Genomic DNA, 72,089 nt, shown 5'->3' with positions numbered 1-72,089 from the left:
GATCTCTCTCTCTGTCCCTTTACACTCCATCAAATACCCTCCCACAAGCCTCTCATTCAGTAGGTGTCCCCTCAGCCCTAAAGGTTGAGGGAGGGAGGGAACATGGGTTATGGGGAAGAAGGGGGGCATGCCTTATGGGGAAGGGGGGTGGGGGACATGCGTTATGGGGGGGGGGTTATGCGTTATGGGGGAGGACATGGGTTATGGGGGGGAGGGGGGACATGCGTTATGGGGGAGGGGGGGACATGGGTTATGGGGAAGGGGGGGCATGTGTTATGGGGGGGAGGGGGGGGACATGGGTTATGGAGAAGGGGGGGGGACATGCGTTATGGGGGAGAACATGGGTTATGGGGGAGGACATGGGTTATGGGGAAGGGGGGACATGCGTTATGGGGGGAGGGGGGGACAGGGGTTATGGGGGGAGGGGGGACATGCATTAAGGGGGAGGGAGGGAGGGAGGGAGGGAGGGAGGGAGGGAGGGGAGGGAGGGAGGGAGGGAGGGAGGGAGGGAGGGAGGGAGGGAGGGGGAGGGAGGGAGGGAGGGAGGGAGATCCTCGCTGGGGATCCTGACCGACCAGAGGGAGTGACCCTTAATCTGATTGAGTCACAGTTGACATCTGAACCCTAGAGGTCATAAAGTCACGGAGAGACAGAGTGATTCACCACAATACAATTCCCAGATAGACATTGACTATCAATTGACCTGCCTAACCCTAACCGTTACACCGAACCAACCAGCTTATTCAGTCTTATTTACTATTAACCAGTCTTATTAACCAGTCTTATTTACTACTAACCAGTCGTATTTACTGCTAACCAGTCTTATTTACTATTAACCAGTCTTATTTACTACTAACCAGTCGTATTTACTATTAACCAGTCTTATTTACTACTAACCAGTCTTATTTACTACTAACGAGTCTTATTTACTACTAACCAGTCTTATTTACTACTAACCTGTCTTATTTACTACTAACCCGTCTTATTTACTACTAACCAGTCTTATCTACTACTAACCCGTCTTATTTACTACTAACCAGTCGTATTTACTATTAACCAGTCTTATTTACTACTAACCAGTCTTATTTACTATTAACCAGTCTTATTTACTATTAACCAGTCTTATTTACTACTAACCAGTCTTATTTGCTACAAACTAGTCTTATTTACTATTAACCAGTCTTATTTACTACTAACCAGTCTTATTTACTATTAACCAGTCTTATTTACTATTAACCAGTCTTATTTACTACTAACCAGTCTTATTTGCTACAAACTAGTCTTATTTACTATTAACCAGTCTTATTTACTACTAACCAGTCATATTTACTATTAACCAGTCTTATTTACTACTAACCAGTCTTATTTACTATTAACCAGTCTTATTTACTACTAACCAGTCTTATTTACTACTAACCAGTCTTATTTACTACTAACCCGTCTTATTTACTACTAACCAGTCGTATTTACTATTAACCAGTCTTATTTACTACTAACCAGTCTTATTTACTATTAACCAGTCTTATTTACTATTAACCAGTCTTATTAACCAGTCTTATTTACTACTAACCAGTCTTATTTACTACTAACCAGTCTTATTTACTATTAACCAGTCTTATTTACTACTAACCAGTCTTATTTACTACTAACCAGTCTTATTTACTACTAACCAGTCTTATTTACTATTAACCAGTCTTATTAACCAGTCATATTTACTATTAACCAGTCTTATTTACTACTAACCAGTCTTATTTACTATTAACCAGTCTTATTTACTACTAACCAGTCTTATTTACTACTAACCAGTCTTATTTACTACTAACCAGTCTTATTTACTATTAACCAGTCTTATTTACTATTAACCAGTCTTATTTACTACTAACCAGTCTTATTTACTATTAACCAGTCTTATTTACTATTAACCAGTCTTATTAACCAGTCTTATTTACTACTAACCAGTCTTATTTACTACTAACCAGTCTTATTTACTATTAACCAGTCTTATTTACTACTAACCAGTCGTATTTACTATTAACCAGTCTTATTTACTACTAACCTGTCTTATTTACTACTAACCAGTCGTATTTACTATTAACCAGTCTTATTTACTACTAACCTGTCTTATTTACTACTAACCAGTCGTATTTACTATTAACCATTCTTATTTACTATTAAGTTGTCTTATTAACCAGTCTTATTTACTACTAACCAGTCTTATTTACTACTAACCAGTCCTATTTACTACTAACCAGTCCTATTTACTACTAACCAGTGTTATTTACTATTAACCAGTCTTATTTACTAGTAACCAGTCTTATCTACTATTAACCAGTCTTATTTACTATTAACCAGTCTTATTAACCAGTCTTATTTACTATTAACCAGTCTTATTAACCTGTCTTATTTACTACTAACCAGTCTTATTTACTATTAACCAGTCTTATTTACTACTAACCAGTCTTATTTACTATTAACCCGTCTTATTTACTACTAACCAGTCTTATTAACCAGTCTTATTAATCAGTCTTATTTACTATTAACCAGTCTTATTAACTATTAACCAGTCTTATTTACTATTAACCCATCTTATTTACTACTAACCAGTCTTATTTACTATTAACCAGTCTTATTTACTATTAACCCATCTTATTTACTACTAACCAGTCTTATTTACTATTAACCAGTCTTATTAACCAGTCTTATTAATCAGTCTTATTTACTATTAACCAGTCTTATTTACTACTAACCAGTCTTATTTACTATTAACCAGTCTTATTTACTACTAACCAGTCTTATTTACTACTAACCAGTCTTATTTACTATTAACCAGTCTTATTAACCAGTCTTATTAATCAGTCTTATTTACTATTAACCAGTGTTATTTACTACTAACCAGTCTTATTTACTACTAACCAGTCTTATTTACTACTAACCAGTCTTATTTACTATTAACCAGTCTTATTAACCAGTCTTATTAATCAGTCTTATTTACTATTAACCAGTCTTATTTACTACTAACCAGTCTTATTTACTACTAACCAGTCTTATTTACTATTAACCAGTCGTATTTACTAACTCTTCTTTACTGACTACTACTAGTTACTAAACTGATTCCACCCTGACTAGTCATTCTGACAGACATGGATAACCATAACAGAAGCCATGGAAGTTTCATGGTCGACCGAGGTACTGCAGGCATTATTAGCAGAAAACAGGATCTACCATTATAGTGAATGGAAAAATGACAATCTTTGTGTTCAATATTGATACCAATAATTACTTCTAATACACAAGATGTATGTTCCTTGAACGGATTATTTTAAAATCACACACAGAAGAAGTTATGAGGAACATTTAGTTGCTAACGCCAGCCTGCAGTACCCCGGCCGGCCTTCAATTAGAGGGGGCAGCACTGAGCTGAACTCCATCCTATGACTTCATGAGACCTCATCTTATTACCTGACGTCATTTGTCTTCAACCCACTACTGAGTCTTCACATAGGAACGAATGGTGCCGATGGCTTTCATCCACATACAGCCAACCACCACACAGAGACGTCCAGACACAAACAGTTTTCTCTTCACTCTGTCAATCACTGACTTTAAAACCCTGGTCTGCATCTGATATGGAACCCTGAAGAGTAGTAGTCTTTTAACGGCCCAGAGCACTATTGAGACTCGATTCCCTATATAGTGCACTACTTTAGACCAGTGCCCTATGGCACCCTATTCCCTATATACTGCACTACTTTAGACCAGAGCCCTATGGCACTATATTCCCTATATAGTGCACGACTTTAGACCAGTGCCCTATGGCACCCTATTCCCTATATAGTGCACTACTTTAGACCAGAGCCCTATGGCACCCTATTCCCTATATACTGCACTACTTTAGACGAGAGTCTATGGGTCCTGGTCAAAAGTAGTGCACTATATATGGAATAGGGTGCAAGGCACCCAGAACACTATTACTATACAGAAGAAAATCATACACTGTTATCCAAATATAAAGACACACACACACACCACACACACACACACACACACACCACATACACCACACACACACCACAAATACACCACACCACACCACACATACACCACAAATACACCACACACACACACACACACACACACACACACACAGACACACACACACACACACACACACACACACACACACACACACACACACACACACACACACACACACACACACAGACACACAGACACACAGACACACCACACATACACCACACACACACACACACACACGCACCACAAATACACCACACACACACACCACACACACACACACACACACACACACACACACACACACACACACCACACACACACCACACACACACCACACACACACCACACACACACACACACACACACACAAACACACACACACACACACACACACACACCACACATACACCACACTCCACACACACATCACACACACACCACACACACACACACACACACACACACACACACACACACACACACACCACACTCCACACACACACCACACTCCACACACCACACTCACACCACACACACACACACACCACACACACACCGCACATACATCACACATACACCACACACCACAAATACACCACACACACACCGCACACACACACACCACACATACACCTCACACCACACATACACCACACACACACACACACCACACATACACCACACATCACACATACACAACACACCACAAATACACCACACACACACCGCACATACATCACACATACACCACACACCACAAATACACCACACACACACCGCACACACACACACACCACACATACACCACACACCACAAATACACCACACACCACAAATACACCACACACACACACACAACACCACACATATACCACACACCACAAATACATCACACATACACCACAAATACACCACACACACACACACACACCACACCACAAATACACCACACACACACACACACAACATCCTTTCATGACGAGCCAGCACTAAACAACACTGTGCCAGAGGAGAACAGATCTAGGAAAACGTGCAAGTGGAACGTTAGAAGAACCTGCCAGTGGAACGATAGGAGAACCTGCCAGTGGAACATTAGGAGAACCTGCCAGTGGAACGTTAGGAGAACCTGCCAGTGGAACGTTAGGAGAACCTGCCAGTGGAACATTAGGAGAACCTGCCAGTGGAACATTAGGAGAACCTGCCAGTGGAACGTTAGGAGAACCTGCCAGGAGCCCCGGCCGGACCTCGCTGACAGGTGTGAGAATGTGGTCAGGAGCACGCTCACACTCACAGAACGCATGCTTGCACATTGCATGCTGGGAATGCCAGGGCTGACCAGAGAAAAATGAGCAGAATTCGAGAATGCCGGCCAAACCTCTCTCTTTTATATTTTCTCCCTCCCTCCCTCACACACACACACACACACACACACACACACACACACACACACACACACACACACACACACACACACACACACACACACACACACACACACACACACACAATCGTATAAAGGCAGTTATTTCAGTGAGAGAAATGTAATAATGGCGCCCTCTAGTGGTGAATATAGAATAGTACTGATTTTCTCACCCGTCTCCTTTCAGCCTCTTCTTCCTCCTCCTCCTCTTCCTCATCTTCTTCCTCCTTGGCCTTTAACCTGGTCTTATTGGTGGAGCCCAGGTCAATCAGAGAGCCAGTGGGCGGGAGTTCCTGTCCTTTCCTCTGCCTCTTCCTGTTCCTGCTCACGTTTCTACGGCGACGGCTGACTAGGAACTCCTTATACTGCGGCAGTTCAGGGATCTCTTCATCCTTCTCTTCCTCCTCTTCCTCCTCCACATCATCGCCACCCTCATCATCATCGCCCGAGAAAGACTCCTCTCCATCGAGGCTCTGGGTGACGAAGACTCGAGGTGGGCTGACGTTGTCGATGTTGTCGTCTCCAGAGAACACGATAGCGCTGGGTTTGTGTTTTACGATACAGAACAGGTCCATGGAACTACCCTTGCCTGGCCCTGGGGCATCTAGACACCTTTCCTGGGGGGTATCAAGGGTAACATGTCCCAGAGTCTGGCCAGGAGAGAGGGGCGGAGAAGAGACTGGAGAGGAGGGTGGAGAAGGGGTCTCCTTAGGCCTCTCCCTCTCCTCTACAGGCTCTCTAACACGTTGTTTCCCAGCGCGTCCATTCACCTCTGTGACCAGACCAGACACTGTAGGACACACCAGTATGTGTGGAGTCGTCTCAGTCCCCGTCCCAAGCTCCACCTCAGTATCACAGCTCATCGTGGAGGTCTGGTCCACCTCGTACATGTCCCACATCTGACCCAGGGTCAGTCCACTCTCTATGGGATCTGCTTCACAGGGAGGCCTATGGTCCATGTCCACCTCATCTAGATCTCTGTTCGTTGTGGTTTGGGCCTGAGTAGATGCCCTGTTCATGGGCTCTGGGTCTCCTGATCCCCCAGGGAGGTGGTGTGGACACGGGGCTCAGGCCATCACAACACTGCACTACAGAGGTAACCTCAACCCCTGACCCTGACCTTCAACCTCACGGTGACCCTGTATATCCTCCAGTAGAACGGTCACTGTGTCCAGAGTCTGGCCGTGTCTGTGAGGGGGTTGATGACTGACTGGAAGAGTGTCTACTGGTCTTTCACACATCGCCATGGTAACTGGTTGGAGATCCTATCATGAAGCCTCAGTGGTCAGTTCTGGTCAATGTTTCCTAAATGGGCTGTAAAGGCCTTGTTATCTGCACAGGGAACAGTTCAATATTCTGTTTAGTCCTATAGGTCAACAGCGACATGACTTGAAACTGAACACAGACTAAAACATTTGTTATTCATTTGAACAAAAATAAAGTGGGTAATTTTCCTCAAGAATAGTTGAGAATGGGGAGGGGGGGGGCAGAATAAGTAGAAAAATCAGTTACATTTAAATTTGCCATTTAAATCTGATTCTCCAGATTTGATCGGGACGAAACATCACATCTGTTTCAAGTCTGGATCAGTTTCTGACTCTCAAGGTTCAGCGCTGAGAATTCTGCATAAAACTGAATTGATTTATGACCTGCTTCAAAAACAAAGAATTACATTCATTATTCAAAGACCTCTCTAACCCCATCAACAGCTTGAAACCCCCCCACAGCAACGTACCTTTAAACTCTAAACTTTAAACTGTCTCCAAACAGGGAAGTCATGCTACAGCCTACATGTTCTCTCAGCTCCACACCGGGAGGGGTAACCTTGTCAATGCCTGTTTAAGTCTACTTTTCCTTGGTGGCTATTCCCGATATTTGTGTTCCCTGACCCGGTTTCAGCATAGGCAGAGTAGTTGTGCATGTTTTGTCCTTGTCGTTTTCAAATAATGTGGTGGTGGATCAACAACTGATGCCTAATTTCCTACATTGACTTGAATTTTAGTTGGAATTGATCCCATCTATAACACACGTCTATGCTAATAATACCTGCTGGCTTACCTTTTAACTGAAACAATGTTCTGTAGGATATCATAAGAAAAGCACGAGACAGAGGCACAGAGAGAGAGAGAGAGAAAGAGAGAGAGAGAGAGAGAGAGAGAAAGAGAGAGAGAAACAGAGAGGCACAGAGAGAGAGAGAGAGAGAGAGGCACAGAGAGAGAGGGAGAGAGAGAGAGAGGCACAGAGAGAGAGGGAGAGAGAGAGAGAGGCACAGAGAGAGAGGCACAGAGAGAGAGGGAGAGAGACAGAGAGGCACAGAGAGAGAGGAGAGAGAGGAGAGACAGAGAGACAGAGAGGCACAGAGAGAGAAAGAGAGAGAGAGACAGAAAGAGAGAGAGAGAGAAAGTGAGAGAGAGACAGAGAGGCACAGAGAGAGAGAGAGACAGAGAGAGAGAGAGAGAGAGAGAGAGAGAGACAGAGAGAACATGACAGAGAATTAATCAAATTAATCTGTAGTATTTTCTTACCTGTATCTGAGACTGTGCAGGAGAGGTTGTTAAGGACTGAAAGATGAACTGTCCAGACCCCAGACCCCAGACTCCAGAACCCAGACCCCAGAACCCAGACCCCAGAACCCAGACCCCAGAACCCAGACCCCAGAACCCAGACTCCAGAACCCAGACCCCAGAACCCAGACTCCAGAACCCAGCCCCCAGACCCCAGACTCCAGAACCCAGACCCCAGAACCCAGAACCCAGCCCTAGACCCCAGACTCCAGACTCCAGAACCCAGACCCCAGCTGAAGAGAGAGACAACAAGAAGAGAGAATTCCAGTGGATTTACAGTCCCGAGGAGAGTAGGTGCAGCTGTATTATCCTTGGTAAGGCAGGTCCATACCATCCCAGTGTCCACTATGAGCCCTGTGATACTGCCACTGGTCCCTTCAGCCGACAGAAGAAAACCCAGCAGAGAACAACATGTGTTTGCATGTCATAAGGCTGAGATGGGGAGATAGGGGAGGGGGGTTTACCTCCAAGAGAGAGAGAGAGGGGAGAATGAGGAGGGACTGTGAGAGGGAGAACGAGAGGATGGGAGAGAGAGGAGGGGAGAGGAAGGAGAGAGAGAGAGAGAGAGAGAGAGAGAGAGAGAGAGGGGTGTTCGGTGTTAAGGACAGAATGATCAGTCTTCTTCCTTTACTACCTCATTAAACCGTGAGGAGGAGAAGGAGAGGACTGGTTTGACAGACAGGTAATGAGGAGTAGGCAACATCTGTGCAGGTGTGGAGTGGAATGTGTGTATGAGAGGGAGAGAGGGAGAGAAAGAGTGAGAGGTACATCACCCCCCTTGCTCCCTTATAAATATAACTTCACTTCAGGCTATGGATTCTTTCACCTTAAACATACATTCCTCAGAGAAGAATGAAGTCACTTTTTACCTCACTCTATCTCTCCCTCCTCCTCCACCTCCTCTCGCTCTCTCTCTCTCCCTCTCTCTCCCTAAGCGTCTCTTCCTATCAGCAGAATCTGTTCAGTCAGCTTCTTAAAGTAAAGACAGGGTTATGGTTAGGCTGTAGAATGACAAGCTTCATTAAACACACATTCCACAGAGAAGTATGAAGTCATGCTTTTTTCCTCCCTCCCTCACCCATCTCTATCGTTCTATCTAAACGTATTTTCTCTGCAACAGAATATGATCTGCCATCTTTTGTGTTATTTTGTTGGTTCTTTTGAGTTGTTTGAGGACGGAAAAAGAGGATGCAGATCGGGCTGCATTTTGAGAATCCGTAGGCGAGCGAGTAAACTCCCACTGCCATCAATTCTACTTGCTAACATGCAATCGTTGGAAAATAAAATTGATGACCTATGATTACGATGTCACGAATCCCGCTTCCTGAGTCTGTGTTTGCCTGTGTTTCTGTCCTGGAGTGTGTTTCCGGTGTCCTGGAACGCACCCTGTCTGGTTGCCGGGCGAATTAGCTTGTTGGGAGATCGATGTTCACCCGCACCTGTATCCCATCAGTAATCTGCACACCTGTCCTGATCATCACCTCTCCCCTTCAAAAGCTCTGACCTGACATCCATTCCCTGCCGGATCGTTAGCCATGAACAGTATGTCGTGCCATAGTATCAGCCTCAAGTTGGATAGAATTTGTTTTGTTGTTTTTTTTTGTTACGTATTGCTTGCCTTAAACTTACCTCCGTTTGTTCTGTCTTCAGTTACTCACTCGGATCATTTACCCCATTCCCGCCTGGTCGTCGGAGAATTCCGCTACCCCATTGGATCCACCTATTTACTCCCATCAACTCACCACCGCTGCCCACTACGCCACCTGGATATATCTACCCATTCACATTCACTTGTAAATAAATACTCACCTTCTTCCTACTCTCCTTGTCCTGGTCTGCTTCTGGGTCCAATTCTGGTAAACCCTGACATACGATTAACCTACCAATGGGACATTAAGAACTGTTATATCTTATGTTTCAATGATTCGTGTCTGAACGACGACAAGGATAATATAGAGCTGGCGGGATTGTCCAAGCACCTGTAGAACAGAGAAGCTACGTCTGGTAAAACGAGGGTGGGGATGTGTGTCTATTTGTCAATAACAGCTGGTGAACGATGTCTAATATTAAAGAAGTCTCGAGGTATTACTCACCTGAGGTAGAGTACCTTATGATAAGTTGTAGACCACACTATCTACCAAGAGAGGTCTCATCTATATTATTCGTAGCCATCTATTTACCACCACAGAGTGAAGCTGGCACTAAGACCACTCTCAACCAACTCTATAAGGCCATAAGCAAACAAGAAAATGCTCACCCAGATGCGGCACTCCTAATGGCCGGGGACTTTAATGCAGGCAAACTTAAATCAGTTTTACCAAATTTTTACCAGCATGTCACATGTGCAACCAGAGGGAAAAAAAATCTAGACCACCTTTACTCCACCCACAGAGATCCATACAGAGCTCTCCTCGCCCTCCATTTGGCAAATCTGACCATAATTCTAGCCTCCTGATGCTTAGAAGCAAAAACTAAAGCATGTAGCACCAGTGACTCGCTCAACACGGAATTGGTCAGATGACGCAGATGCTAAGCTACAGGACTGTTTTGCTAGCACAGACTGGTATATGTTCCAGGATTCATCCAATGACATTGAGGAGTTTACCACCTCAGTCATCGGCTTCATCAATGAGTGCATCGACGACATCTTCCCCGACATTTCCCAACCAGAAGCCGTGGATTACATTGCAACATCTGCATCTGAAGACAACAAACAAACAAGCAAAGCGTCAATACAGGGTTAAGATCGAGTCCGAGACACCGGCTCTGACGCTCGTCAGATGTGGCTTGAAAACTATTACGGACTACAAAGGGAAACCCAGACGTGAGCACGAGAGCAGAACCAGCTGTTCTGGATGACTATGTGATAACTCTCTCTGTAGCCGATGTGAGCAAGACCTTTAAACAGGTCAACATTCAGAAAGCCAAAGCATGCGAGGACCATCTGTCAAGTGTCTTCACTGACATTTTCAACCTCTCCCTGACCGAGTCTGTAATACCTACATGTTTCAAGCGGACCACCATAGTCCCTGTGCCCAAGGAAGCGAAGGTAACCAGACTAAATGGTTACCGCCCCGTCACACTCACGTCGGTAGCCATGACGTGCGTTGAAAGACTGGTCATGGCCCACATCAACAGCATCCTCCCGGATACACTATCCACAGATCCACAGATGACGTAATCTCTATTGCACTCCTCACTGCCCTTTCTCAACTGGAAAAAATTAACACTTATGTGAGAATGCTGTTCCTTGATTACAGCTCAGCGTTCAACACCATATTGCCCACTAATCTCATCACTAAGCTAAGGACCTAAGGACTAAACACCTCCCTCTGCAACTGGATCCTGGATTTCCTGATGGGCCGTCCCCAGATGGTAAGGGTAGGCAACAACATGTCTTGCCACGCAGATCCTCAGCACTGGGGCCCCTCAGTGGTGTGTACTTAGTCCCCTCCTGTATTCCCTGTTCACCCATGACTGCGTGGCCAAACATGACTCCAACACCATCATTAAGTTTGCTGATGACACAAAAGTGGTAGGCCTGATCACCGACAACGATGAGACAGCCTGTAGGGAGGAGGTCAGAGAACTGGCAGTGGTGCCAGGACAAGAACCTCTCCCTCAATGTGAGCAAGACTAAAGAGCTGATCATGGACTACAGGAAAAGGTGGGCCGAACAGGCCCTGTATATAGCCTCCACATTGACTCAGTACCGGTACCCCCTGTATATAGCCTCCACATTGACTCAGTACCGGTACCCCCTGTATATAGCCTCCACACTGACTCAGTACCGGTACCCCTTGGATATAGCCTCCACACTGACTCAGCACCGGTACCCCCTGTATATAGCCTCCACACTGACTCAGCACCGGTACCCCCTGTATATAGCCTCCACACTGACTCAGTACCGGTACCCCCTGTATATAGCCTCGACACTGACTCAGCACCGGTACCCCCTGTATATAGCCTCCACACTGACTCAGTACCGGTACCCCCTGTATATAGCCTCCACACTGACTCAGTACCGGTACCCCCTGTATATAGCCTTGTTATTGTAATGTTATTGTGTTACTTTATATAATGTTTTACTTTAGTTTATTTTGTAAATATTTTCTTAACTCTTTTTGAACTGCACTGTTGGTTATGGGCTTGTAAGTAAACATTTCACGGTAAAGTCTACACTTGTTGTATTCAGAGCATGTGACAAATAAAGTTTGATTTGATTTATATAAATGACAGTTTAAAGATGCATTGCAGTTCATGAGAAATCAGACACATGGACCAGCCAGGACCATCCCAGGACCAGCCAAGACCAGCCAGGACCATCCCAGTACCAGACCAGGACCAGCTCAGGACTAGTCAGGACCAGCCAAGACCAGCCAGGACCATCCCAGGACCAGCCAAGACCAGCCAGGACCATCCCAGGACCAGCTCAGGACTAGTCAGGACCAGCCAAGACCAGCCAGGACCAGCCAGTACCAGACCAGGACTAGTCAGGACCAGCCAGGACCATCCCAGTACCAGACCAGGACTAGTCAGGACCAGCCAGGACCATCCCAGTACCAGACCAGGACCAGCCAAGACCAGCCAGGACCATCCCAGTACCAGACCAGGACCAGCCAGGACCAGCCAGGACCATCCCAGTACCAGACCAGGACTAGTCAGGACCAGCCAGGACCATCCCAGTACCAGACCAGGACCAGCCAAGACCAGCCAGGACCATCCCAGTACCAGACCAGGACTAGTCAGGACCAGCCAGGACCAGCCAGGACCAGACTAGGACTAGTCAGGACCAGCCAAGACCAGCCAGGACCATCCCAGTACCAGACCAGGACCAGCTCAGGACTAGTCAGGACCAGCCAGGACCATCCCAGTACCAGACCAGGACTAGTCAGGACCAGCCAAGACCAGCCAGGACCATCCCAGTACCAGACCAGGACTAGTCAGGACCAGCCAGGACCAGCCAGGACCATCCCAGTACCAGACCAGGACTAGTCAGGACCAGCCAGGACCAGCCAGGACCATCCCAGTACCAGACCAGGACTAGTCAGGACCAGCCAAGACCAGCCAGGACCATCCCAGTACCAGACCAGGACTAGTCAGGACCAGCCAGGACCAGCCAGGACCATCCCAGTACCAGACCAGGACTAGTCAGGACCAGCCAAGACCAGCCAGGACCATCCCAGTACCAGACCAGGACCAGTCAGGACCAGCCAGGACCATCCCAGTACCAGACCAGGACTAGTCAGGACCAGCCAAGACCAGCCAGGACCATCCCAGTACCAGACCAGGACTAGTCAGGACCAGCCAGGACTGGCCCAGGACAAGCCAGGACCACCACCTACTGTACATATACTGTACAGACTGACATTTTACTTGGACATTTACATTTGAGTTACTTAGCAGACGCTCTTAACCACTAGCCTACCTACCGCCATAGACACGCACGCACGCACGCACGCACGCACGCACACGCACACGCACACACACACACACAGTGAACATATTTAGCTCACATACCATTACTGTACACAGTGTGAAGCAGCCATCGATCACAGAACCCTCAGTGTTCCAGAGCTTCTGGAGAACAGGAACATGGAGCGGAACGTTCATCCCCGTCTGATCTGAGCTCCAAAGAAATGTCTGGAATGTTGGGGGAAATTACAGTTCCACGGTCTGGATTCTGGAATTTACACAATCCATTTAAAGTTTTTTTTTTTTATGGCAACATCTTATGCGATATTGTTTGTAAAAAGGTCTGATAAAAAGTATCATCACACACTCCTACGTCTCATAAGAGACTCCTAAATGTACCTGGTGAGGGTAGGCAACAACACATTCGCCACGCTGACCCTCAACACAGGGGCCCGGAACGGGTGCGTTCTCAGCCCACTCCGGGTACTTCCTGTCCATCCACGACCGCGTGACCAAGCATGACTCCAACACCAACATTAAGTTTGGTAGGACTGATCACCGACGACAATGAGACAGGCTATAGGGAGGAGGTCAGAGACCTGGCAGTGTGGTGTCAAGACAACAGTCTCTCCCTCAACGTGAGCAACACAAAGGATCATGGACTACAGGAAATGGAGACCTGGCAGTGTGGTGTCAAGACAACAGTCTCTCCCTCAACGTGAGCAACACAAAGGATCATGGACTCCAACCATCCCTCACGGACCCGGTAGCAGAGATACTCTCAAACGCTTTTGTGACTTCACATCTGGACTACTGCAACGGGGTCCGGTAAAGTCCTGGATAGACTCCAGTACGTCCAGGACTCCACTGCCAGGGTCAACACACACACCGAACCCTGGGAACCCCCACTCTTCACCACATTCACTGGCTCCCAGTCAAATTCCACATGACCTAGCAATGACCTAGCAAGATCCTGCTCCTCGCCCTCCATGGCCCCTTCATAGCTCTCATTACCTTCACTCTCTCCGAGGGTCACACTATAGTCAAAGATAGTTGTTCTGTGGATGCAGCCCAAATAAATGCTTCTCAGATTTCAAGTAACAGACATCTCATCATCAACTGTTCAGAGGAGACTGCTTGATGACCCAACACACCTCCAGGCTGTGTTTTTTTAAACCTTTTCTTATTCAACCTTTTCTTATTTACAATGACGGCTTACACCGGCCAAACCTGGAAGACGCTGGGTCAAATGTGTGCCGTCCTATGGGACTCCCAATCACGGTCAGTTGTGATAGCCTGGATTCGAACCAGGGTGTCTGTAGTGACTCCTCTAGCACTGAGATGCAGTGTCTTAGACCACTGTGCCACTCTCCAAGAAGGAGAGTGATGGAGTGCTGCATCAGATGACCTGGCCTCCACAATCACCCAACCTCAACCCAATTGAGATGGTTTGGAATGAGTTGGACCGCAGAGTGAAGGAAAAGCAGCCAAAAGAGCTCAACATATTTGGGAACTCCTTCAAGACTGTTGGAAAATCATTCCAGGTAAAGCTGGTTGAGAGAATGCCAAGAGTGTGCAAAGCTGTCATCAAGGTAAAGGATTGCTACTCTGAAGAATCAAAAATATATTTTGATTTGTTTAACACTTTTTTGGTTACTACATGACTCCATGTGTTATTTCATAGTTATGATACTATTATTCTAGAACGTAGGTGCAACGATGTGCGCTGAGAGTCGGGAAGCAAGTTCAGGGAGTGTTTTAATAAATACACACAACATAATACAAAAAGAAGAAACATGAACAACACACAGAACTGACACAGGAACAGAAACAATAACGCCTGGGGAAAGAACCAGGGAGTGACATATTAAGTCCATATGAAGTCCAGGTGAGTCTGAAGACGCGCAGGTGTGTGTAACGATGGTGGCAGGTGTGCGCCATAACGAGCAGCCTGGTAATCTAGGGAGAGGGAGCACACGTGACAGTAGAAAATAGTAAAGATAAAGAAACCCATTGCCATCAATTCTACTTGCTAACATGCAATCAATTGAATTGAAAATAAAATGGATGACCTACGATTACGATTATTCTATCAACAGGACATTAAGAATTGTAATATCTCGTGTTTCACCGAGTCATGGCTGAACGACAACAAGGATAATATAGAGCTGGCGGGATTGTCCAAGCACCTGTAGAACAGAGAAGCTACGTCTGGTAAAACGAGGGGTGGGGGTGTGTGTCTTCTTGTCAATAACAGCTGGTGAACGATGTCTAATACTAAAGAAGTCTCGAGGTATTACTCACCTGAGGTAGAGTACCTTATGATAAGTTGTAGACCACACTATCTACCAAGAGATCTCATCTATATTATTCCTAGCCATCTATTTACCACCACAGACAAACGCTGGCACTAAGACCGCACTAAACCAACTTTATAAGGCCATAAGCAAACAAGAAAATTCTCACCCAGAAGCAGCGCACCTAGTGGCCGGGGACTTTAATTCAGGCAAACTTAAATAATTTTTACCATCATGTCACGTGTGCAACCAGAGGAAAAACAATTCTAAACCACTTTTACTCCAGCCATAGAGATCCATACAGAGCTCTCCCCGCCCTCCATTTGGCAAATCTGACCATAATTCTATCCTCCAGATTCCTGCTAACAATCTAAAATTAAAGCAGGAAGTACCAGTGACTCGCTCAATACGGAAGTGGTCAGATGGCACGGATGCTACGAGCAGGACTGTTTAGCTAGCACAGACTGGAATATGTTACGGGATTCATCCAATGGCATTGAGGAGTATACCACCTCACTCATCGGCTTCATCAATGAGTGCATCGACGACATCGTCCCCATAGTGACCGTACGCACATATCCCAACCAGAAGCCATCGATTACAGGCAACATCTGCATCGAGCTAAAGGCTAGAACTGACACTTTCAGGAGTGGGACAATGATCTGGACGCCAATAAGAAAATCCCGCTATGCACTCAGATGAACCATCAAAGAAGCAAAGCGTCAATAGAGGATTAAGATTGACACCGGCTCTGATGCTCGTCAGATGTGGCAGGGCTTGAAAACTACTACTGATGCTCAGCACTGGGGCCCCTCAGGGGTGGGTACTTAGTCCCCTCCTGTACTCCTGTTCACCCACGACTGCGTGGCCAACACCATCATTAAGTGTGCTGACGACACAACAGTGTCTGAACCCCGACAATGATGAGACAGCCTACAGGGAGGAGGTCAGAGACCTGACAGTGTGGTGCCAGGACAACAACCTCTCCCTCAATGTGAGCAAGACTAAGGAGCTGATCGTGGACTACAGATAAAGGCTTGCCGAACAGAGCCCCTATAAACATCAACAGGGCTGTAGTGGAGTGGGTTTGAGAGTTTCAAGTTCCTTGATGTCCACACCACCAACAAAATAACACGGTCCAAACACACCAAGACAGTCTTGAAGAGGAGCACGACAACACCTTTTCCCCCTCAGGAGACTGAAAAGATTTGTCATCGGTCCCCAGACCCTCAAAAAGTTCTACAGCTGCACCATCGAGAGCATCCTGACCGGTTGCATCACCACCTGGTATGACAACTAGTGCCTTACAGTCAGCCTTACGGCAAGCGATACCGGAGCGCCAAGTCTAGGACCAAAAGGTTCCTTAACAGCTTCTACCCTCAAGCCATAAGACTGCTGAACAATTAATCAAATAGCAACCAGACTATTACACCACCCCTGTTGTATATTATCTATGCATAGTCACTTCACCCCTACCTACATATACAAATTACCTCAACTAACCTGTACCCCCGCACACTGACCCAGTATCGGTACCCCCTGCATATAGCCTCCACACTGACCCAGTATCGGTACCCCTGCATATAGCCTCCACACTGACCCAGTATCGGTACCCCCTGTATATAGCCTCGTTATTGTTATGTTATTGTGTTACTTTTTTATTATTTTTTACTTTAGATTATTTGCTAAATATTTTCTTAACTCTTCTTGAACTGCGCTGTTGGTTAAGGGCTTGTATAAGTAAGCATGTCACCGTAAGGTATACAGTCGTGACAAAAAGTTTTGAGACACAAATATTCATTTTCACAAATCTGCTGATTGTCACGACTTCAACCGAAGATGGCTCCTCTTCCTGTTCGGGCGGCGCTCGGCGCTCGTCGTCACCGGTCTACTAGCTGCCACTGAAGGTGGCTCCTCTTCCTGTTCGGGCGGCGCTCGGCGCTCGTCGTCACCGGTCTACTAGCTGCCACTGAAGGTGGCTCCTCTTCCTGTTCGGGCGGCGCTCGGCGCTCGGCGTCACCGGTCTACTAGCTGCCACTGAAGGTGGCTCCTCTTCCTGTTCGGGCGGTGCTCAGCGGTCGTCGTCACCGGTCTACTAGCTGCCACTGAAGGTGTCTCCTCTTCCTGTTCGGGCGGCGCTCAGCGCTCGTCGTCACCGGTCTACTAGCTGCCACTGAAGGTGGCTCCTCTTCCTGTTCGGGCGGTGCTCGGCGCTCGTCGTCACCGGTCTACTAGCTGCCACTGAAGGTTGCTCCTCTTCCTGTTCGGGCGGTGCTCGGCGCTCGTCGTCACCGGTCTACTAGCTGCCACTGAAGGTGGCTCCTCTTCCTGTTCGGGCGGTGCTCAGCGGTCGTCGTCACCGGTCTACTAGCTGCCACTGAAGGTGGCTCCTCTTCCTGTTCGGGCGGCGCTCAGCGGTCGTCGTCACCGGTCTACTAGCTGCCACTGAAGGTGTCTCCTCTTCCTGTTCGGGCGGCGCTCGGCGCTCGTCGTCACCGGTCTACTAGCTGCCACTGAAGGCGTCTCCTCTTCCTGTTCGGGCGGCGCTCGGCGCTCGTCGTCATCGGTCTACTAGCTGCCTTCCTTTTCCCTTTTCTGTTTGTTTTGTCTTGATTGTTTTCCACTGTTTCTTGTCTGTTGTTATTTCAGGGCTATTTAAGCCTTCAGGGCCCACCTGCTTTTGTACGGGCTTGTTTATTTTTCTGTCAGTGAATGTTTGTGTTTTATTCCTATGTGTTTGTTTTTTTTCATTCTTGTTTTTGTGGTCATTTGTGCCTGTTGTTTTTGGCTTGACCCATATTTGGAATAAATAAATTCTCATTTAGAACATTGCTCTCTGCGCTGGACTCCACACCCACCACTCCTAGCTATCGTGACACTGCTTCAGTGTCTTTAGATATTTTTGTCAGATGTTACTATGGAATACTGAAGTATAATTATGAGCATTTCATAAGTGTCAAAGTCTTTTATTGGCAATTACATGAAGTTATATTTGCAGTGTTGACCCCTCTTGTTCAAGACCTCTGCAATCCGCCCTGGCATGCTGTCTATTAAATTCTGGGCCACATCCTGACTGATGGCAGCCCATTCTTGCATAATCCATGCTTAGAGTTTGTCAGAATTTGTGGGGTTTTGTTTGTCCACCCGCCTCTTGAGGATTGACCACAAGTTCTCAATGGGATTAAGGTCTGGGGAGTTTCCTGGCCATGGATCCAAAATATCAAGGTTTTGTTTCCCGAGGCACTTAGTTATCACTTTTGCCTCATGGCAAGGTGTACAATAAATCCCCACACTGTCAAATCATATAGCATGTCAGCCCTATAGGGAGAGATCACATTGCACAATCGCTCTCTTTCTCTCTCTCATTCTGTCACTCCTAGTAGAGCCACGTATGAATGCAGATTAGACTGGTAAATCAGAAGACCCTCCTAGTAGAGCCACGTATGAATGCAGATTAGACTAGTAAAGCAGAAGACCCTCCTAGTAGAGCCACGTATGAATGCAGATTAGACTAGTAAAGCAGAAGACCCTCCTAGTAGAGCCACGTATGAATGCAGATTAGGCTGGTAAAGCAGAGGACCCTCCTAGTAGAGCCACGTATGAATGCAGATTAGACTAGTAAAGCAGAAGACCCTCCTATTAGAGCCACGTATGAATGCAGATTAGGCTGGTAAAGCAGAAGACCCTCCTAGTAGAGCCACGTATGAATGCAGATTAGGCTGGTAAAGCAGAAGACCCTCCTAGTAGAGCCACGTATCAATGCAGATTAGACTAGTAAAGCAGAAGACCCTCCTAGTAGAGCCACGTATGAATGCAGATTAGGCTGGTAAAGCAGAAGACCCTCCTAGTAGAGCCACGTATGAATGCAGATTAGACTAGTAAAGCAGAGGACCCTCCAGGGACACAAGCTGCCTGCTGTAACATGTTGATGCTGCTGCTGCATACAACACATTCCTCTACAACAGGCCTACATGGTAATGACAAATATAGGGGGGAGAGGGAGGTGTAGAGAGAGAGATGGGGGGAGAGGGAGGTGTAGAGAGAGAGATGGGGGAGAGGGAGGTGTAGAGAGAGAGATGGGGGGAGAGGGAGGTGTAGAGAGAGAGATGGGGGAGAGGGAAGTGTAGAGAGAGAGATGGGGGGAGAGGGAAGTGTAGAGAGAGAGATGGGGGGAGAGGGAGGTGTAGAGAGAGAGATGGGGGGAGAGGGAAGTGTAGAGAGAGAGATGGGGGAGAGGGAGGTGTAGAGAGAGAGATGGGGGAGAGGGAAGTGTAGAGAGAGAGATGGGGGGAGAGGGGAGTGTAGAGAGAGAGATGGGGGAGAGGGAGGTGTAGAGAGAGAGATGGGGAGAGGGAGAATTTTTGTAATTTTTTTAATCTTTATTTTAACGGACCTAGAAAGCTAGAAACTAGGGGGAGAGAGAGAGAGAGGGGGAGAGAGAGAGAGATGGGAAGAATATTATTTTATAAAAACATTTTTTAAACTTTAACAAACCTAGAATGTTTGAAACAAGCCCCACCTGCCATCCCTACACTCTAACCACAAGGCTACCTACCGTCCCTAAAACTCTAACCACTAGGCTACCTGCCATCCCTACACTCTAACCACTAGGCTACCTACCATCCCTACGCTCTAACCATGAGGCTACCTACCATCCCTACACTCTAACCACTAGGCTACCTACCATCCCTACGCTCTAACCACGAGGCTACCTACCATCCCTACGCTCTAACCACTAGGCTACCTGTCTCTAAGCACTAGGCTACCTGCCATCCCTACGCTCTAACCACTAGTCTTCCTGCCATCCCTACTCTCTAACCACTAGGCTACCTGCCATCCCTACACTCTAACCACGAGGCTACCTACCATCCCTACGCTCTAACCACTAGGCTACCTACCATCCCTACACTCTAACCACTAGGCTACCTACCATCCCTATGCTCTAACCACTAGGCTACCTGCCATCCCTACGCTCTAACCACGAGGCTACCTACCATCCCTACACTCTAACCATGAGGCTACCTACCATCCCTACGCTCTAACCACTAGGCTACCTACCATCCCTACACTCTAACCACTAGGCTACCTACCATCCCCACGCTCTAACCGAGGCTACCTACCATCCCTACACTCTAAACACTAGGCTACCTACCATTCCTACACTCTAACCCCGAGGCTACCTACCATCTCTACACTCTAACAACTAGGCTAACTGTCTCTAACCACTAGGCTATCTGCCATCCCTACACTCTAACCACTAGGCTACCTACCTTCCCTACATTCTAACCACTAGGCTACCTGCAATCCCAAAGCTCTAACCACTAGGCTACCTACCATCCCTACACTCTAACCACTAGGCTACCTACCATCCCTACACTCTAAACACTAGGCTACCTACCATCCCTACACTCTTACCACTAGGCTACCTGCCATCCCTACATTCTAACCACTAGGCAACCTACCATCCCTACACTCTAACCACTAGGCTACCTACCATCCCTACGCTCTAACCACGAGGCTACCTACCATCCCTACACTCTAACCACTAGGCTACCTACCATCCCTACGCTCTAACCACTAGGCTACCTGCCATCCCTACGCTCTAACCACTAGGCTACCTAACATCCTGTGGCGGACTGCAATAGCATCGAACAGTCCCCGCGATATGCAACTGTTCAGGGAAGTCCGGAACCAATACACGCAGTCAGTCAGGAAAGCTAAGGCCAGCTTCTTCAGGCAGAAGTTTGCATCCTGTAGCTCCAACTCCAAAAAGTTCTGGGACACTGTGAAGTCCATGGAGAACAAGAGCACCTCCTCCCAGCTGCCCACTGCACTGAGGCTAGGGAACACGGTCACCACCGACAAATCCATGATTATTGAAAACTTCAACAAGCATTTCTCAACGGCTGGCCATGCCTTCCGCCTGGCTACTCCAACCTCGACCAACAGCTCCGGCCCCCGCAGCTCCTCGCCCAAGCCTCTCCAGGTTCTCCTTTACCCAAATCCAGATAGCAGATGTTCTGAAAGAGCTGCAAAACCTGGACCCGTATAAATCAGCTGGGCTTGACAATCTGGACCCTCTATTTCTGAAACTATCCGCCGCCATTGTCGCAACCCCTATTACCAGCCTGTTCAACCTCTCTTTCATATCGTCTGAGATCCCCAAGGATTGGAAAGCTGCCGCAGTCATCCCCTCTTCAAAGGGGAGACACCCTGGACCCAAACTGTTACAGACCTATATCCATTCTGCCTTGCCTATCTAAGGTCTTCGAAAGCCAAGTCAACAAACAGGTCACTGACCATCTCGAATCCCACCGTACCTTCTCCACTATGCAATCTGGTTTCCGAGCCGGTCACGGGTGCACCTCAGCCAGACTCAAGGTACTAAACGACATCATAACCTCCATCGATTAAAGACAGTACTGTGCAGCCGTCTTCATCGACCTTGCCAAGGCTTTCGACTCTGTCAATCACCATATTCTTATCGGCAGACTCAGTAGCCTCGGTTTTTCGGATGACTGCCTTGCCTGGTTCACCAATTACTTTGCAGACAGAGTTCAGTGTGTCAAATCGGAGGGCATGCTGTCCGGTCCTCTGGCAGTCTCTATGGGGGTGCCACAGGGTTCAATTCTCGGGCCGACTCTTTTCTCTGTATATATCAATGATGTTGCTCTTGCTGCGGGCGATTCCCTGATCCACCTCTACGCAGACGACACCATTCTATATACTTTCGGCCCGTCATTGGACACTGTGCTATCTAACCTCCAAACGAGCTTCAATGCCATACAACACTCCTTCCGTGGCCTCCAACTGCTCTTAAACGCTAGTAAAACCAAATGCATGCTTTTCAACCGATCGCTGCCTGCACCCGCTTGCCTGACTAGCATCACCACACTGGATGGTTCCGACCTTGAATATGTGGACACCTATAAGTACCTAGGTGTCTGGCTAGACTGCAAACTCTCCTTCCAGACCCATATCAAACATCTCCAATCGAAAATCAAATCAAGAGTCGGCTTTCTATTCCGTAACAAAGCCTCCTTCACTCACGCTGCCAAGCTTACCCTAGTAAAACTGACTATCCTACCGATCCTCGACTTCGGCAATGTCATCTACAAAATTGCTTCCAACACTCTTCTCAGCAAACTGGATGCAGTTTATCACAGTGCCATCCGTTTTGTCACTAAAGCACCTTATACTACCCACCACTGCGACTTGTATGCTCTAGTCGGCTGGCCCTCGCTACATATTCGTCGCAAGACCCACTGGCTCCAGGTCGTCTACAAGGCCATGCTAGGTAAAGCTCCGCCTTATCTCAGTTCAATGGTCACGATGGCAACACCCATCTGTAGCACGCACTCCAGCAGGTGTATCTCACTGATCATCCCTAAAGCCAACACCTCATTCGGCCGCCTTTCATTCCAGTACTCTGCTGCCTGTGACTGGAACGAATTGCAAAATCGCTGAAGTTGGAGACCTTTATCTCCCTCACCAACTTCAAACATCAGCTATCTGAGCAGCTAACCGATCGCTGCAGCTGTACATAATCTATTGGTAAATAGCCCACCCATTTTCACCTACCTCATCCCCACAGTTTTTATTTATTTACTTTTCTGCTCTTTTTGCACACCAATATCTCTACCTGTACATGATCATTTATCAATCCAGTGTTAATCTGCAATATTGTAATTATTCGCCTACCTCCTCATGCCTTTTGCACACATTGTATATAGACTCCCCTTTTTTTCTACTGTGTTAATGACTTGTTAATTGTTTACTCCATGTGTAACTCTGTGTTGTCTGTTCACACTGCTATGCTTTATCTTGGCCAGGTCGCAGTTGTAAATGAGAACTTGTTCTCAACTAGCCTACCTGGTTAAATAAAGGTGAAAAAAAAACGAACCACTAGGCTACCTGTCTCTAACCACTAGGCTACCTGCCATCCCTACGCTCTAACCACGAGGCTACCTACCATCCCTACGCTCTAACCACTAGGCTACCTACCATCCCTGCACTCTAACCACTAGGCTACCTACCATCCCTACGCTCTAACCACGAGGCTACCTACCATCCATACACTCTAACCACTAGGCTACCTACCATCCCTACACTCTAACCACTAGGCTACCTACCATCTCTGCACTCTAACCACTAGGCGACCTACCATCCCTACACTCTAACCACTACCTGCCACCCCAAATATATCACCTTACCATTCCATAAACATCCGATTATGGTCAACCCTGTACATTTAAGGTAAAGCATGATGGACATAGACAGAAAGTAATTTCCCGATTCACAACAACAGCGTGATGTGATGTGACTGTCGTTGGATATGGGGCCATGTATGTGTACCATAGGGTGAACAGGCAAGACAAAATACTCAAGTGCCTCTGAACGAGGTTTGAATGTGTTAAGAACTGCCATGACTCATTCCTCTCTGCCTCCTTCTTTCCACTCCTCTCCTCTTTTGACCTCACCCTCTCACCTTCCCCCCCTACTCACAAGGCAGGCAATACGCTCGACCTCATCTTTACTAGATGCTGTTCTTCCACTAACCTCATTGCAACTCCCCTCCAAGTCTCCGACCACTACCTTGTATCCTTTTCCCTCTCGCTCTCATCCAACACTTCCCACACTGCCCCTACTCGGATGGTATCGCGCCGTCCCAACCTTCGCTCTCTCTCCCCCGCTACTCTCTCCTCTTCCATCCTATCATCTCTTCCCTCTGCTCATACCTTCTCCAACCTTTCTCCTGATTCTGCCTCCTCAACCCTCCTCTCTTCCCTTTCTGCATCCTTTGACTCTCTATGTCCCCTATCCTCCAGGCCGGCTCGGTCCTCCCCTCCCGCTCCGTGGCTCGATGACTCATTGCGAGCTCACAGAACAGAGCTCCGGGCAGCCGAGCGGAAATGGAGGAAAACTCGCCTCCCTGCGGACCTGGCATCCTTTCACTCCCTCCTCTCTACATTTTCCTCCTCTGTCTCTGCTGCTAAAGCCACTTTCTACCACTCTAAATTCCAAGCATCTGCCTCTAACCCTAGGAAGCTCTTTGCCACCTTCTCCTCCCTCCTGAATCCTCCTCCCCCTCCCCCCCCTCCTCCCTCTCTGCAGATGACTTCGTGAACCATTTTGAAAAGAAGGTCGACGACATCCGATCCTCGTTTGCTAAGTCAAACGACACCGCTGGTTCTGCTCACACTGCCCTGCCCTGTGCTCTGACCTCTTTCTCCCCTCTCTCTCCAGATGAAATCTCGCTTCTTGTGACGGCCGGCCGCCCAACAACCTGCCCGCTTGACCCTATCCCCTCCTCTCTTCTCCAGACCATTTCCAGGGACCTTCTCCCTTACCTCACCTCGCTCATCAACTCATCCCTGACCGCTGGCTACGTCCCTTCCGTCTTCAAGAGAGCGAGAGTTGCACCCCTTCTGAAAAAACCTACACTCGATCCCTCCGATGTCAACAACTACAGACCAGTATCCCTTCTTTCTTTTCTCTCCAAAACTCTTGAACGTGCCGTCCTTGGCCAGCTCTGCCGCTATCTCTCTCAGAATGACCTTCTTGATCCAAATCAGTCAGGTTTCAAGACTAGTCATTCAACTGAGACTGCTCTTCTCTGTATCACGGAGGCGCTCCGCACTGCTAAAGCTAACTCTCTCTCCTCTGCTCTCATCCTTCTAGACCTATCGGCTGCCTTCGATACTGTGAACCATCAGATCCTCCTCTCCACCCTCTCCGAGTTGGGCATCTCCGGCGCGGCCCACGCTTGGATTGCGTCCTACCTGACAGGTCGCTCCTACCAGGTGGCGTGGCGAGAATCTGTCTCCTCGCCACGCGCTCTCACCACTGGTGTCCCCCAGGGCTCTGTTCTAGGCCCTCTCCTATTCTCGCTATACACCAAGTCACTTGGCTCTGTCATAACCTCACATGGTCTCTCCTATCATTGCTACGCAGACGACACACAATTAATCTTCTCCTTTCCCCCTTCTGATGACCAGGTGGCGAATCGCATCTCTGCATGTCTGGCAGACATATCAGTGTGGATGACGGATCACCACCTCAAGCTGAACCTCGGCAAGACGGAGCTGCTCTTCCTCCCGGGGAAGGACTGCCCGTTCCATGATCTCGCCATCACGGTTGACAACTCCATTGTGTCCTCCTCCCAGGGCGCTAAGAACCTTGGCGTGATCCTGGACAACACCCTGTCGTTCTCAACCAACATCATGGCGGTGGCCCGTTCCTGTAGGTTCATGCTCTACAACATCCGCAGAGTACGACCCTGCCTCACACAGGAAGCGGCGCAGGTCCTAATCCAGGCACTTGTCATCTCCCGTCTGGATTACTGCAACTCGCTGTTGGCTGGGCTCCCTGCCTGTGCCATTAAACCCCTACAACTCATCCAGAACGCCGCAGCCCGTCTGGTGTTCAACCTTCCCAAGTTCTCTCACGTCACCCCGCTCCTCCGCTCTCTCCACTGGCTTCCAGTTGAAGCTCGCATCCGCTACAAGACCATGGTGCTTGCCTACGGAGCTGTGAGGGGAACGGCACCGCAGTACCTCCAGGCTCTGATCAGGCCCTACACCCAAGCAAGGGCACTGCGTTCATCCACCTCTGGCCTGCTCGCCTCCCTACCATTGAGGAAGTACAGTTCCCGCTCAGCCCAGTCAAAACTGTTCGCTGCTCTGGCCCCCCAATGGTGGAACAAACTCCCTCACAACGCCAGGACAGCGGAGTCAATCACCACCTTCCGGAGACACCTGAAACCCCACCTCTTCAAGGAATACCTAGGATAGGATAAGTAATCCTTCTCACCACCCCCCCTTAATGATTTAGATGCACTATTGTAAAGTGGCTGTTCCACTGGATGTCAGAAGGTGAATTCACCAATTTGTAAGTCGCTCTGGATAAGAGCGTCTGCTAAATGACTTAAATGTAAATGTAAATGTAATGCTGCTGGAGTTTTTCACATTCAACCATTTCCAGTGTGTATCAAGAACGGCCCACCACCCAAAGGACATCCAGTCTACTTGACACAACTGTGAGAAGCATTGGAGTCAACGTGGGCCAGCATCCCTGTGAAACGCTTTCAACACCTTGTAGAGTCAACGTGGGCCAGCATCCCTGTGGAATGCTGTCAACACCTTGTAGAGTCAACGTGGGCCAGCATCCTTGTGGAACGCTTTCAACACCTTGTAGAGTCAATGTGGGCCAGCATCCCTGTGGAACGCCTTCAACACCTTGTAGAGTCAACGTGGGCCAGCATCCCTGTGGAACGCTTTCAACACCTTGTAGAGTTAACGTGGGCCAGCATCCTTGTGGAATGCTTTCAACACCTTGTACAGTCAACGTGGGCCAGCATCCTTGTGGAACGCTTTCAACACCTTGTAGAGTCAACGTGGGCCAGCATCCTTGTTGAACGCTTTCAACACCTTGTAGAGTCAACGTGGGCCAGCATCCCTGTGAAACGCTTTCAACACCTTGTAGAGTCAACGTGGGCCAGCATCCCTGTGGAACGCTGTCAACACCTTGTAGAGTCAACATGGGCCAGCATCCCTGTGAAACGCTTTCAACACCTTGTAGAGTCAACGTGGGCCAGCATCCCTGTGGAACGCTGTCAACACCTTGTAGAGTCAACGTGGGCCAGCATCCCTGTGGAACGCTTTAGACACCTTGTAGAGTCAACATGGGTCAGGATCCCTGTGGAACGCTTTCAACACCTTGTAGAGTTTCATGCCCCAATGAATTGAGGCTCTTCTGAGGGCAAAAGGGGAGAGTACAACTCAACATTAGGAAGGTGTTCTTAATGTTTTGTAGACTCAGTGTATATACTACCTGTAAGACCCTATGATCTGTGCACTGTACATGATACAGACATCTTCATGTCGTTAAACTCCCTATAGTGTGTTTTAAAATATGTGGTATGTATAGATTCTGAAATTAAACCTTTCACATTACAAATATTCTCCAAACTACCCTTATTGATTTTGTTCATTTTAAGACATATTGTTTGAAACAATATACTCTACAAGTACATCACATTTCCAGAGTGGGCTCTCTGCTAATTCATGAGGTTATGGTAAATGTTATGAGATCCACCAACATGGTGAATAGGAATATGGATTTAAAGAGAACTCCCTCTGCTGGTGATTTGCTGAAGGTGCAATCCTAAAGGAGTGCTGTGATTGGTTAATGACCTATAGTGTCAATTTTTAGGTATAACATGAGCCATATCATTGAAAGTACCAGAAAGCACCACTCTGGAAATGTGAAGGGTTCGAAGAGTATATTGTTAGAAACTGTTTTTTTTTAAATAAGAAAAATCAACGGGTGGTTTTGAGATATTCTTAAATACTTGTAATGTTGAACTAATTCACGTGAAAATGTGTATTTCAGAATCTTTGCATACTCCATTTGTTAGAGCACACCATGAGGAGTATATTGACAGCAAGATGTCTGTATCATGTCTGGTTCACAGCTCATAGGAATGTATAGATCTAAAAATTGCCTAAAGGTTTTGTGATACAAATGTAAAAAGCATGTCAAACATCCTTTCCAGAACAATCTGAGATACCAAAAAAACAAAATCAGACTACGCTGGCATGGAATCGCCCAATGGTATGGACAGTGTAGACAACCTACTGTATGGCTGACATGCAGGAGGAGGACGGAAGGTTTATGACACGCTGTGTCACAGTGTTCTATGGAACCCTATGTAAGGTTTATGACACGCTGTGTCACAGTGTTCTATGGAACCCTATGTAAGGTTTATGACACGCTGTGTCACAGTGTTCTATGGAACCCTATGTAAGGTTTATGACACGCTGTGTCACGGGGTTCTATGGAACCCTATGTAAGGTTTATGACACGCTGTGTCACAGTGTTCTATGGAACCCTATGTAAGGTTTATGACACGCTGTGTCACGGTGTTCTATGGAACCCTATGTAAGGTTTATGACACGCTGTGTCACAGTGTTCTATGGAACCCTATGTAAGGTTTATGACACGCTGTGTCACAGTGTTCTATGGAACCCTATGTAAGGTTTATGACACGCTGTGTCACGGTGTTCTATGGAACCCTATGTAAGGTTTATGACACGCTGTGTCACGGTGTTCTATGGAACCCTATGTAAGGTTTATGACACGCTGTGTCACAGTGTTCTATGGAACCCTATGTAAGGTTTATGACACGCTGTGTTACAGTGTTCTATGGAACCCTATGTAAGGTTTATGACACGTTGTGTCACTGTGTTCTATGGAACCCTATGTAAGGTTTATGACACACTGTGTCACGGTGTTCTATGGAACCCTATGTAAGGTTTATGACACAGTGTGTCACAGTGTTCTATGGAACCCTATGTAAGGTTTATGACACGCTGTGTCACCGGGTTCTATGGAACCCTATGTAAGGTTTATGACACGCTGTGCCACGGTGTTCTATGGAACCCTATGTAAGGTTTATGACACGCTGTGTCACAGTGTTCTATGGAACCCTATGTAAGGTTTATGACACGCTGTGTCACGGTGTTCTATGGAACCCTATGTAAGGTTTATGACACGCTGTGTCACGGTGTTCTATGGAACCCTATGTAAGGTTTATCACACGCTGTGTAACCGGGTTCTATGGAACCCTATGTAAGGTTTATGACACGCTGTGTCATGGTGTTCTATGGAACCCTATGTAAGGTTTATGACACGCTGTGTCACCGGGTTCTATGGAACCCTATGTAAGGTTTATGACACGCTGTGTCACGGGGTTCTATGGATCCCTATGTAAGGTTTATGACACGCTGTGTCACGGGGTTCTATGGAACCCTATGTGCTGTATAGTGCACTACTTTTTACTTGAACATATGGCCCATGTTCTAAAGTAGTGCACTATATACGGAATAGGGTGCCATTTGGGAAGCATTCTAAGTTTGATATTTCGTCGTGCAGCCAGACTAGCATTCCTATCTGTATGAAAGTCTGCAGAGGGTTTTATTTTGGCATCAAACAGGACTGACTGACCATGACGGTGAGACAGAGGACACGAGCGAAGGAAATGCCATTAGTTTTGTTGTGAGGATTAAACTTGTGTGCTCAAATTCATTCAATCTGTCCCTGAGGAATGAAGGGCTAGGTCACCTTCACGTGGCTCAATCAAATTAAATAATCTACTGTATATCTGATGATGTGTATAGGTCGTTATTGTAACAGATAATGTGTTCTTACCTGGTTAAAAAATGACAAATAAAATATGAAACATTATGGTCTGGTTTCCCGGACAACAGATTAAATATAGTCCTGGACTAAAAAGCATGCCAATCTCAATGGGGGCTCTCTAGTTCAGGACAATGCCTAATCTGTGTCTGGGGAAACTGGCCCTGTGTCTCTGATCATACACTGTCCCAACAGAGTATTTAGGGACACATCCCAGATCTGTTGGTGCAGTCTTGCCAACTCCTATGGTCATTGTTACACCAGCACAAACAGATCTGGGACCAGGTTACCATGACATTTTACCGCAGGAAAACCCATTAGTCTGGGAATGTAATGTTTGTTGTTACTATAAAAACAGTATTGCTGTTTTAGACCCATAAAGTAGCTAAATCCGTACACACTTACGTAACCATAGTTGCGGGAAGAAGAGCGTCGGTGTCTCAGTGCTGGAAAAATATATTTGCCCATGCTGCAGATGGCTAATTCGGATCACTAATACAGAACTATTAAAGGCTCAGTGCACTACTTCAGTGCAAAAATAATTATTTTAACATAAAACGTATGTAACTATTACTGTGTAACAGGAACAGCGGGTGGTGTGTTTGTTTGAACTGGCTTTCATACTGCTAGCTCGCATGACGACGAAAACAGCAGTTTATTTTAAAAACTACCAGTCGTTCAATCTTCTCAGTGTAACAGTTGAGGATAAAGGGACAATTCTCATCCCTGGATTGAGGTACATTTTCCGAGCTATATCTTGCCGGCTCCACTCTATGTCTTAATCTTTCACAGGAAGCCTGTCAGACCCTAGTGCAGCTGTAAACAAGCGGGTCGGACCTGCTGGCTAGGTTACACTCCTGATGTAATCAACAGCAAAACCATAGCAGCAACCTATGTGGTTCACCAACATTTTCATTTTACAATACAGGTCGTGGTCTATAGAGCTACCGTCCTGTAGGTTTTAACTCCAACCCTGTTCCTGGAGAGCTACCCTCCTGAAGGTTTTAACTCCAACCCTGTTCCTGGAGAGATACCCTCCTGTAGGTTTTAACTCCAACCCTGTTCCTGGAGAGATACCCTCCTGTAGGTTTTAACTCCAACCCAAGATGTAACTAACTTGATTCAGTTTATCAACCAGCTAATTATTAGGATCAGGTGTGCTAGATTAGGGTTGGAGTGCAAACCTGCAGGACAGTAGCTCTCCAGGAACAGGGTTGGAGAGCTCATTACATAACGTAACAATCCCTAACGCAGGGGTATTCAATTCTTACACTGTAAGGTCTAGAGCATCCTGGTTTTCTGTTCTACCTGGTAAATAATTACACCCACCTGGTCTAAATCAGTCCCTGATTAGAGGGGAACAATGAAAACATGTAGTGGAACTGTCTTCCAGGTCAGAGTTGAGTTTGAGAGAAAAAAGAAACGCTTGAAACTATGTAGATCCCCTACAATCCTTCAAACTCTGGACCTCAGAACCAGTTCCACTGGGGACTGATTTAGACCTGGGAGCCAGTTCCACTGGGGACTGATTTAGACCTGGGAGGCAGTTCCACTGGGGACTGATTTAGACCTGGGAGCCAGTTCCACTGGGGACTGATTTAGACCTGGGAGCCAGTTCCACTGGGGACTGATTTAGACCTGGGAGCCAGTTCCACTGGGGACTGATTTAGACCTGGGAGGCAGCTCCACTGGGGACTGATTTAGACCTGGGAGCCAGTTCCACTGGGGACTGATTTAGACCTGGGAGGCAGTTCCACTGGGGACTGATTTAGACCTGGGAGGCAGCTCCACTGGGGACTGATTTAGACCTGGGAGGCAGCTCCACTGGGGACTGATTTAGACCTGGGAGGCAGTTCCACTGGGGACTGATTTAGACCTGGGAGGCAGTTCCACTGGGGACTGATTTAGACCTGGGAGCCAGTTCCAGTGGGGACTGATTTAGACCTGGGAGCCAGTTCCACTGGGGACTGATTTAGACCTGGGAGCCAGTTCCACTGGGGACTGATTTAGACCTGGGAGCCAGTTCCAGTGGGGACTGATTTAGACCTGGGAGCCAGTTCCAGTGGGGACTGATTTAGACCTGGGAGCCAGTTCCACTGGGGACTGATTTAGACCTGGGAGCCAGTTCCACTGGGGACTGATTTAGACCTGGGAGCCAGTACCACTGGGGACTGATTTAGACCTTGAGAGGAGGATTTACAGTTGAGAGGAGGGTTTCGCAATGAGGGTGTTTGATTCATCTGGCCCTGGTGCCTGTTTTGCACTGTCTGAAAGTTGATTGTATTCTATTTGGATCTGAGCTGCGGCCTGGGCGTGAGCCAGGTGCCTAGAACGTCTGACAGGAAAGTCATCTCAAAACAAATGTGCTGTAATTAAGCATGTGTAGAAATTAGGAGGATTCTGTGTTTTCACGTACAAAAGTCTGCCATTCCAATGAAAACTAGTTTGAAAATGCAAACATTTATTTTATACAAGAGTATCTGAGCGATGCACCATGCAGCCGGATTACTGCTCGTTTTAAGAGGGGCGCTCCTCCCTCCCCACTTTCACCTGATGACATGGCGTGCCATACCCCGGTGTGCCCTGGGCCAGATCAACTTAACCCCTCCTTGTCAACGTCCAAAAGTGGGAGATGCTTCACAGGCTCCCTTTCCAATTCCATGAAAACCGGAAACATCCGTAGGCTCTGCTAATAACATAACAAAAACACCAGTATCCTTTTACATTCATGACTGATATGATTTATTTAAGTGTCCTACACGGAACGTTGCCCAGCCCACATGGGATTACAAGAAACTACAGAACAAAAAAACATTTGACAAATCATACGCATACAGTACAGCTACCACCCAGCTACACTACACAACTAGCTACCATCCAGAAACACAACCAGCTACCATACAGCTACACTACACAACCAGCTACTATCCAGCCACACAACCAGCTAGTATCCAGCCACCCTTCACAACCAGCTACCATCCAGCCACGCTACACAACCAGCCACACTACACAACCAACTACCATCCAGCCACACTATACAAACAGCTACCATCCAGCCACACTACACAACCAACTACCATCCAGCCACACTATACAAACAGCTACCATCCAGCCACACTACACAACCAGCTACCATCCAGCCACAATACACAACCAGCTACCATCGAGCCACACAACCAGCTACCATCCAGCCACCCTACACAACCAGCTAACATCCAGCCACACTACACAACCAGCTACCATCCAGCCACCCTACACAACCAGCTACCATCGAGCCACACAACCTGCTACCATCCAGCCACCCTACACAACCAGCTACCGTCCAGCCACACTACGCAACCAGCTACCATCCAGCCACACAACCAGCTACCATCCAGCCACCCTACACAACCAGCTACCATCCAGCCACACGACACAACCAGCTAACATCCAGCCACCCTACATTACCAGCTACCATCCAGCCACCCTACACATCCAGCTACCATCCAGCCACACTACGCAACCAGCTACCATCCAGCCACACAACCAGCTACCATCCATCCACCCTACACAACCAGCTACCATCCAGCCACCCTACACAACCAGCTACCATCGAGCCACACAACCTGCTACCATCCATCCACCCTACACAACCAGATACAATCCAGCCACACAACCAGCTACTATCCAGCCACCCTACACAACCAGCTACCATCTAGCCACCCTACACAACCAGCTACCATCCAGCCACCCTAAACATCCAGCTACCATCCAGCAACCCTACACAACCAGCTACAATCCAGCCACACAACCAGCTACTATCCAGCCACCCTACACAACCAGCTACCATCCAGCCATCCTACACATCCAGCTACCATCCAGCCACCCTACACATCCAGCTACCATCCAACCACACTACACAACCAGCTACAATCCCGCCACACAACCAACTACCATCCAGCCACACTACAGAACCAGCTACCATCCAGCCACACTACACAACCGGCTACCATCCAGCAACGCTACGCAACCAGCTAACATCCAGCGATGCTACACAAGCAGCCACACTACACAGCCAGCAACTGTCCAGCCACACTACACAACCAGCTACCATCCAGCCACAGAACCAGCTACCATCCAGCAACACAACCAGCTACCATCCAGCCACACTACACAACCAGCTACCATTCAGCCACACTACACAACCAGGTACCATCCAGCAACGCTACGCAACCAGCTAACATCCAGCGATGCTACACAAGCAGCCACACTACACAGCCAGCAATTGTCCAGCCACACTACACAACCAGCTACCATCCAGCCACGCTACACATCCAGCTACCATCCAGCCACACTACACAACCAGCTACCATCCAGCCACACTACACAACCTGCTACCATCCAGCCACACGACACAACCAGCTGCCATCGAGCCACACAACCAGCTACCATCCAGCCACCCTACACAACCAGCTACTATCCAGCCACACAACCAGCTAGTATCCAGCCACCCTACACAACCAGCTACCATCCAGCCACGCTACACAACCAACTACCATCCAGCCACACCACACAACCGGCTACCATCCAGCCACACTACACAACCAGCTACCATCGAGCCACACAACCAGCTACCATCCAGCCACACTACACAACCAACTACCATCCAGCCACACTACACAACCGGCTACCATCCAGCCACCCTACACAACCAGCTACCATCGAGCCACACAACCAGCTACCATCCAGCCACACTACACAACCAGCTACCGTCCAGCCACACTACACAACCAGCTACCATCCAGCCACGCTACACAACCAGCTACCATCCAGCCACACGACACAACCAGCTACCATCCAGCCACCCTACACAACCAGCTACCATCCAGCCACCCTACACAACCAGCTACCATCCAGCCACACTTCACAACCAGCTACCATCCAGCCACCCTACACAACCAGCTACCATCCAGCCACACTACAGAACCAGTAACCATCCAGCCACACTACACAACCGGCTACCTTCCAGCCACAGAACCAGCTACCATCCAGCAACACAACCAGCCACCCTACACAACCAGCTACCATCCAGCCACACTTCACAACCAGCTACCATCCAGCCACCCTACACAACCAGCTACCATCCAGCCACCCTACACAACCAGCTACCATCCAGCCACACTACACAACCGGCTACCTTCCAGCCACAGAACCAGCTACCATCCAGCAACACAACCAGCGATCATCCAGCCACACTACACAACCAGCTACCATCCAGCCACCCTACACAACCAGCTACCATCCAGCCACCCTACACAACCAGCTACCATCCAGCCACCCTACGCAACCAGCTACCATCCAGCAACACAACCAGCCACCCTACACAACCAGCTACCATCCAGCCACACTTCACAACCAGCTACCATCCAGCCACCCTACACAACCAGCTACCATCCAGCCACCCTACACAACCAGCTACCATCCAGCCACACTACACAACCGGCTACCTTCCAGCCACAGAACCAGCTACCATCCAGCAACACAACCAGCGATCATCCAGCCACACGACACAACCAGCTGCCATCGAGCCACACAACCAGCTACCATCCAGCCACCCTACACAACCAGCTACTATCCAGCCACACAACCAGCTAGTATCCAGCCACCCTACACAACCAGCTACCATCCAGCCACGCTACACAACCAACTACCATCCAGCCACACCACACAACCGGCTACCATCCAGCCACACTACACAACCAGCTACCATCGAGCCACACAACCAGCTACCATCCAGCCACACTACACAACCAACTACCATCCAGCCACACTACACAACCGGCTACCATCCAGCCACCCTACACAACCAGCTACCATCGAGCCACACAACCAGCTACCATCCAGCCACACTACACAACCAGCTACCGTCCAGCCACACTACACAACCAGCTACCATCCAGCCACGCTACACAACCAGCTACCATCCAGCCACACGACACAACCAGCTACCATCCAGCCACCCTACACAACCAGCTACCATCCAGCCACCCTACACAACCAGCTACCATCCAGCCACACTTCACAACCAGCTACCATCCAGCCACCCTACACAACCAGCTACCATCCAGCCACACTACAGAACCAGTAACCATCCAGCCACACTACACAACCGGCTACCTTCCAGCCACAGAACCAGCTACCATCCAGCAACACAACCAGCCACCCTACACAACCAGCTACCATCCAGCCACACTTCACAACCAGCTACCATCCAGCCACCCTACACAACCAGCTACCATCCAGCCACCCTACACAACCAGCTACCATCCAGCCACACTACACAACCGGCTACCTTCCAGCCACAGAACCAGCTACCATCCAGCAACACAACCAGCGATCATCCAGCCACACTACACAACCAGCTACCATCCAGCCACCCTACACAACCAGCTACCATCCAGCCACCCTACACAACCAGCTACCATCCAGCCACCCTACGCAACCAGCTACCATCCAGCAACACAACCAGCCACCCTACACAACCAGCTACCATCCAGCCACACTTCACAACCAGCTACCATCCAGCCACCCTACACAACCAGCTACCATCCAGCCACCCTACACAACCAGCTACCATCCAGCCACACTACACAACCGGCTACCTTCCAGCCACAGAACCAGCTACCATCCAGCAACACAACCAGCGATCATCCAGCCACACTACACAACCAGCTACCATCCAGCCACCCTACACAACCAGCTACCATCCAGCCACACTACAGAACCAGTAACCATCCAGCCACACTACACAACCGGCTACCTTCCAGCCACAGAACCAGCTACCATCCAGCAACACAACCAGCCACCCTACACAACCAGCTACCATCCAGCCACACTACACAACCAGCTACCATCCAGCCACCCTACACAACCAGCTACCATCCAGCCACCCTACACAACCAGCCACCCTACACAACCAGCTACCATCCAGCCACACTACACAACCAGCTACCATCCAGCCACCCTACACAACCAGCTACCATCCAGCCACCCTACGCAACCAGCTACCATCCAGCCACACAACCAGCTACCATCCAGCCACCCTACACAACCATCTACAATCCAGCCACACAACCAGCTACTATCCAGCCACCCTACACAACCAGCTACCATCCAGCCACCCTAAACAACCAGCTACCATCCAGCCACCCTACACAACCAGCTACCATCCAGCCACCCTAAACATCTAGCTACAATCCAGCCACCCTACACAACCAGCTACCATCCAGCCACCCTACACAACCAGCTACTATCCAGCCACACTTCACAACCAGCTACCATCCAGCCACACTACACAACCAGCTACCATCCAGCCACACAACCAGCTACCATCCAGCCACGCTGCACAACCAGCCACACTACACAACCAACTAGCATCCAGCCACCCTACACAACCAGCTACCATCCAGCCACACTACACAACCAGCTACCATCCAGCCACAGTACACAACCAACTACCATCCAGCCACCCTACAAATCCAGCTACCACCCAGCCACACGACACAACCAGCTGCCATCGAGCCACACAACCAGCTACCATCCAGCCACCCTACACAACCAGCTACTATCCAGCCACACAACCAGCTAGTATCCAGCCACCCTACAAATCCAGCTACCACCCAGCCACACTACACAACCAGCTACCATCCAGCCACCCTACACAACCAGCTACCATCCAGCCACGCTACACAACCAGCCACACTACACAACCAGCCACACTACACAACCAACTACCATCCAGCCACACTACACAACCAGCTACCATCCAGCCACAGTACACATCCAGCTACCATCCAGCCAGACTACACAACCAGCTACCATCCAGCCACCCTACACAACCAGCTACTATCCAGCCACACTACACAACCAGCTACCACCCAGCCACACTACACAACCAGCTACCATCCAGCCACCCTACACAACCAGCTACCATCCAGCCACGCTACACAACCAGCCACACTACACATCCAGCCACAGTACACATCCAGCTACCATCCAGCCAGACTACACAACCAGCTACCATCCAGCCACACTACTGTCACAGGCCTACTCATAGCCTGTGGCAAAAATGAGGCAACACGAACAGGTATAGGCCAATCAAAAAGGTTCTTCATTATAAACCAAAAACGATGAACTTTAAACAAAGGAAAAGGAATGAGGTGTGAAAGTATCATAATGTAGAGTGTATGTAAAGTGCAGGGATGCGTGAATCTGTGTGTGTGTGAATATGACTGAGTGAAAACTACATAAAACTACAAAGGAACAAAGAAAACAGGATCATACCTGGAGGAGCAGAGAGAGAGAGAGAGAGATTGGTGAAGCCATTTAAATACCCAGTGCCCAGGTGACTTCAATCACTAACAACCCTCCTCTGGCTGCAGGAGGATCTGCCCCTGCAATGCAGAGGAGGGGCCGTGACACTACACAACCAGCTACCATGCAGCCACACTACACAACCAGCTACCATCCAGCCACACAACAAGCTCCCATCCAGCCACACAACAAGCTCCCATCCAGCCACACAACCAGCTACCATTCAGCCACACAACCAGCTACCATCCAGCCACACAACCAGCTACCATCAAGCCACCCTACACAACCAGTTACCATCCAGCCACACTACACAACCAGCTACCATCCAGCCACCCTACACAACCAGCTACCATTCAGCCACCCTACACAACCAGCTACCATCCAGCCACCCTACACAACCAGCTACCATCCAGCCACCCTACACAACCAGCTACCATTCAGCCACCCTACACAACCAGCTACCATCCAGCCACCCTACACAACCAGCTACCATCCAGCCACATTACACAACCAGCTACCATCCAGCCACACAACCAGCTACCATCCAGCCACACTACACATCCAGCTACCATCCAGCCACCCTACACAACCAGCTACCATCCAGCCAAACTACACAACCGGCTACCTTCCAGCCACAGAACCAGCTACCATCCAGCAACACAACCAGCTACCATCCAGCCACCCTACACAACCAGGTACCATCCAGCCACCCTACACAACCAGCTACCATCCAGCCACCCTACACTACCAGCTACCATCCAGCCACCCTACACAACCAGCTACAATCCAGCCACACAACCAGCTACTATCCAGCCACACAACCAGCTACCATCCAGCCACACTACACAACCAGCTACCATCCAGCCACACAACCAGCTACCATCCAGCCACCCTACACAACCAGCTACCATCCAGCCACACAACCAGCTACCATCCAGCCACACAACCCGTACATTTCTCCCTGTCCTCCAATCATTGTGAACAAACTGAGCAATCTCAAACATGCCCTGTCTGAAACATAATTCAAGCCTCTACTCGTCCTGTAAGCAGTATACTTCAAGTTAGATTGTCAATAAAACACAAAAATAAAACACAAAATAAATGTTGTTTTGATTTCATCAAGATCACACAGTAGTAAAATGATCTTCTCTTTAGACACTCTGTTAAATCTATGCATCTCTATAGCCAGAGGGAGGGTGCCAGATCTGACCTTTGGCTTTTTGTTAGATTCATGCGGGATGTAATTCTCTTTGATGAGAGTGTTGGTTCTAAGATTAGGTTGAAACCAAATATCATGTCCATTTTCCTTGTAGATCCTAAAAGGGCTTGTCCCTGATTTGGTTAACACCACATTGTTCCTGAATACAGTCCCTCCGAAAATATTCGCACCCCTTGACGTTTTCCACATTTTGCTGTGTTTCAAGGTGTTATTAAAATGGATTTAATTGTAATTTTTCTGTCAACGATCTACACAAAATAGTCTGTAATGTGAAAGTGGAAGAACAATTCTAACATTTGTAAAACATTTATGAAATATAAAACACTAATACAGGGGTTATTTGTTCCTGAATGCAGTGCATTCGGAAAGTAATCAGACCCCTTGACTTTTTCCACATTTTGTTACGTTACAGCCTTATTCTAAAGTTGATTCAATTGTTTTTTTCCCGTCATCCATTTATACACAATACCTCATAATGACAAAGCAAAAACTGTTTTTTAGAAATGTTTACAAATGTATAAAATAAAATAAACTGAAATATGACATTTACATAATTATTCTTACCGTTTCCTCAGTATTTTGTTGAAGCACCTTTGGCAGCGATTACAGCCTTGAGTCTTCTTGGGTATGGACACTACAAGCTTGGCACACCTGTATTTGGGGAGTTTCTCCCATTCTTCTCTGCAGATCCTCTCAAACTCTGTCAGGTTGGATGGGGAGCGTCGCTGCACAGCTATTTTCAGGTCTCTCCAGAGATGTTACATCAGGTTCAAGTCAGGGCTCTGGCTGGGCAACTCAAGGTCATTCGGAGACTTGTCCCGAAGCCACTCCTGCGTTGTATTGGCTGTGTGCTTAGTGTCGTTGTCCTGTTGGAAAGTGGACATTTGCCCCAATCTGAGGTCCTGAGCGCTCTGGAGCAGGTTTTCATCAAGGATCTATCTGTACTTTGCTCCATTCATCTTTCCCTCGATCCTGACTAGTCTCACAGTCCTTGCTGCTGAAAAACATCCCCACTGCATGATGCTGCCACCACCATGCTTCACCGTAGGGATGATCATAATTGATTTAATCTGTAGCCTAATAAACTACATGGTTTCCTGAGTCATAATGGGAGGACCACACACCATCATCATCATCATCATCATCATCATCATCATCATCATCATCGCGCGACTCCCAGATTTATTTTGATATGATGGTTATATCAATATTTGCTGACAATGGCGTTTTCATAATACATTTTACACAAAAAGATCCCACCAGTATTTATAATTAGTTAATAAATGTGTACCTGAAACAACCTGTTAACATCACTACTGTCATTAATTTATTTTTATACCGTATGACTTTACCTGCATAAAAATTGTGGATCGGAAGATGTCTTATTGGCCCTGAAAGTTAGACGTGGACCCAAGGTCACCAATCATACCTGATATATTGTTTAAAGGGGGATGAGGACCTGAGGTCACCAATCTTACTTGATGTATTGTTTTTTTTATTTTACCTGTATTTTACTAGGCAAGTCAGTTAAGAACAAATTCTTATTTTCAATGACAGCCTAGGAACAGTGGGTTAACTACCTGTTCAGGGGCAGAACGACAGATTTGTACCTTGTCAGCTCAGGGATTTGAACTGCGAACCTTTCGGTTACTAGTCCAACGCTCTAACCACTAGGCTACCCTGCCACCCCGTTTAAAGGGGGACCAGGACCCGAATGGACCCAAAGACAAAATAAGTCATGTTAATCAGCCAAGTTGCTCTTCTAGTTAACTAGTAGGTCTTTATATGTTGGCTAGGCCTTCTATAAGTCAATACATTCACCTTATTAGCATAAAATACATGTGCTATAGGCTATGTAGAGCTGTGGTTGGGTTCATTCGGGTCCACTCAGGTCTATCAGTTGGTTACATAGACCCAATACCAATCAAACAGGACACTCGGGTCCCGGATCGGGTCTCGGCCGGGTATTCGGGTGGAACCATGAAGACCTTTAGTGTGTATGAATTATTTTCATCCAATGAACCACTATACTGCATTTAGACACAAATTCGGATCTTTTTTCCACTAATTGGTGACATTAGATCTTTTCACATCAGATTAAATTCAGAGCAGATCTGATTTGGACAAAATACCAAATAGTGAATAAAAGATCAGAATTAGACCAAACTCATCCATTTCAGTAATACAATAAAAACACCTCTTTCAGAAGATCCACGTTAAGACTTTTGAAAAGTCAGTCCCCACCCACTGTTGAATGTTGTGATGCATCTGTTATTGTAGGTCCCTCCCCGTATCTAATTCTCCCTCCCTGTGTCTAATTCTCCCTCCCCGTATCTAATTCTCCCTCCCCCTGTCTAATTCTCCCTCCCTGTCTAATTCTCCTTCCCTGTCTAATTCTCTTTTCCTGTATCTAATGCTCCTTCTCTGTCTAATTCTCCCTCCCTGTCTAATTCTTCCTCCCCGTCTAATTCTCCCTCCCCTGTCTAATTCTTCCTCCCTGTCTAATTCTCCCTCCCTGTCTAATTATTCCTCCCTGTCTAATTCTCTTTCCCTGTGTCTAATTCTCCCTCTGTGTCCAATTCTCCCTCTGTGTCTAATTCTCTTTCCCTGTGTCTAATTCTCCCTCCCCCTGTCTAATTCTCCCTCCCTGTGTCTAATTCTAGGCCATGCATCAAGTTTTTACAAAGTTTTACAAAGTTTATTTGCCATGTGTAAAGGAATAGATTGGAAATCTTACTTGAGCTCTCACAATAAAAACACAAAGATCAAGAAACAAATATACAATGTTCATATATACAACAAGCAGCAATGAAATGATAAACATGATATGTCTACAGTGAAACAGGCTGTATGTAGTAATCACCAGTCAGTTACTGAGTATCCACATTGTATACTGTATGTAGTAACCAGTCAGTCAGCTCCTCAGTAGCCACACTGTCTGAGTCTGGAGATCTGTGTTTAATACTACAGTATCGTCTAACGGACCATAGTGGTGACAACAGTTCAGGACCAGGCTGACTAGGGTCCTAGGAATTATACATGAAACAAAACCATGAGTGTTGAGTTGAAGGAATGGCTGTAGTCTGGTGCTGAGTTGACATAAGGTGTAACCTGGGACTGTTGGATCCGTACGGTTAAGATCTAGAGATGTTTAAACTGTATGAACATCCTAAAAATGGTCATGTTGTTACATGAAACATTCACAATGTCCAGTCACTATCTATTTCACATACCTCTATGCATTTGACAAAACATTTTAGTGATGCCCGTTATTTTGACTGCTAGCATGCAACACACTACAGGACACATACGTTATCACTGTGCTGCCCTTGTACTCTGTACTGATCGACATCGTTTAAGTGGTCGACATGACAAGACAGTTAAGGACACATTTCATTCTGATCCATTCAACTGTACTTAAAGGAGGTTCATTAAATACAGTCAGAGTAGCCTTCTCCATCACAGGTTATGTATTCAATGGAAACGTTTGTGATGAACGCAGACTCAAGCACTACAAAAAAAAGTCTGATTACATGATTTTACACCTCTCCCTCTCCCTCTGGATCCTCTCCCTCTGGATCCTCTCCCTTTGGATCCTCTCCCTCTGGATCCTCTCCCTCTGGATCCTCTCCCTCTGGATCCTCTCCATTATCTCCATCATCTCCATTCTCTCCCTCATCTCCATCCTCTCCATCCTCTCCATCATCTCCATTCTCTCCCTCATCTCCATCCTCTCCATCATCTCCATTCTCTCCCTCATCTCCATCCTCTCCATCCTCTCCATCATCTCCATTCTCTCCCTCATCTCCATCCTCTCCATCCTCTCCATCATCTCCATTCTCTCCCTCATCTCCATCCTCTCCATCATCTCCATTCTCTCTCTCATCTCCCTCCTCGCCATATTGAACCTCTCCCTTATCTCCCTTATCTCCCTCTTGGTCCTCTCCCTTATCTCCTCTATCCCTCTCTGGGTCCTCTCCTCTATCCCCCTCTGGATCCTCTCCTCTACCCACCTCTGGGTCCTCTCCTCCTCCCTTTGGATCCTCTCCATCATCTCTATCCTCTCCTCTATCTCCCTCATCTCCATATTGAAACTCTCCTCTATCTCCCTCATCTCCATATTGAAACTCTCCCTTATCTCCCTCTGGATCCTCTCCTCTATCTCCCTCATCTCCCTCCTCTCCATATTGAACCTCTCACTTATCTCCCTTATCTCCCTCTCGGTCCTCTCCCTTATCTCCTCTATCACCCTCTGGGTCCTCTCCTCTATCCCCCTCTGGGTCCTCTCCTCCTCCCTTTGGATCCTCTCCATCATCTCCTCTATCTCCCTCATCTCCATATTTAAACTCTCCCTTATCTCCCTCTGGATCCTCTCCTCTATCTCCCGCCTCTCCATATTGAACCTCTCCCTTATCTCCCTCTGGGTCCTCTCCTCCACCCTCTGGGTCCTCTCCTCCCTCTGGATCCTCTCCTCATCCTCTTTCTTAATCCTGGCTGCATACTCAAACATATCATTGGTGTAGCAGGTTCCTCCATTGTCCTCCACTATTCTGTCTATCTTCTCCATCAGCTTTGTGACCTGAGCTCTGTTTCCTCTGGCTTTATTGTTGAGGACATGGTACCTCCCCCCACACTGCTCTACCACTCTACTGAGTTCACTGTTCCCACCAATCAGCTTCTCTATACCTTTACCCTCTAAAGCATCTCCATGGGTGAAGAGGATGATGGAGTGCTTTGGGTCAAACAGTCCTGGAGTGTCAACCACACTGACGTCCCTCCCATCTACTGCTGCCTGCTTCATTTCTGTTTTACGTGTTACAGAGGACCAGTTCAGTTCAGAATGGAAACTCGTCCCAGGATGGTGTTTCCTGATGCACTCTTCCCAACACCGGTTTTTCCAAGCAGAACAATCCTTCTCTCTGGGAGATTCCTGATGGAGGAGCTCCTTGAAAGTGTTGAATCTGTGTATAGAGAAATACATCACATTTGATAAACTGATACAGTAAAATGACTACCATCTCATCCCCTGTACAGGCAGTTATTGGTGCACTGAATAATAATGCTTTATATCTGGTGTTTAAATCTTTATGGTGAATGTGGAGTTCAGGTGAATTTGTAAAGGGATCTGTCGCCAAGACAACTTATTAAAGTTACAATGGGGGGATAATGCATTTACATTATTGTTATCCCAGAATAAGAGACCAGAGGGTTATACTACTAAGGGATAGAGGAGTTAGCTAGCTAACTTTGGTGAATTCTGAGTTCAACTCGGATAACTGTTAAACTTAACGAGGACCCCTTTTTCACGCCATAGAAAATAACTGTATGAAGTTCTACTGTGTTATGATTCAAATGCATCCTGTCATCACTAAATGTGTACTGTATTTCAATATTACTATTTTAACACAAAATAACATTTTATTAGTAAATATTTAATCAATCTTGAGGTATTGTCTTAGTCATTGTCATGAAAACAAAATAACTGGTCTTACAATTCTCAGGCAGGACGACCTATAATCACCTCAGCTACAGGAGACATATGAAAAGATTGTGTTCATAACGTTATCAATGACATGACCTACTGAGCTCTCATCTAGAATATCTAGTGTTCTATCATCAGTATTATACACTTTAAAACACAGTATTTCAATCATGGAAACATTTACAGTTAGTCAACATAACATTTCTGGCTAATCCTGTCAGGACCCGGTTACGAACCTGGGTCTCCGGAGTGAGAAACAGTCACTTAACCAACTGAGCCACGAATAGTCAGCAGAACCCAGAAGATGAGGCAGACACAGCAGTACTTAAGACGGTGTATTTAATAAAGTAAAAAGGAGAAGTCCTTCAATACAAAAAATGGCAAATCCAAAAGGTGGTAGGAATAGCACAAAAAGCCTCAAGAGATACTCAAAAACAAAAACAGAATTCCACAAGAGCATCCACCGGAAACGACAAGAATACACAGAACACTAGGGCTGGGTGCTAACATACAAACACAGAGCACAGAACTGAGGGAAACTAAGGGTTTAAATACAATCAGGGTCAACGAGGCACAGGTGCAAATAATAATGGGGAACAAGGAAAAAACATGAGGTCAAAAAGCACAATGGGGGCATCTAGTGACCAAAACCCGGAACAACCCTGGCCAAATCCTGACAGAATCCCCCCTAGGAACGGCTCCTGATGTTCCTACCAGCTCTCTCAGGGTGGGAGGGCCCTGAACTGACGAATGAGGTCAGGGTCCAGGATGTCTTTGGCAGGAACCCAGGAGCGCTCCTCGGGACCGTAGCCTTCCCAGTCCACCAGATACTGCCAGGACCGCTGCACCCGGCGGGAATCCAGTATCCGATGGACGGTATAAGCCGGCTGGCCTCCAATGACACGAGGCGGAGGGGGAGGTCTGTCTGCCGGGACAAGGGGAGAAAAAACAACAGGTTTTAACAATGAAATGTGAAATGTGGGATTAATCTTAAGGGATCTGGGTAAGTGTAGGCGATAAGAAACTGGGTTAACTCTCCTAGCAACCTTGAAGGGACCAATGTATTTTTGGGACAGCTTGCGAGACTCCACCCGTAGAGGTAAGTCTCTTGTGGAGAGCCAGACTCTCTGGCCGGGGCGCAGGGTAGGCCCGGGACGGCGACGTCTGTTGGCTTGTTGTTGGTACCTCTGTGAGGAACGCATAAGATTAGGACGGGTCTTCCTCCACATAAGCCGACAGCGTCTGACGAACTTCAAGGCTGAAGGCACTCTGACTTCTGCCTCCTGGTCCGGGAACAATGGAGGAGCATAGCCAAACTGACACTCGTGCGGGGACATACCAGTGGAGGAGGAGCGCAAGGTGTTGTGCGCGTATTCGGCCCAAACAATAAAGGATGACCATGTGGACGGGGTTGTCACGAGTCATACATCGGAGGGTGGTTTCCAGCTCTTGATTCATCCTCTGTTTGGCCGTTGGACTCGGATGGTACCCTGAAGATAGACTGGCAGAAGCCCCCATGAGTTGGCAGAAGGCATTCCAAAACCTTGAGGCGAACTGGGGACCTCTGTCAGAAACCATATCTTGAGGAATGCCGAAGACTCGGAACACATGATTAATTACCAACTCAGCCGTTTCCTTGGCAGAAGGTAACTTAGTCAGAGGGACGAACCTGGCCGCCTTTTGAAAACCTGTCGATTATGACTAGGATAGTAGTATTGCCATGGGATGGAGGAAGTCCAGTAATAAAGTCCAATGAGATATGGGACCAGGGTCTGTGGGGAACAGGTAAAGGGTGAAGGAGTCCTTGAGGGCGGAGGTGAGAAGATTTGCCCTGGCAGCACACGGGACAGGCATTGACGAAAGTGGCAACGTCTTCTCTTATGGTAGGCCACCAGAACTTACGCTGGATGAACTCCAAGGTGCGACCTATGCCCGGATGACAGGTGAGGCGAGAGGAGTGCCCCCACAGAAGGACCTGAGTCCTCACTGCCTTGGGAACAAACAACCGATTGGCAGGACCTCCTTTCGGGTCCGGTTCGCTAGCTTGAGCACGTCTCACGGTATCCTCAACTTGCCAATAGATCGGAGCCACAATCTTAGCAGCAGGAAGGACAGGCATGTCCGTGTCATCTCGAATGGCAGGAGCGTAGACTCGGGACAGGGCATCCGGTTTGAGATTCTTCGACCCGGGCCGATAGGTGAGGATAAACTGGAATCGATTGAAGAAAAGAGACCATCTAGCTTGTCTAGAGTTCAACCGCTTCGCCTGCTGGATATACTCCAGATTTTTGTGGTCCGTAAGCACTTGAAACGGGTGAGAAGCCCCCTCGAGCCAGTGTCTCCATTCCTTCAATGCCATCTTAACCGCTAGGAGTTCACGATCCCCCACATCGTAGTTCCTCTCAGTCGGGGTAAGCCGGTGTGAGAAGAAAGCGCACGGATGAAGCTTCTTGTCTTCACCCTCTGAGACAGGACAGCTCCAACACCAACCTCTGATGCGTCTACCTCCACCACAAATGGTTCATCCGTAGTCGGTAGTATCAGGATGGGAGCAGAGAGAACGCGCTGCTTGAGTCCTGGAAGGCCGTCTCAGCTTCTCTTCCCCACAAAAACCTTGCATTGCCACCCTTGGTTAAAGCTGAGAGAGGGGCTGCCACCAAGCTGAAGTTCTTGATGAACTTGCGGTAAAAGTTTGTGAAGCCCAGGAAACGCTGAACTTCCTTAACGGATTTGGGGGTGGGCCAATCCGCTACCGCCCTACCTTCCTGGGGTCCATTTGGACTCGACCGGTTCCACTACAAATCCCAGGAATTGTACTCGGGATGAATGGAATTCACATTTTTCCGGCTTAACGTACAGATGGCTGTCCAGGAGGCGTTTGAGTACTTGTCTGACATGCTTAGTGTGTTCTTGAAGGGAGCTCGAAAAGATGAGGATGTCATCCAAGTAAACGAACACAAATATGTTAAGCATATCCCTAAGCACATCGTTTATGAGCGCTTGGAACACCGCTGGGGCGTTGGTCAGGCCGAAGGGCATCACCAAGTATTCATAGTGACCAGTAGGCGTGTTGAAAGCGGTCTTCCACTCGTCACCAGGTCTGATCCGCACAAGATGGTATGCGTTCCGCAGGTCAAGCTTAGTGAAAACAACTGCTTCCTGGAGCAGCTCGAAGGCTGTGGCCATAAGGGGTAGCGGGTAACGGTTACGGACGGTTATGGCATTGAGTCCCCGGTAGTCGATGCAAGGACGTAATCCACCGTCTTTCTTGGCCACAAAGAAAAACCCTGCTCCCGCCGGGGAGGTGGATGGACGCATGAGGCCTGCTTCCAGAGCGTCCTGATGTAGGTATCCATAGCAGCTCGTTCGGGTGGAGATAGGGAAAAGATCCGACCCCTGGGGGGCAAGTGCCCGGAAACAGGTCGATGGGGCAATCGTAAGGTCTATGGGGTGGTAGCATGGTGGCCCTCTGTTTGCTAAACACCAGTTTGAGGTCATGGTAACACTCGGGAACTCGGGTCAGGTCGATGGATTCTAAAGACTCGGAGTAGAACTCGGGGAATTCTTGAAAATACAAGTAGCTTGGCACGTAGGACCCCACTGCTTGATAGTGCCCACAGACCAGTCGATGTGAGGGTTATGGCTGTGAAGCCAGGGGTATCCAAGGACGAGAGGGAACTCGAACAGGAGATCAAATGAAAGTTCATCAATTCCTGGTGTTGTGAAACTGAAAGTCGCAAGGAGGTAGTGACATGAGTGACAAGTCCAGATCCCAAAGGGCTTCCATCCAATGTAGTGACCCTCATGGGTTCACTTAGAGGTTCAGAGGGAACGCCATTCTCCTTCGCCCAGACACCATCCATGAAGTTACCTGCGGCTCCAGAGTCTACCAAGGCTTGAAGGTGAAGCTTGTGGTTGTCCCAGGAGAGGGTGACTGGAATGAGCAGACGGGAGTTGGACGGATGGGAGGTTATGTTTCCCGTTACAGTTCCCCCCGGTCTGTACGGGACAGAGCGTTTCCCTGGAGCCCGGGACACGTGGAACGGAAATGGCCCGGTTTGCCGCAATATAGACAGCGTCGCTCCCTCATCCGGCGGTCTCTCTCAGCCTGGGAGATGCGTCCAATCTGCATGGGTTCCGATGGAGCCAGCGAGGATAAAGGTGGGGACTCGGAGCTGGGACTGATAGGGGCTAGAGGTCTATGGTTGAGTTCTCTCTCTCTCAGACGCTGGTCAATGCGTGAGGCCAACTTGATCAGGGACTCGAGATTGTCCGGTGGTTCCCGAGTGGCCAGTTCATCTTGGATAGTGTCGGAAAGGCCTTTCAGAAAGCACACCGTGAGCGCTCGTTGTTCCAGCCACTTGCTGCTGCCACCGTGCGGAACTGGATGGCATAGTCCGTCACGCTGCGCCAACCTTGGTGGAGAGTCAGGAGCTGTTTGGCTGAGTCAGAACCACTGCTTGGGCCTTGAAACACTTGTTTGAATTCCTCAGCAAAGGCAGAGTAGCTGGCACAGCAGGAACTATGGGCATCCCACACAGCAGTAGCCCAGGCCAGGGCTTTTTCCGACAGCAGGGTGATGATATAAGCGATCTTAGACCGGTCGGTGGGAAACGACGAGGGTTGTAGCTCAAAGGAGAGAGAACATTGGGTGAGAAACCCTTTACAAGCACTTGGATCACCTGAGAACCGTTGGGGAGGTGGAAGACGAGGTTCAGCCAGGGGGTTAACTGCCATGGGTACGTGAATCTGAGGTACTGGGACGGGAACTGTTGCCGGGGTAAGACGATCAGATATTTGCTTAATGGAAGTCAGCATCTCCGACAGAAGATGAGAATGTCTAGCCATTAAGGCCTCTTGCTGAACCAGGGCGGCTTCGTGGCGTTGGACAGTCTCCTGGTGGTGGGACAGCATGGCAAAAAGGTCCTGGGAACTGGCTGCCTCTGGGTTCATTTTTGGCTCTGTGTTTCTGTCAGGACCCGGTTACGAACCTGGGTCTCCGGAGTGAGAAACAGTCACTTAACCAACTGAGCCACGAATAGTCAGCAGAACCCAGAAGATGAGGCAGGCACAGCAGTACTTAAGACGGTGTATTTAATAAAGTAAAAAAGGAGAAGTCCTTCAATACAAAAAATGGCAAATCCAAAAGGTGGTAGGAATAGCACAAAAGCCTCAAGAGATACTCAAAAACAAAAACAGAATTCCACAAGAGCATCCACCGGAAACGACAAGAATACACAGAACACTAGGGCTGGGTGCTAACATACAAACACAGAGCACAGAACTGAGGGAAACTAAGGGTTTAAATTCAATCAGGGGAAACGAGGCACAGGTGCAAATAATAATGGGGAACAAGGGAAAAATATGAGGTCAAAAAGCACAATGGGGGCATCTAGTGACCAAAACCCGGAACAACCCTGGCCAAATCCTGACAAATCCTTTATATAAACAGTTAGTTAAACTTACTGAGATAGATGGATGTCTTTTTCAGAAGTGATTTGACCTGCTCAGGATCACCCCTCTTGTTGTTGAACACATGGTATCTTCCACTGTATTTTCTCATCACTTCTGTGAGGTCATCTGACTCCTCAATGAATTCTTCTATAGTCTGGTCTTCTAACTCATCTCCTCTGGTGAACAGGATCCAGGTTTGCTTCAAAAGACTCTCTCCTAGAAGACCTTCTACTTTACCGATGACCCTCTTCTCTTCTTCTGTTAATCTGTCTATCTTCACCACCAGGAGAAACACACGGGGACCAGATGAGGTTAACTTGAGGACTTCCAGGAATTTCTCCTGAATTTTCTCTTCAGATTGATCGGGGTTACAGAATCCTGGAGTGTCATACACGACAAGATCTATTCCTTCAATGGTGACATTTTGTTTCTCAATATTAACAGTCACTGATTTGGAACTCTTCTTTGAGACAAAATCTTTGCGGTCCAGGATGGTGTTTCCTGTTGCACTCTTCCCTGCTCCTGTTTTACCAAGTAACACCACCTGCAATGGTTTGGATGTAGCTTGATAGGTGGGGATGGGTGCCCCATCTTCAAGGAATTAGCCGAGCAGTGTGACGTGTGAGACAGGAATCTAATACAAATACAATTGAAATAATGACATTCTTCTCTAAGATGCAAAACAAGTCACAAAACAATGACATGACAAGGCACCAACTGGCTATTATGTGCAAGCTGGAATTAATCATTTATTTTAAAAACATTTGATAAAAGGTAGTCTAGCAGAACTACAAACTGCTTGGAACATGTTTAGTTAACAGCATTGATTATTTATCTATAACTGTTTTCAGATTGTAGGTTACAACCACCCCATTGGGCACAGACTTCAGTTCAATGTGTAGTTTTTACTCTCTCCTCTGTCTCTCTCCGTACTCTCTCCTCTGTCTCTCTCCCTCCTCTATCCTTCATCTCTCCTCTGACTCTCTCCGTACTCTCTCTCTGTCTCTCTCCCTACTCTATCCTCCATCTCTCTCCCTACTCTATCCTTCATCTCTCTCTGTACTCTCTACTCTGTCGCTCTCCGTACTCTCTCCTCCATCTCTCTCTGTACTCTCTCCTCTGTCTCTCTCCCTACTCTATCCTCCATCTCTCTCCCTCTATCCTTCATCTCTCTCTGTACTCTCTCCTCTGTCTCTCTCCGTACTCTATCCTCCATCTCTCTCCCTCCTATATCCTTCATCTCTCTCTGTACTCTCTCCTCTGTCTCTCTCCCTACTCTATCCTCAATCTCTCTCCCTCCTCTATCCTTCATCTCTCTCTATACTCTCTCCTCTGTCTCTCTCCGTACTCTATCCCCTGTCTCTCTTCTCACCTTCTCTAACCATCTCTGGTGTTCTTCTATTTTCCTCTCTTCCTCTCTGAGACTCTCCTCTTTCATCAACTCAATCTCTTCTCTTCTCTTTCTTTCTGCCTCCTGCAACATGCCATGTGTGTAACAGCTACTTTCGTTCACATTCATCATGATGATTATCTTTTCCAGCAGCTCAGTCACCTGGTTTCTATTGGCTCTGTCTTTGTTGTTAAGGACATGATATCTCCAACCACGCTCTTCAATGAGCTCAGACATCTTAACATTTTTCTCTACTAGTTCCTCTATTGTTCTGTTGTTCAGCTCGTCTCCATGAGTAAAGACAATGATGGTGTATCTTGAAGCTACTTCACCAAAACATTTCTCAAATACAGTGACTACATCTGTCTCCTGCTCAGTGAAAGTATCAAGAGTTAGAACAAAGATAAATGCATGAGGTCCAGGGTTAGAGAGATAGATACATCTCTCTATCTCTGAACTCAAACCCTCCTGTGTGTGTGTTGCATAGAAGAAGTCTGGAGTGTCAACCACACTGACTCTATTCTGTCCAATGAGAACAGTTCTCTCTTGACATTCCATGGTAACTGAGGAAAAGCTCAAAGCTGAGTGAAACACGTCTTGACCCAGAATGGTGTTTCCTGTTGCACTCTTCCCCACTCCAGTTTTACCCAGCAGCACAATCCTGACATCAGGAGGATGAGGGGCTGTAGAGAATCCAGGTCTGTCCATTGTTGATTGTTGTAGGCTACTAACCACCAGTCCTGTTGATCATAGACAACAATGTGTCAACCTAATGTCTCTGTGAAAGTCAGAATAGGGTGTATTTGCACCTGTTTGTTACAAGGCATTAAAACAAAGTTTAAACATGACATTAACTATAGTGTAATGGGGCCTAATCTTTGTCTTTATTAACATAACTGTTATATTAATTCTCGCAAAATGTACCATTTTGCGTTAACACAAATGTGGCCCATTGTGTTTATTAGAACTATTTGGCTTGAAGTCGAATGATTATTCTACAAAGGCAGATGGCGCCGTAGACTAAAATAATTGAATGATGAAGAATCTGCGCATTCTATTAGACCTAAAGTTTGACATATAAACTAAAGGTTTACGTCTTTAAACTAAGATTGATACAATTTTACTTACAGGGTATATAAAGTAAAGTCCGATAGTTCAATAAGTGTGAGTCGTCGTCTCTCTTCAAGAAATGGCCCGACTGTTACTCCGTTTTCTTCGTCACAGTCAAGTTGCCAAATAATGAGCGGAAACTTATTCGGTCATTTCAGTAAACAATTATTAACTGCAACATGTTCTGAATAGACTATACTTGTCACTCTGTTGATCTAAAGATGGCTTTAACCTAAAAGATATGCCACGACAAGAGTAGGCTAGCCTATATTCCTATAACCAGGTTACATACATCAATCAAGGATATGAGCTGCAGTCAAAAGTAAAATGTCTCTATCCTGAACAAAAGTCGGCGCCTGTTTGTTTAGTGTCACTTTCACACAGAAAATAATAAGGTGCGGTCTCATACCCAGTTTCCTGCCTGTCGCACTCGTCTCGCAGGTATTTTATTGCAGTCATAGGTCGACTGTCATTTACAATTTGACTTGGTCTATGTTAGGCTTTATGAGACGAATGTTGTAGCCAATTATAGTGCTACCCTATATATGTTACGTTTCCATAATGGACTAAGGACCCGTAATTACAATTCAAGAATTGACAACTGTCATTAATTTTCAAAGAGGATTTTTCAGTTCACATTTTACATCCTTCATTGAATTTAAGCTACTGAAGTAATTAAATCATTCCAACCCTACTTTCACGAGACCTTGAAGCATCTGTAAATAAAACAAGTTTACTAAACATCTGTATCCTCCTCACTAAGATCATCAGAGATCAAATAGATTACTTTTATACCAGTCTCAGGAGGAAATGGTACATTCAAGGTTTTAAACAAATTCATTATAGAATGAGTTCATTAAATAATTAATGTATTTTCATGTATTTGTTTACTTTATTTCAGTGTTTTATTATATAATAGCCGACCTGCTACAAGATGAAGCGGCCTGGCCATAGGTACCTTCTGCAGAATGGTGTGATTTCTACATCACTTTCTGTAGCTAAGTTAATTAGATCTTCTGTCTGGCTGGTGCTTATTGACTGAGTAGGCTCATAATGAACTGCAGTTACTGTAAATGTGTCCCGTTTCAGGAAACTAGGCATATGTCGCGTTACTACTTCACAGGAGAGCCGTTTGAACGTAAACTCTTTTAAAAATCTAAATGTTTTTTTTGGGGCAGAAATGCCGCGGCACATGCCTAGTCCACAGCACTATAATTGGCTATAATAAGTTTTATAAAGCCTAACAGGCCTAGTCCTATTGTAAATGACAGTCGACCTCTATGACTACTATCAAATGCCTGCCAGACGAGTGCAACAGTCAGGTAACTGGGTTTGAGACCTTATTATGTGCTGTGAAAGTGAAACCCAAAAAACAGGCGCCGACATTTTGTTCAGGACAGAGACATTTTACTGTTGATTGCAGCTCATATCTTCGATTGAGGTCTGTAAATACAGAATCGATCCAGGATCCTATTTGCATGTACCAACTTACATGCATTTCGTTTGGCACCTGGTTATGGGTGATGTAGTGGGTAGGTCCCAAAAATCCTCCCCATTATTGATTAAGGGGACCTTAAGATTCATATGTTTTGATGCAGGCCTTAATAATAAGATGCTGTTGCTATGTGTCTAAAAACTCTGCCACTATACGTTGCACAAGCTATCTATATTAGTCATTGTGGTTAAGCCCTGGCTGTTGCGAGAGTGTGCTTGCAGGCTAGGTCTGAGTCAAACCGAAACTAGATAAAGAGAAGTTTTATTTTATTTTTACAGGGACAGTGCACATTTGAAGTGCAGGTTTTAGCCAGCCCGGCTAATTTTCAACCACAGCCCCTGGGCAGGTTATTAAAAACAATTACAATATAGACAATAACAACATAGGACAAGCAAGACATAGCATACAGACAGAGCAACATAGAACAAAAAGCATCATGTAACGGCGTTCTTCGTTTGTCGCAAGAAAGTCGGACCGAAATGCAGCGTGGTGGTTACTCATGTTTTTAATGAATGAATCAAATGACGATTACAAAATACAAAACAACAAAACGGACCGTGAAACCTAATTACAGCCTATCTGGTGAAACTACACAGAGACAGGAACAATCACCCACTAAATACACAGGGAAACCCAGGCTACCTAAATACGGTTCCCTATCAGAGACAACAAGAATCACCTGACTCTGATTGAGAACCGCCTCAGGCAGCGAAACCTAAACTAAACACACCCCTAATCAACCACAATCTCAATGCCTACAAAAAAACCAATACGACAACACAATAACATAAACCCATGTCACACCCTGGCCTGACCAACTAATTAACTAAAAACACATAATACTAAGACCAAGGTGTGACACATCAAAGTGTTTCCACACCTCACAAGCTACAGACAACAGACAACATGATTGACCTTTCGCATGTCTTCATGCATTTTGTGAAAGTGTGATATGTGGTGCAGTTACAGTCGGGCAAAAAAGTATTTAGTCAGCCACCAATTGTGCAAATTCTCCTACTTAAAAGATGAGAGAGGCCTGTAATTTTCATCATAGGTACACTTCAAATATGACAGACAAAATGAGAAAGAAATCCAGAAAATCACATTGTAGGATTTTTAATGAATTTATTTGCAAATTATGGTGGAAAATAAGTATTTGGTCAATAACAAAGTTTATCTCAATACTTTGTTATATACCCTTTTTGGTTATATTTGGTTTCATCTGACCATATGACATTCTCCCAATCTTCTTCTGGATCATCCAAATGCTCTCTAGCAAACTTCAGACGGGCCTGGACATGTACTGGCTTAAGCAGGGGGACACATCTGGCACTGCAGGATTTGAGTCCCTGGCGGCATAGTGTGTTACTGATGGTAGGCTTTGTTACTTTGGTCCCAGCTCTCTGCAGGTCATTCACTAGGTCCCCCCGTGTGGTTCTGGGATTTTTGCTCACCGTTCTTGTGATCCTTTTGACTTCACGGGGTGAGATCTTTCATGGAGCCCCAGATCGAGGGAGATTATCAGTGGTCTTGTATGTCTTCCATTTCCTAATAATTGCTCCCACAGTTGATTTCTTCAAACCAAGCTGCTTACCTATTGCAGATTCAGTCTTCCCAGCTTGGTGCAGGTCTACAATTCTGTTTCTGGTGTCCTTTGACAGCTCTTTGGTCTTGGCCATAGTGGAGTTTGGAGTGTGACTGTTTTGAAGTTGTGGACAGGTGTCTTTTTTATACTGATAACAAGTTCAAACAGGTGCCATTAATACAGGTAAAGAGTGGATGACAGAGGAGCCTTTTAAAATAAGTTACAGGTCTGTGAGAGCTATAAATCTTGCTTGTTTGTAGGGTTAGGGTTAGGTTACCACCATAATTTACAAATAAATTCATTAAAAATGTGATTTTCTGGATTTTCTTTTCATTGTTTCTGTCATAGTTTAAGTGTACCTTTGATGAGAATTACAGGCCTCTCTCATCTTTTTAAGTGGGAGAACTTGCACAATTGGTGGCTGACTAAATACTTTTTTTGCCCCACTGTATGTGTGTCTGATGGCAGTGTATTCCAGACATGGGAAGCTCTCACAGAGAAAATGGATTTCCTTAAGGGAACTATACAGTCACCTCTTATGACAGACCTTGTGGATCTGCTGCCATATGTTTGGGTTTTCTGTTTAACAAAAATACTGAGTGGAGGGGGAGAAGCCAGGCCATTTAGGATCTTGAATACAAGACATGCGTCGGTGTATTGCACAAGATTTTCCCAACTCAGGAGCTCATGCTTTCTGAGGATGCAACAGTGACGATGGCTATTGGGCTTCCTATCAAGCACTTTGAGAGCCTGTTTGTAGACAGACTGAATAGGTTTTAATGTTGTACAGCAAGCTTGGGCCCAACTAGTCAAGCAGTATGTTAAGTGGGGGAGTATCATAGAATTGAAGTACAGTTTTGCTACCTCTGTAGTCAAACAATTTCGTATAAATCGGAAATTAGCTAGGTTGAATTTGGTTATTTGAATGACCTTTTTCACATGCTTTTTAAAAGAGAGGTTGGAATCAAGTATGATGCCAAGGTACTTAAAATCAGATACCACCTGGAGCTTCTCCCCTGACACATTCACATTCTTCTCCCCTGACACACTCCCCTGGCTCAGTAGCATCTGTTGCCCTCTTTGAGAGGAACATGCAAACAGTTTTTTTTTCACATTGAGATGCAAACACGAGTCACTGAGCCACTTTGTAACCTGGATCATTACAGTAGTGAGTTCTTGTGCAGCTTGTTGTTTACTCTTTGCATGCACATATATCACTGTATCATCTGCATACATTTGAACTTCTGTCCCAGTACAGACAAAAGGCAGATAATTAATGTACAGGCTGAACAGGAGGGGCCCCAGTAACCACTGTCTAGTTTTGACATGTTGATCTTGTGTGACAGTGGACAATGCTAATACATTCAGAGAAGCTACTGTACTAGGTTACTTTATAAGGTAACCTCAGCTTATTGATACACACATACATTGACGTAGGTGATCATACCACTAGGGAGTGATCATATGTACAAAATCAGCTGTGCCCTTTGGTGGGTGCAGAATTAACTCTGAAACATGTTCCCGTTGTCAAGTTCTGTCTCCAATTGCATTAATAAAGGTTTGACTCATTTACTTAAAGAAGATATTGTCTGATTGCTGATTTCACCAATAAGCCAATGATTGACAAGAAACAAGGAACCTACCCCAACAGTGACATCTTCTTCCAAGATGGCGTAGCAGTCGGACGTGTGTTTTGTCTTGTCCAGTGTATATATCGTTTTCCCTCGTATATATTTTGTATATATTTTCATCTCACTTTCCATATACAGACTGAACATACTCTCCTGCAACCCGCCTCACCCAATGTGGTACGGATCTGCTATTTTTATACTTTAGAACCAGAACCCCCATCAGAGCTCACCCCATCTCCCAGCTAGCCGAAGAGGTCCACCAGCCAGTTCTTGGGCTACAATACTTCTTTTGCCAACTGGCCTGGACCCTTTATTGACGACACGGAGCCCGCCGACACATCACGACTGGTCTGCCGACGTAACTGTCCGAGGTGCTCTCAACAGGTTCTTCCCGTTGCGCGTCGCCGGAGGCCCATCTGCTGGCCCCGGCCCGCTAGCTGATACATCACGACTGGTCTGCCGACGTAACTGTCCGAGTGCTCTCAACAGGCTCTTCTGTTGCGGCGTCGCCGGAGGCCCATCTGCTGGCCCGGCCGCTAGCTGATACATCACGACTGGTCTGCCGACGTAACTGTCCGAGGTGCTCTCAACAGGCTCTTCTGTTGCGGCGTCGCCGGAGGCCCATCTGCTGGCCCCGGCCCACAAGCTGTCTGAATTGCTGTGTCTCCAGCTCGCCTAGCGGAGTAGCGACTACTGAATCGGCTCTCTGACTCATCTATTGCTAGCTACTCATTGGACCCTATGATCACTCGGCTACACATGCCTCTCCCTAATCAAATCAAATGTATTTGTCACATACACATGATTAGCAGATGTTAATGCGAGTGTAGCGAAATGCTTGTGCTTCTAGTTCCGACAATGTAAAATCACAGTAAAATCACAGTAAAATCCAATGAGTAATCTAACCTAACAATTTCACAACAACTACCTTATACACAAGTGTAAAGGAATGAATAAGAATATGTACATAAAAATATATTTATATGAATGAGTGATGGTATAGAACGGCATAGGCAAGATGCAGTAGATGGTATAGAGTACAGTATATACATATGAGATGAGTAATGTAGGGTATGTAAACAAATAAAAGTGTCATTGTTTAAAGTGACTAGTGATACATTTATTACATCAAGATGGCAAGATGCAGTAGATGGTATAGAGTACAGTAAATACATATGAGATGAGTAATGTAGGGTATTTAAACATTATAAGAAGTGGCATTGTTTAAAGTGGCTAGTAATACATTTATTACATACAATGTTAGTGATGGCTGTTTAAGAGTCTGATGGCCTTGAAATAGAAGCTGTTTTTCAGTCTCTCGGTCCCAGCTTTGATGCACCTGTACTGACCTCGCCTTCTGGATGATAGTGGGGTGAACAGGCAGTGGCTCGGGTGGGTGTTGTCCTTGATGATCTTTTTGGCCTTCCATGGACATCCGGTGGTGTAGGTGTCCTGGAGGGCAGGTAGTTTTCCCCCCGGTGATGCATTGTGCAGACCTCACTACCCTCTGCAGAGCCTTACGGTTATGGGCAGAGCAGTTGCCGTACCAGGCGGTGATATAGCCCGACAGGATGCTCTCGATTGTACATCTGTAAAAGTTTGTGAGTGTTTTTGGTGACAGGCCGAATTTCTTCAGCCTCCTGAGGTTGAAGAGGCGCTGCTGCGCCTTCTTCACAATGGTGTCTTTGTGGGTGGACCATTTCAGTTTGTTTGTGATGTGTATGCCGAGGAACTTAAAACTTTCTACCCTCTCCACTACTGTCCCGTCAATGTGGATAGGGGGGATGCTCCCTTGCTGTTTTCTGAAGTCCACGATCATCTCCTTTGTTTTGTTAACGTTGAGTGTGAGGTTATTTTCCTGACACCACACTCCGAGGGCTCTCACCTCCTCCTTGTAGGCTGTCTCGTCGTTGTTGGTAATCAAGCCTACCATTGTAGTGTCGTCTGCAAACTTGATTATTTAGTTGGAGGTGTGCATGGCCACGCAGTCGTGGGTGAACAGGGAGTACAGGAGGAAGCTGAGAACGCACCCTTGTGGGGCCCCAGTGTTGAGGATCAGCGGAGTGGAGATGTTTCTACCTACCCTCACCACCTGTGGGCGGCCTGTCAGGAAGTCCAGGACCCAGTTGCACAGGGCGGGGTCGAGACCCAGGGTCTCGAGCTTGATGATGAGTTTGGAGGGTACTATGGTGTTAAATGCTGTGCTGTAGTCGATGAACAGCATTCTCACATAGGTATTCCTCTTGTCCAGATGGGTTAGGGCAGTGTGCAGTGTGATTGCGATTGCGTCGTCTGTGGACCTATTGGGACGGTAAGCAAATTGGAGTGGGTCTAGGTGTCAGGTAAGGTGGAGGTGTCATGGTCCTTGACTAGTCTCTCAAAGCACTTCATGATGATGGAAGTGAGTGCTACGGGCGGTAGTCATTTAGCTCAGTTAGCTCAGCTTTCTTGGGAACAGGAACAATGGTGGCCCTCTTGAAGCATGTGGGAACAGCAGACTGGGATAAGGATGGATTGAATATGTCCGTAAACACACCAGCCAGCTGGTCTGCGCATGCTCTGAGGACGTGGCTGGAGATGCCGTCTGGGCCTGCAGCCTTGCGAGGGTTGACACGTTTAAATGTTTTACTCACGTTGGCTGCAGTGAAGGAGAGCCCACAGGTTTTGGTATCGGGCCGTGTTGTTGGAACTGTATTGTCCTCAAAGCGAGCAAAGAAGTTGTTTAGTCTGTCTGGGAGCAAGACATCCTGGTCCGCGACGGGGCTAGTTTTCCTTTTATAGTCCGTGATTGATTGTAGACCCTGCCACATACCTCTCGTGTCTGAGCCATTGTGACTCTACTTTGTCTCTATACTGATGCTTAGCTTCTTTTATTGCCTTAGAAGGGAATAGGGAATAGCTACAGTGTTTGTATTCGGACATGTTTCCGTTCACCTTGCCCTGATTAAAAGCAGTGGTTCGCGCTTTCAGTTTTGGGCGAATGCTGCCATCAATCCACGGTTTCTGGTTTGGGAAGGTTTTAATAGTTGCTGTGGGTACGACATCGCCGATGCACTTGATAATAAACTCGCTCACCAAATCAGCATATTCATCAATGTTGTTGTTTGATGCAATGCGGAATCCGATTGGTTGGACCAGCGTTGGACAGACCTGAGCGCGGGAGCTTTCTGTTTTAGTTTCTGTCTATATGCTGGAAGCAACAAAATGGAGTCTTGGTCAGATTTTCCAAAAGGAGAGCGGGGGAGCGCCTTATATGCGTCGCGGAAGTTAGAATAACTATGATCTCGGTTTTTCCAGCCCGGGTAGCACAAACTATATGCTGATAGAATTTAGGGAGCCTTGTTTTCAGATTAGCCTCATTAAAATCCCCAGCTACAATGAATGCTGCCTCAGGATATGTGGTGTCCAGTTTACATAGAGTCAAATGAAGTTCGTTCAGGGCCATCGATGTGTCTGCTTGGGGGTGGGTATATACGGCTGTGATTAAAATCAAAGAGAATTCTCTTGGTAGATAATGCGGTCGGCATTTGATTGTGAGGGATTCTAAGTCAGTTGAACAGAAGGACTTGAGTTCCTGTATGTTGTTATGATCACACCACGTCTCGTTAATCATAAGGTATACACCCACACCCTTCTTCTTACCAGAGAGATGCTTGTTTCTGTCGGCGCGATGCGTGAAGCAACCAGCTGGTTGTACCGACTCTGATAGCGTGTCTCGAGTGAGTCACGTTTCCGTGAAGCAAAGAACGTTACAGTCTCTGATGTCTCTCTGGAAGCTACCCTCGGATTTCATCTACCTTGTTGTTAAGAGACCGGACATTGGCGAGTATTATGCTCGGGAGCGGTGCGCGATGTGCCTGTCTACGGAGCCTGACCAGAAGACCGCTTCTTCTGCTCCTTCTACGGCGTCGTTGTTTTGGGTCGCTGGCTGGGATCCGGTCCATTGTCCTGGGTGGTGGGCAAAACAGAGGATCCGCTTCGGGAAAGTCATATTCCTGGTTGTAATGTTGGTAAGTTGACGTTGCTCTTATATCCAATAGTTCCTCCCGACTGTACATAATACAACTAAATATTTCCTGGGGTAACAATGGAAGAAATAACACATAAAAAATCAAAATACTGCATAGTTTCCTAGGAAAGCGAAGTGAGGCGGCCATCTCTGTCGGTGCCGGTAATGTCAATATGCCTTGTCTATTGCTGTTTTGGTTAGTGATTATTGTCTTATATCACTGTAGAGCCCCCAGCCCTGCCCAATATGCCTTAGATAGACCTTTTGTTCCACCCCCTTTTGTTCCACCCCCTAGAGACAAAACCTCTCATTGTCACTCAATGCCTAGGTTTACCTCCACTGTACTCTTCTCCATACCCTTGTCTGTACATTATGCCTTGAATCTATTCTTCCACACCTAGAAATCTGCTCCTTTTACTCTCTGTTCCGAACGCACTAGACAACCAGTTCTTATAGCCTTTAGCCATACCCTTATCCTACTCCTCCTCTGTTCCTCTGATGATGTAGAGGTTAACCACCAGCACCACTCCCATTCCCCAGGCACTCTTATTTGTTGACTTCTGTAACCATAAAAGCCTTGGTTTCATGCATGCTAACATTAGAAGCCTCCTCCCTAAGTTTGTTTTATTCACTGCTTTAGCAAACTCCACCAACCCTGATGTCCTTGCCGTGTCTGAGTCCTGGTTTAGGAAGGCCACCACAAACCCTGAAATTTACATCCACAATTAAAACATTTTCCAACAAAATAGAACTGCTAAAGGGGGCGTAGTTGCAATCTACTGCAGAGATAGCCTGCAGAGTTCTGTCATACTATCCAGGTCTGTGCCCAAACAATTCGAGCTTCTACTTTAAAAATGAAAAATCCACCTTTCCAAAAACAAGTCTCTCACCATTGCCGCTTGTTATAGATCCCCCTCAGCCCCCAGCTGTGCCCTGGACACCATATCTGAACTGATTTCCCCCCATCTATCTTCAGATTTTGTACTGGTGACCTAAACTGGGATATGCTTAACACCCCGGCCGTTTCTACAATCTAAGCTAGTTGCCCTCAATCTCACACAAATTATCAAGGAACCTACCAGGTACAACCCTAAATCTGAAACCATGGGCACCCTCTTAGATATCATCCTGACCAACACCTCTGCTGTCTTCAACCAGGATCGCAGTGATCACTGCCTCATTGCCTGCATCCGTAATAGGTCCGCGGTCAAACGACCACCCTCATCACTGTCAAACGCTCCCTAAAACACTTCAGCGAGCAGGCCTTTATAATCTACCTGGCCCGGGTATCCTTGAAGGATATTGACCTCATCCCGTCAGTAGAGGATGCCTGGTTGTTCTTTAAAAGTGCTTTCCTCACCATCTTAAATAAGCATGCCACATTCAAAAATGTAGAACTAAGAACAGATTTAGCCCTTGGTTCACCCCAGACTTGATTGCCCTTGACCAGCACAAAAACATCCTGTGGCGTTCTGCATTAGCATCGAATAGCCCCTGCGATTTGCAAAATTTCAGTGAAGTCTGGAACCAATATATACAGTCAGTTAGGAAAGCTAAGGCTAGCTTTTTCAAACAGAAATGTGCATCCTGTAGCAATAATTCCCCCAAAATATGGGACACTGTAAAGTTTGTGCTTTCCACCTGGCTAACCCTACCTGGCCAACAGCTCTGCACCCCCTGTACCCCTCCCCCTGCTTCTACCTCACCCAAATCCAGACAGCTGATGTTCTGAAAGAGTTGCAAAATCTGGATCCCTACAAATCAGCTGGGCTAGACAATCTGGACCCTCTCTTTCTAAAATTATCAGTCGAGATTGTTGCAACCCCTATTACTAGCCTGGTCAACCTCTCTTTCGTATCATCTGAGATCCCCAAAGATTGAAAGCTGCCATGGTAATACCCCTTCAAAGGGGGAGACACTCTAGACCCAAACTGTTATAGACCTATATCCATCCTGCCATGCCAAAATCTTCGAAAGCCAAGTTAACAAACAGATCACCGACCATTTCGGATCCCACCGTACCTTCTCCACTATGCAATCTGGTTTCCGAGCTGGTCATGGGTGCACCTCAGCCACTCTCAAGGTCCAAAACGATATCATAACCACCATCGATAAAAGACAGTACTGTGCAGCCGTCTTCATCGACCAGGCCAAGGCTTTCGACTCTGTCAATTATCGCATTCTTATCGGCAGACTCAATAGCCTTGGTTTCTCAAATGACTACCTCGCCTGGTTCACCAACTACCTCTCAGATAGAGTTCAGTGTGTCAAATCAGAGGGCCTGTTGTCCGGACCTCTGGCAGTCTCAATGGGGTGCCACAAGGTTGAATTCTCAGGCCAACTCTTTTCTCTGTATATATCAATGATGTCGCTCTTGCTGTTGGTGATTCTCTGATCCACCTCTACGCAGACGACACCATTCTGTATACATCTGGCCCTTCTTTGGACACTGTGTTATCAAACCTTCAAACGAGCTTCAATGCCATACAACTCTCCTTCCGTGGCCTCCAACTGCTTTTAATTGCTAGTAAAACTAAGTGCATGCACTTCAACCAATTTCTGCCCGCACCCGCCCGCCCGGCTAGCATCACTACTCTGGATGGTTCTGACATAGAATATGTGGACAACTACAAATACCTAGGTGTCTGGTTAGACTGTAAACTCTCCTTCAACTCACATTAAGCATCTCAATCCAAAATTAAATCTAGAATCGGCTTCCTATTTCGCAACAAAGCCTCCTTCACTCATGCTGCCAAACATACCCTCGTAAAACTGACTATTCTACCGATCCATGACTTCGGTGATGTCATTTACAAAATAGCCTCCAACACTCTACTCAGCAAACTGGATGTAGTCTGTCACAGTGCCATCCGTTTTGTCACCAAAGCCCCATATACTACCCACCAACTCAACCTGTATGCTCTCGTTGGCTGGCCCTCACTACATATTTGTCTCGAAACCCACTGGCTCCAGGTCATCTATAAGTCTTTGCTAGGTAAAGCCCCGCCTTATCTCAGCGCACTGGTCACCATAGCAGCACCTACCCATAGTTTGCGGTCCAACAAGTATATTTCACTGGTCATCCCCAAAGCCAACACTTCCTTTGGCTGCCTTTCCTTCCAGTTCTCTGTTGCCAATGACTGGAACAAATTGCAAAATCACTGAAGCTGGAGACTTATATCTCCCTCTCTAACTTTAAGCATCAGCTGTCAGAGCAGCTTACCGATCACTGCACCTGTACATAGCCAATCTGTAAAATAGAACACCTCATCCCCAAATTGTTATTTATCTTCTAGTTCTTTTGCACCCCAGTATCTCTACTTGCACATCATCATCTGCACATCTATCACTCCAGTGTTAGTGTTAAATTGTAAATTATTGCACCTTTATGACCAATTTATTGCCTTACCTCCCTACTCTTCTACATTTGCACACTCTGTACATAGCTTTTTCTATTGTGTTATTGACTGTACGTTTGTTTATGTGTAACTCTGTGTTGTTGTTTTTGTTGCACTGCTTTGCTTTGCTTTATCTTGGCCAGGTCTCAGTTGAAAATGAGAACTTGTTAAATAAAGGTTAAATAAAATACATAAATAGGAATATAGGCTAGACTACTCTTGTCGTGGCATATTTTTGAGGTTAAAGCCATCTTTGGAAAAACAGCGTGACAAGTATAGACTATTCAGAAAATGTTGCAGTTAATAATTGTTTACTGAAATTACCGAATAAGCTTCCGCTCATTATTTAGCAAAATTCCTAACCGTATATTAATATTAGGATGAGCAATGTCAGAATGTATACAGTAAAATAGAATACAGTATATACATATGAAATGAGTAAAGCAGTATGTAAACATTATTAATGTGACCAATTGCTCGTCCTAATATTTATATACGGTTAGGAATTTTGCCAAATAGTGAGCGGAAGCCATTTTAATAGCTGCATTATTAAAATGGCCAGTGATTCCTTGTCTATGTATATAGGGCAGCAGCTTCTAAGATGCAGCTGTCACGCCTTGGTCTTAGTATTGTGTGTTTTAGTTTATTAGTTAGTCAGACCAGGGTGTGACATGGGGTTATGTATTGTTTTTTCGTATTGGGGTTTGTAGTGTTTGGGATTGTAGTTGATTAGGGGTGTGTGTGTGTTATATAGGTTGGCTGCCTGAGGCGGTTCTCAATCAGAGTCAGGTGCTTCGTTGTCGCTGATTGGGAACCGTATTTAGGTAGCCTGTATTTCGCTTTGCATTTCGTGGGTGATTGTCCCTGTCTCTGTGTAGGTTGCACCAGTCAGGCTGTATTAGGTTTCGTTCTGTTTGTTGTTTTTTTTGTATTTATTCAGTTATTCGTGTTAGTTCGTTCGTTTTGTCTTCTTTAAATAAACATGAGTAACTTACACGCTGCATTTCGGTCCGACTCTCCTTCAACTAAACAAGAACGCCGTTACAGAATCACCCACCACTCTCGGACCGAGCAGCGTGTCAACAGGCAGGAGCAGCGTAATCAGGAGCAGCGTGTTAACAGGCAGCGACAGCTGGAGCAGCAAAGGGAGGAGGAATTATTCGAAGAATGGACATGGGAAGACGTGCTGAATGGTAAAGGTTGCTATACTTGGGAGGAGATATTGGCTGGAAGAAATCGCCTCCCATGGCAACAGGTGGAGGCACTAAGGAGAGCAGAGGCAGCCGGAGATAGGAGCCGACGTTACGAGGAACACGGTTGGCAAGGAAGCCGAAAAGCAGCCCCCAAAATTTGGGGGCTATCAGGGAGTATGGCTGCGTCAGGTAGGAGACCTGCGCAATCTCCCTGTGCATACCGGAGGGCTAGAGAGACCGGACAGGCACCGTGTTATGCAGTGGTGCGCACAGTGTCCCCAGTGCGGGTGCATAGCCCGGTGCGGTATATTTCAGCTCCGCGTATCGGCCGGGCTAGTTTGAGCGTCGAGCCAAATGCTATGAAGCCGGCTCTACGCATCCGTTCTCCAGTGCGTCTCCTTGGGCCGGTTTTCATGGCACCAGCCTTGCGCTCTGTTTCTCCGGTTCGCCTACATAGCCCTGTGCGGGCTATTTCTCCTCACAGCACTGGCAGGGCAACCGAGAGTATTCAACCAGGTAAGGTTGGGCAGGCTCGGTGCTCAAGCTCCAGTGCGCCTGCACGGTCCGGTATTCAGAACCACCTCCACACCCCAGCCCTCCAGTAGCAGCTCCCCGCACTAGGCTTCCTGTGCGTGTCCTCGGCCAAATACCACCAGTGCCAGCACCACGCATCAGGCCTACAGTGCGCCTCGCCTGTTCAGCGCAGCCAGCGCTTTCTCCCTCTCCTGCGCTGTCGGAGAGCCTCTCCTCTACAGTCTGTTCAGCAGGTTCTGCATGAGCCTTCCTCCTCAATCTGCATGAAACAGCCTGAGCTGCATGAAGCGGAGCCTCCTCTTCCAGTCTGTATACAGCCAGCCTGAGCTGCTAGTCTGCATGGAGTTGCCAGTCTGCATGGAGCTGCCAATCTGCAGGAAGCCGCCAGAGCTGTCAATCTGCAGCCTGGAGCAGTCAGCATGAAGCAGCCAGATCAGTCAGCATGAAGCAGCCAGATCTGCCAGTCAGCCAGACTGCTTCCAGATCTGCCAGTCAGCCAGACCATTCCAGTCAGCCAGACTCTTCCAGATCTGCCAGTCAACCAGACTCTTCCAGATCTGCCAATCAACCAGACTCCTCCAGATCTGCCAGTCAACCAGACTCCTCCAGATCTGCCAGTCAACCAGACTCTTCCAGATCTGCCAGTCAACCAGACTCTTCCAGATCTGCCAGTCAACCAGACTCTTCCAGATCTGCTAGTCTGCATGGAGTTGCCAGTCTGCATGGAGCTGCCAATCTGCAGGAAGCCGCCAGAGCTGTCAATCTGCATGGAGCAGCCTGAGCCGTCAGTCAGCATGAAGCAGCCAGATCTGCCAGTCAGCCAGACTCTTCCAGATCTGCCAGTCAGCCAGACCATTCCAGTCAGCCAGACTCTTCCAGATCTGCCAGTCAACCAGACTCTTCCAGATCTGCCAATCAACCAGACTCTTCCAGATCTGCCAGTCAACCAGACTCTTCCAGATCTGCTAGTCAGCCAGGATCCGCCAGTCGGCCAGGATCCGCCAGTCAGCCAGGATCCGCCAGTCAGCCAGGATCTGCCAGATCCGCCAGTCGGCCAGGATCCGCCAGTCAGCCAGGATCCGCCAGTCAGCCTGGATCTGCCGGATTCTACTTCCTGGCTGGGCTTTTTCTCAGTACTGGGCTTTTTCTCAGTACTGGGCTATTTCTCAGTGCTGAGCTGCCCCTCTGTCCCGAGCTGCCCCTCTGTCCCGAGCTGCCCCTCTGTCCCGAGCTGCCCCTTTGTCCCGAGCTGCCCCTCTGTTCCGAGCTGCCCCTCTGTTCCGAGCTGTCCCTCAGTCCCGAGCTGCCTCAGTCCCGAGCTGCCCTCAGTCACGAGCTGCTCTTCTATTATGTAGGGTTCTGGGTGAGGACTATTCGGCCATGGTCGGCGGTTAGGTGGATTATCCATGGACGCGAAGGGGAGGAACATTGACATGTATGAAGTGGGGTCCACGTCCGGAGCCGGAACCGCCACCATGGACAGACGCCACCCGGACCCTCCCTATGGTTTTGAGGTGCGTTCGGGAGTCCGCACCTTAGGGGGTTCTGTCACGCCTTGGTCTTAGTATTGTGTGTTTTAGTTTATTAGTTAGTCAGACCAGGGTGTGACATGGGGTTATGTATTGTTTTTTCGTATTGGGGTTTGTAGTGTTTGGGATTGTAGTTGATTAGGGGTGTGTGTGTGTTATATAGGTTGGCTGCCTGAGGCGGTTCTCAATCAGAGTCAGGTGCTTCTCGTTGTCGCTGATTGGGAACCGTATTTAGGTAGCCTGTATTTCGCTTTGCATTTCGTGGGTGATTGTCCCTGTCTCTGTGTAGGTTGCACCAGTCAGGCTGTATTAGGTTTCGTTCTGTTTGTTGTTTTTTTTGTATTTATTCATTTATTCGTGTTAGTTCGTTCGCACGCTGCATTTCGGTCTGACTCTCCTTCAACTAAACAAGAACGCCGTTACAGCAGCGTTGAGTAACCGGGTGGTAGCCGGCTAGTGATGGCTATTTAACAGTCTGATGTCCTTCAGATAGAAGCTGTTTTTCAGTCTCTCGGTCCCAGCTTTGATGCACCTATACTGACCTCTCCTTCTGGATGATAGAAGGGTGAACAGGCCGTGGCTGGGGTGGTTGATGTCCTTCATGATCTTTTTGGCCTTCCTGTGACATCGGGTGCTATAGGTGTCCTGGAGGGAAAGCAGTGTGCTCCCAGACCGCACCACCCTCTGGAGAGCCCTGCGGTTTCAGTTGTCATACCAGGCGGAGATACAGCTCAACAGGATGCTTTTAATTGTGCATCTGTAAAAGTTTGTGATGGTCTTACGGGCCAAGCCAAATTTCTTCAGCATCCTGAGGTTGAAGAGGCGCTGTTGCGCCTTCCTCACCACAACGTCTATGTGGGAGGACCATTTCAGATTTTCAGTGATGTGTACTCCGTGGAACTTGAAGCTTTCCACCTTCTCCACTGCAGTCCCGTCGGTGAGGATAGGGGTGTGCTCCCTCTGCTGTTTCCTGGAGTCCACAATCAGCTCCTTCATTTTGTTGACATTGAGAGAGAGGTTATTTTCCTGGCACCACTCTGCCAGGGCCCTCACCTCCTCCCTGTAGGCTGTCTCATCATTGTTGGTAATCAGGTAATCTAATGTTGTGTTCAATTTGATGATTGAGTTGGAAGCGTGCAAACTGCTTAATTTGAGCCGGATCCTGCCAGAACAGGGTCCTGCACCTTTCAGATTTAACTTTGTTTGTTCCGGCACCTCTCGCAGCATGATTTTATTAATTGTTGCAAGGTTCTCTGAAAGAGGAGAGTCGCAGGGTGGAAGAGAGGAAAAGAGAAGAACACCAGAGATGGTTAGAGAAGGTGAGAAGAGAGACAGAGGAGAGAGAACGGAGAGAGATGGAGAAGAGATAGAGGAGAGAGTAGGGAGAGAGACGGAGGATAGAGTAGGGAGAGAGATAGAGGAGAGAGTAGGGAGAGAGATAGAGGAGAGAGTAGGGAGAGAGATAGAGGAGAGAGATGGAGAAGAGAATACAGAGAGAGATAGAGGAGAGAGTAGGGAGAGAGACAGAGGATAGAGTAGGGAGAGAGACGGAGGATAGAGTAGGGAGAGAGACGGAGGATAGAGTAGTGAGAGAGACGGAGGATAGAGTAGGGAGAGAGATAGAGGAGAGAGTAGGGAGAGAGACGGAGGATAGAGTAGGGAGAGAGATGGATGATAGAGTAGGGAGAGAGATAGAGGAGAGAGTAGGGAGAGAGACGGAGGATAGAGTAGGGAGAGAGATAGAGGAGAGAGTAGGGAGAGATAAAGGAGAGAGTAGGGAGAGAGATAGAGGAGAGAGATGGAGAAGAGAATACAGAGAGAGATAGAGGAGAGAGTAGTGAGAGAGGGGAGGATAGAGTAGGGAGAGACGGAGGAGAGAGTAGGGAGAGAGATAGAGGAGAGAGTAGGGAGAGTGACAGGGAGAGAGATGGGAGAAGATGGAGAAGAGAATACAGAGAGAGATAGAGGAGAGAGTAGGGAGAGAGACGGAGGATAGAGTAGGGAGAGAGACGGAGGATAGAGTAGGGAGAGAGACGGAGGATAGAGTAGGGAGAGAGACGGAGGATAGAGTAGGGAGAGAGACGGAGGATAGAGTAGGGAGAGAGATGGATGATAGAGTAGGGAGAGAGATAGAGGAGAGAGTAGGGAGAGAGACGGAGGATAGAGTAGGGAGAGAGATAGAGGAGAGAGTAGGGAGAGAGACGGAGAATAGAGTAGGGAGAGAGACGGAGGATAGAGTAGGGAGAGAGATAGAGGAGAGAGTAGGGAGAGAGACGGAGGATAGAGTAGAGAGAGAAACGGAGGATAGAGTAGGGAGAGAGATAGAGGAGAGAGTAGGGAGAGAGACAGAGGATAGAGTAGGGAGAGAGACGGAGGATAGAGTAGGGAGAGAGATAGAGGAGAGAGTAGGGAGAGAGATAGAGGAGAGAGTAGGGAGAGAGATAGAGGAGAGAGATGGAGAAGAGAATACAGAGAGAGATAGAGGAGAGAGTAGGGAGAGAGACGGAGGATAGAGTAGGGAGAGAGACGGAGGATAGAGTAGGGAGAGAGACGGAGGATAGAGTAGGGAGAGAGATAGAGGAGAGAGTAGGGAGAGAGACGGAGGATAGAGTAGGGAGAGAGACGGAGGATAGAGTAGGGAGAGAGAGACAGAGGATAGAGTAGGGAGAGAGACAGAGGATAGAGTAGGGAGAGAGACGGAGGATAGAGTAGGGAGAGAGATGGAGGCGAGAGTAAGGAGAGAGACGGAGGATAGAGTAGGGTGAGAGACGGAGGATAGAGTAGGGAGAGAGACAGAGAGAGAGAGAGAGAGGTCACGATCAGATGAGCTCCTGCATTTTTCAGCATTTTCTTTAAAAAAGATAGATTAGGAGTTAGATAAACCTGGATTTTTTGTCAGGAACACATACTGGATTCTACCCTCTACAACATAACCCCCACTTCAAATCAAAACTTAAAACCTACAACCTGATTTTGGACGGAATTACGGAATCACCTGGAAGGTTCACAACTACCAAGATTTATTTCTCTATACAGCAAATTCTCTAGAAAACAACAGAAACCTGAAAACCCCATCCAACCTGGAACTGAGTGAGTAATGCTTAGTCCGAAACTATATTTTAAAAGCCAAAAGCCAAGAAGAAAAATACACAACATTACTTTATAAGGACTGAATTCTAACATAATTCTGCCAAGCTTGATACAGCTTCAACTAGCACTGATGTGTCAAGTGAGAGGTGTCAAAGCCCATTAGCCCAACAATGGCAGGAGAGTCACACAGTCTACCCCAACCAAATGGAGAGGCCTTAGAGGCTCCCTCACGCTGTTCAGAGGTAATTAAAATACAGTACCCTTTGCATGTAAAGAATGATAAGTCAAGAAAAGATTACGAAATGAAGCTCCTTATGGAAAATCAAGAGACACTTTTTGCTGACTATTACAAAAATGGGAACATCAGCAACATTGTCTTCCACACAAACCATCCCCTGGCATGGCACAGTGCTATATTAGCACACTACCCCTTTGTTAAGAGAAGGGGGTTAACGAGGGTGGAAACTCAGAATACTTGATAACGAGGACTCTGAGTCAAGTAATATTAATATCTATAAGTCCGGAACAGTGATGGTACAGCAGAGTAACCCCAAACAGTTTCAGCTGGACTTTCACCTAATCAAAGAATTAGCCCAGCAGGAGAAGCTCTCCCTTGATAAAGATACCCCCACACCGAGCGGGTCAGACCAGACCTCTTCACTATGTAACCCCACAGACGAGCAAC

At 47.2% G+C, this 72,089-nt stretch overlaps 1 long non-coding RNA gene and 2 pseudogenes across 1 annotated transcript; all 3 read right to left on the bottom strand.

The window, feature by feature from the left end:
• Positions 1-6,062, bottom strand: part of LOC135543722 (stAR-related lipid transfer protein 13-like) — a 144,930-nt pseudogene extending 138,868 nt beyond the window's left edge.
• A 32,267-nt stretch (positions 6,063-38,329) lies between these two features.
• On the bottom strand, positions 38,330-51,144 carry LOC135543721 (GTPase IMAP family member 4-like; annotated as a pseudogene).
• LOC135544038 (uncharacterized) lies at positions 51,144-53,458 on the bottom strand. The gene is made up of 2 exons (XR_010456286.1): positions 53,350-53,458; positions 51,144-52,570 (listed from the first exon to the last, which is right to left on the bottom strand). It is a non-coding gene; the product is annotated as an uncharacterized LOC135544038 (long non-coding RNA).
• Between the last annotated feature and the right edge of the window lie 18,631 nt (positions 53,459-72,089).

This window comes from Oncorhynchus masou, chromosome 8 (assembly GCF_036934945.1).
Source record: "Oncorhynchus masou masou isolate Uvic2021 chromosome 8, UVic_Omas_1.1, whole genome shotgun sequence".
In the NCBI taxonomy this organism is placed as follows: Eukaryota; Metazoa; Chordata; class Actinopteri; order Salmoniformes; family Salmonidae; genus Oncorhynchus; species Oncorhynchus masou.
Note: the sequence above shows the minus strand (reverse complement) of the source record. Positions and strands in the feature narration are given on the sequence as shown.